At 33.0% G+C, this 72089-nt stretch overlaps 7 protein-coding genes across 10 annotated transcripts; 1 reads left to right on the forward strand and 6 right to left on the reverse strand.

Moving 5' to 3' along the window:
• Positions 1-2350: 2350 nt before the first annotated feature.
• LOC145948917 (uncharacterized) lies at positions 2351-14573 on the forward strand. Its single transcript, XM_083058504.1, has 5 exons — positions 2351-2564; positions 2750-2881; positions 2990-3230; positions 3327-3444; positions 14373-14573. Exons 1-5 carry the CDS (start codon positions 2351-2353, stop codon positions 14571-14573), a joined length of 906 nt encoding a protein of 301 aa, XP_082914630.1.
• Positions 14574-14760: 187 nt separating this feature from the next.
• On the reverse strand, positions 14761-17972 carry LOC145937187 (uncharacterized). The gene is made up of 2 exons (XM_083040109.1): positions 15887-17972; positions 14761-15603 (listed from the first exon to the last, which is right to left on the reverse strand). Exon 1 carries the CDS (start codon positions 16436-16438, stop codon positions 15962-15964), a length of 477 nt encoding a protein of 158 aa, XP_082896235.1. The 5' UTR covers positions 16439-17972; the 3' UTR covers positions 14761-15603; positions 15887-15961.
• Positions 17973-30214: 12242 nt separating this feature from the next.
• LOC145948965 (uncharacterized) lies at positions 30215-31189 on the reverse strand. Its single transcript, XM_083058605.1, has one exon. It carries the CDS (start codon positions 31187-31189, stop codon positions 30215-30217), a length of 975 nt encoding a protein of 324 aa, XP_082914731.1.
• An 866-nt stretch (positions 31190-32055) lies between these two features.
• On the reverse strand, positions 32056-33522 carry LOC145949097 (uncharacterized). The gene has a single exon (XM_083058820.1). It carries the CDS (start codon positions 33520-33522, stop codon positions 32056-32058), a length of 1467 nt encoding a protein of 488 aa, XP_082914946.1.
• Positions 33523-33671: 149 nt separating this feature from the next.
• Positions 33672-38026, reverse strand: LOC145937192 (uncharacterized). 2 transcript variants are annotated; one of them, XM_083040128.1, is made up of 5 exons: positions 37943-38026; positions 37604-37843; positions 37136-37335; positions 34536-37052; positions 33672-34397 (listed from the first exon to the last, which is right to left on the reverse strand). In XM_083040128.1, exons 4-5 carry the CDS (start codon positions 35632-35634, stop codon positions 33685-33687), a joined length of 1812 nt encoding a protein of 603 aa, XP_082896254.1. In that variant the 5' UTR covers positions 35635-37052; positions 37136-37335; positions 37604-37843; positions 37943-38026; the 3' UTR covers positions 33672-33684. The 2 variants fall into 2 exon arrangements, with proteins under 2 accessions (XP_082896254.1, XP_082896248.1); XM_083040122.1 differs by having other exon boundaries at positions 33672-37052.
• A 1796-nt stretch (positions 38027-39822) lies between these two features.
• LOC145937207 (uncharacterized) lies at positions 39823-42575 on the reverse strand. 3 transcript variants are annotated; one of them, XR_014425521.1, is made up of 6 exons: positions 42458-42575; positions 41663-42374; positions 41513-41551; positions 40424-40501; positions 40074-40314; positions 39823-39961 (listed from the first exon to the last, which is right to left on the reverse strand). XR_014425521.1 is itself a non-coding variant. In XM_083040139.1 (4 exons), the coding sequence occupies exons 2-4, from the start codon at positions 41875-41877 to the stop codon at positions 39868-39870; spliced, it is 348 nt and encodes a 115-aa protein (XP_082896265.1). In that variant the 5' UTR covers positions 41878-42374; positions 42458-42575; the 3' UTR covers positions 39823-39867. The 3 variants fall into 3 exon arrangements, 1 of the variants encoding a protein (XP_082896265.1); XM_083040139.1 differs by lacking the exons at positions 40074-40314; positions 40424-40501; XR_014425522.1 differs by lacking the exons at positions 39823-39961; positions 40424-40501 and having other exon boundaries at positions 40283-40314; positions 41513-42374.
• A 28689-nt stretch (positions 42576-71264) lies between these two features.
• On the reverse strand, positions 71265-71675 carry LOC145940107 (uncharacterized). Its single transcript, XM_083044980.1, has one exon. It carries the CDS (start codon positions 71673-71675, stop codon positions 71265-71267), a length of 411 nt encoding a protein of 136 aa, XP_082901106.1.
• Between the last annotated feature and the right edge of the window lie 414 nt (positions 71676-72089).

Raw genomic sequence — 72089 nt, forward strand, 5'->3', positions numbered from 1 at the left:
TAGAAAAACAACGACAATTAGTATCTAATGAATTATTATCGGAATTACAATTACTATTCACCTTAAAGTCAGGAATGGATCGACGTAGATATAATTTTCAAAGAACTAATGAAGTTGCTGCCGTATTTTCTACAACTGCTGATGGAGAAATTCCAGACTCATATGTTATAATACATAATAAGAATACAAAAACTCTGCAAAAAATTAGTACTATGGATCCAAATGTAGAACCATGGATATATCCATTGTTTTATCCATATGGCACACAAGGATGGCATCGTCATTTAAAAAAATTAAATAGTGATAAACGAATAACTAGAGGTCAATACATTAAATATCGAATGGCTATTCGTGATAACTTCAATGTTTTTTTATTAGGACGACGCTTATTCCAACAATGGCTTGTTGATAATTATGTAAAAATTGAAAAAGATAGAATAGATTATTGTAAGACCCATCAGAACGAATTACGCTCTGAAACATATCAAGGTTTAATAGATTATATACAAAATATGGCAAATAACTCAAATGGACGTGTTGGAAAACTGGTTATACTTCCTTCTACTTTCATCGGATCACCGCGTAATATGTTACAAAATTATCAAGATGCAATGGCAATTGTTGCTAAATTTGGTAAACCAGATCTTTTTATTACAATGACCTGTAATCCAAAATGGCGTGAAATCGAAGAAAATCTTTTGCCTGGTCAACAAGCTTCCGATAGACCTGATATTTGCGCTCGAGTTTTCAATATTAAAAAAGACTATTTAATAGATTTGATTACTAAACAAAAATTTTTTGGTGAAGTTGCTGCATATGTGTATGTTATTGAATTTCAGAAACGTGGTTTACCACATATTCATATGTTGATCACTTTAAAACGCAACTTTAAAATAACAACTCCAGAAATTATCGATAAGTATATATCTGCAGAAATTCCTGATCCAAGTGAGAATCGTAATTTGCATGATATAGTCATGAGACATATGATTCACGGGCCTTGTGGCGATTGGTGTTTAATAGATGGACATTGTTCAAAACATTATCCAAAACCTTTTCTCGAAGAAACTAGAATGGATGAAAATGCTTATCCTTACTATCGTCGACGAAATAATGGTAGACATTTTGAACGTCCTGGTGGATATGTAGTTAATAATCGTTATGTTGTTCCATATTGCCCTATTTTATCGATTATATTTAATTCTCACATTAACGTTGAAGTAGTTTCAAGTATCAAATCAGTTAAATACCTATATAAATATATTTATAAAGGACACGATGTTGCTGCTATTACTATTGAACCAATAACAGAAAATGTAGTTATTGATCATGATGAAATACATAATTATATTGAAACTCGTTACGTTGGACCTGTAGAAGCCAGTTGGCGTATTCTTGGTAAAAAGTTACAAGATAAAAGTCATGCTATAATTCGTTTACCCGTTCATCTTCCTAATGAACAAAATATTATAATCGAAAATGAAGATATTGACAACGTAATGACATCTGCTTTAAATCAAGCTACTATGTTAATAGATTATTTCTCATTAAACTTACGAGAGGAAGAAGCAAGACAATATTTATATATAGAAATTCCACAGTATTATACATTTAAAAAAGAAAAAATTAATCGTAGAAATGTATCGCATTGGATTAAACGTAAAAGTCATTATAATTGTGTAGGACGAATGTATTCCGTTAGTCCAGCACAAACAGAATTATATCATTTACGATTATTATTACTCACAGTAAAGGGTGCTACAAGTTTTAATGATTTGAGAACTGTAAATGGAGAATTTTGTCAATCATTTTCAGCGGCTTGTTTGGCGTTAGGTTTAATCGAAGATGATGATGAGTGGAAACGAGCTATGAATGAAGCTGTTGGATGATGCCTCGACAACTTCGTAGATTATTTGTACGAATATTATTACATTGTCAACCATTACATCCTGAAGAGTTGTGGGAAAATTTTAAAGAAGCAATGTCTGAGGATTACATTCGACATTTTGGTATGTTACAAGGACAAAATAAAACTTATGCGCAAATTAATAGTATGCTTCGTGCTGAAGGTAAAAGTTTTACTGATTTCCCACAAATGGAACAATTAATAGAAAATAGTGGAGAAGAGGATTACATGACAATTGAAGAAGCTATGGAAATAGGCACCAAGCAATATCAACAATTAAATGAGAATCAAAAAGAGATAGTCGATCTTTTATTAAATAGATTGGACAATAATAATAATCATAATAATTGTTTTTATATTGATGGTCCGGGTGGATCAGGTAAAACATTTATATACAAAACTATTTATCATTTAGCTAGAATTAGAAATAAACGCGTGTGCATAATGGCTTTTACGGGTATTGCAGCGACATTATTACCTACTGGAAAAACAGTTCATAAAACATTTAGATTACCGGTGCCATTATTTGCTGATTCATCATCTACCATTAAAATACAAACTAAAGAAGCTCAATATTTGAAAGAAACTGATATTTATATTTGGGATGAAGCACCAATGGCACCACGATATGCTTTAGAGATTATGGATAGAACATTGCGTGATATTATGAATAATGATTTTCCTTTTGGCGGAAAAATTGTTTTATTAGGTGGTGATTTTAGACAACTTTTGCCTATTAAAGCACATGCTACTCGAAGTGAAATTGTAAATCTTTCTATAAATTTAGTTCTATTTGGAGACATTTCGTAAAATTTTCTTTAACACAAAATATGCGAGTTCTAGCAGAAGAAATTGAATTTGCAAAGTTTTTATTGGATATGGGAGACGGTATATTAAACGATTTTAATGATAACATACAGATTCCTGAATGTTGTGTGGCGCCTATTAATGCTGATATTGTGGAAGACATATATGGTGAGTTAATACGAAAAAAGGAGTTTGCTAAAGTAGCTAAATGTGCAATACTTTCTGCAAGAAATGTTGATGTAGATGAAATCAATAAGAAAGTTGTTGAATTATTAGATAAAACTAATGAACGAATTTATACAAGTGTAGACAGCGCTGTAAATAATGACAATGGTGATATTGGTGAAGCTTTGTTACCAGAATATTTAAATAGTTTATCTCCATCATCTCTTCCTCCGCATGCATTACGTTTAAGACCGAATTGTATCATTATGTTGATTCGAAATCTTAGTATTAATGAAGGTCTTTGTAATGGTACTAGATTAATGGTTATAGAACTTGCAGATCATTTATTAAAGTGCAAAATTTTAACAGGTGATAAAACAGGAGACATTATTTTTTTAAATCGAATAACATTATATTGTGAAAATGAATATCCTTTTACTTTTTCCAGAAGACAATTTCCAATAAAATTAGCTTTTGCTATGACAATTAACAAATCACAAGGACAAACATTTGATAGAATTGGTTTAGATCTTCGTAAAGATGTTTTTAATCATGGGCAACTTTATGTTGGTTTTTCGCGAGTTCGTTCTTGGCAATCATTAAAAGTTTATCTTGGTAATCAACGAAATAACAGATACGTCAAAAATTATGTATATAAAGAAATATACATTTAACTTTTTGTGTTTTTTGTATCTAATAATAAAAAAATGATTTACATTGAAGTAATCAATAAAAATAATAATTTAAATTGGGCTCTAAATGACTTTTAAATATGCCACTAACAATAAGAGACAATTTTCGCGACATTTAGGCAAGAAAGAAACTCGATTAATATTTTTGACAGTTATAATATGCGATATCTTTTTTTTGAGAGAAAGAAAAAAATTGAGATATTAATAAAGATATTATTAAAGATATTAATTATAAAAGATATAAATTGATTTTTATATTTTTCAATACTATTGAATACTATCGAAACGGTAAAAAATAAAAAATATTTTAAATAAAAATTTAATGTACTTGAGAGAATGTACTGATTTTTAATGTACTTTATAACAATGTAATCAGATTGTTCGAAAATGCCATGTTTTTCGATATTTGCTTCTTCCTCATAATTTTTAAAAATTTGTTATATAACAAAATAAATTTAATGTCAAATTTAAACATATATAACAAAGTTGCATAAAATATTATAATGTCTAAGACTATAAGTTAAGATTATAAGTTTAAAGCAAATAGCGGCGATAAATTACTTTATAATTTTAAAGTCGAGTATATATCGTTATGTCATGTCACGTATTTTTTATTATTGAACGAAGGAACATTTTAACACCACCTATATTTTTAAACACGTTAGTTTATTTTGTAAAAAGCTTAAATCATTAGTGACGATAATTAATCTTTTCATAATTTTAGGATCGCCATTTAGCCATCATAACATTACATTAAGTCACATGATTTTTTAAATATTTTTTATAATCGAACGAAGGACCATTTTTTGTTTTTCTATATTTTTAAATGCCCTTTCTCATTTAATGTTCTAATTATTAACGGAGATAATTGATTTCCCTAATCTTAGGGTCGAGTCCTATATACATATATTTTACGTTATAATATCACGTGTTGCTTCCTCATAGAAAAAGCTTTGTTTTCGTGAAAAAAATGTTTTTCCAGTTTTTGATGTCAATGTGTTTAGAATGTTTTAAAATGTCGAAAAATCATATTTTTACAAAATGTCCATATGCATGTGTGTATGTATGTATCCATCTACGGAAGGGCGTGATTGCTCTAACTTCCGTAAATTTTGAGATATCGGGTTAAATTTTTTTATATGAATAGATTATCATTAAAGGTTGGTTGGTATTGAATTTGGCTTGAATCGGCTAAGGGGTTCTTTTTTTATAAAATTTTGAATTTTTTTAAAAAAGGGCGTGATTGCTCTAACTTCCGTAAATTTTAAGATATCAGGTTAAATTATTTTACATGAATAGATTATCATTAAAGGTTGGTTGGTATTAATAAAAAACAAAAAAATTTAAGATAAATAAAAAACAAAAAACAAGTGTGCAAATTAGAAATTTGCACATTGCTTCCTCAACATTTTATTTCGCTCATAAAGCTTCCTCTATGAAGAAGCCAAACTATTATATATTAATAATTATGATTTAATTTGAAAACAAGCTTCCTCTGACAAAAAGCGAAATAAAATGTTGAGAAAGCAAAGTGCAAATTTCTAATTTGCACACTTTTTTTTTAAATTAAATTAATTATTTTAAGATATATACGTATATACATTGCAGTAAATTAATTATTTGTTATGTTAAGATATATATTGCAGTAAATTAATTATTTGTTACTTTAAGATATATTACAGATAAGATACATGACAATAGTTTTTTTTCAATATTTTTATTACCTCTCGTAGGACTATTTTATTATTTTCGATATTATTTCGATATTCGATAATATTTTGTTATTATTAAACGCGTTTTTTCATTTTTTAATAAGTTTTTATTAGCGGCAATAATTAATTTTCCAAAATTTTAAGGTCGCGATTTAGATACTATAACGTTAAGGTTTTATCATGTCTTTTTTAAATATGTTTTATTATCGAACTGAGCATTATTTTATTAATGTTTTCATATAATTTTAAACGCATTCTTTAACATTATAATAGATTTTAATCAACAATGGTAATAATTAAATTTTTCGAAATTTTAGGATCGTGATTTACATGTCATTAAGTAAGGTCACGACATGTTTTATATAATATATATATATATATTATATATAAGAGAAGCTGCAGGCTTTTATAATTTTAATACAAAGATTGTTTACAGATTATTTTAATACCAAACGAATACAAGTCTGCAAATTTTTTTTATTTATATGTATTATATAAGAGAAGTTGCAGGCTTTTATGATTTTAATACAAAGATTGTTTACAGATTATTTTTATACCAAACGAATACAAGTCTGCAAATTTTTTTATTTAATATACATAATTTAAGAATGCGCAGCGTTGAGTCTGCGGACAGTGTCGACTTTTAATATTTTAAGACAAGCCAAAAATTTATCGCTGATATATTGTAATGGTAAATTGTATGCAGATTATTCTTATACCAAACAGATACGAGCCTGCAAATTTTTTAAATTAATATACGTAATATAATTCTGTGCTGTATAAAGTTCGCGGCAACAAATTATCTACATTAAATATTTTTAAAAAAACCAAAAATTCATTGCTCGTATATTTCGATGATATACAATATTATTTGTAGATTATTTTTATACAAAACACATACAGGCGTACAAATTTTTTAAATTAATATACATAATAAAAGAATGCGACGTGTAGGGTTTGCAGCGACATAAGCCCATATTTCATCCATAAAAAAAGATCCAATATATGGGCCATAGTGTCGACATTTAATATTTTAAGACGAGCCAAATTCCATCGAAATATACGAGCGATGAATTTTTGGATATTTTTTAAATATTAAAAATCGACACTGGGTCGCAGCGGACACTAGCGCAGCGGCGCATCCTTATATTATGTATATTAAATAAAAAAAATTTGTACGCTGGTGTCTCGCCTTGGTACGAAAACATTCTGCAAACAATGTACTGTCGAAATATACAAGAGATGAATTTTTGGCTCGTTTTAAAATATAAAAATCGACACTATGTCGCTACGGACTCTATGCGGCGCATGCTTATATTATGTATATTTAATAAAAGAATTTGTACGCTGATGTCTGGTTGGTACCAAAATATTTTGCAAACAATGTACTATTCAAAAAAACAGCAATGAATTTTTGGCTCGCCTTAAAATATTAAAAATCGATACTTTATTGCCGTGAATCCAATATTGCGCATACATAAATTATGTATATTAAATAAAAGAATTTGAAGATTCGTATCTGTTTGGTATAAAAATAATCTTTTTACAATATACTATTAAAATATACAACCGATGAATTTTTGACTTCTCTAAATATAGTAATATACGTAATATAAAAATGCGTCCCATAGGGTTCGCGGGGACATTATCGATTTTTAATATTTTAAGACAAGCCAAAAATTCATTATTTGTATATTTCGATAGTACATTGTTTGTAGAATATTTTTGTACCATGCAGACACCAGCGTACAAATTTTTTTATTTAATATACATAATATAAGAATACGCCGCATAGTGTCCGCGGCGATCCAGTGTCGATATTTAATATTTAAAAACTAGCCAAAAATTAATCGCTCGTACATATCGATTTTTGGCTCATCTTTAAATATTAAAAGTCGACACTATGTCGCCGCGAATCCTATACGGGCATTTTTATATTATTTAAATTATATAAAGGAATTTGTACGCTTGTTTGTTTTTGATATAAAAATAATCTGCACACGATATATTTTTGAAATATGCAAGTGATGAATTTTTGGCTCGTACTTTAATTTTCAAAAGTCGAACTATGTCGTCGCGGACCCTATGCGGAGTATAGTTATATTATGTATATTAAATAAGAAAGTTTGCACACTCTTTTTAGAATATTAAAAATTGATGCTTTGTAGCCGTGGACTCTATAGGGCGTCGACTTCTATTATGTATATTAAATAAAAGAATTTGCAGGCTCCTATTTGTTTAATATAAAGAACCAACAATTCATCGCTTATTTTTTTTTAATAGTACATTATTTGCATATTATTTTTCTACCATACAGATACAAGCTTGCAAATTCAATCCGTTAGTAAAATTAATTATTAATAATAAATAAGTTAATAAATAAATAAATAAATTTTAATATAATTTTTATAACCTATAATAATTTGAAATAATAACTGAAAAATTAAATGTTTAATATTAAATGTTAATAATTACTTAAAAATTAAACAAATTTATTTTGACATAAATGATTGCTTATTAATTGAATTTTATATTAAAAAATAAGTATATTATTGAGATTTTTAGTAATTTAGTTAATAAGTCGAAGAAGGCGCGCACGTTAACGCGCGCTGCGTGCTAATCCCTTTCTAAAAAAGGCATATTAAGTCGATTCTTAAAAGTCTCGAAGTTTGTTGCCTCTTTCCCGCAATGCTGATTGGCTCTCTGTCGACTCGTGTTATATTTGTAGCATCGAAAGGCTATCATCACGAGGGTTAACAGTTAGCAGTTTGACAGTTAGTCCAAAATAAAATTAAATAAAATAATAATATGTTTTAAATAATATGTTATGATGGGAATTTAATAAAGAGGGACGATCGTGATTTATATGAACATGATGTGAAACTTCGATCTTGTCGGCTTGACTGCTCGCGAAGAAGAAGAAAGCTCGACACGCGGTATTTATTAATATATTGATCCTGCCACGTATTTATCGCGCGCATGCAATGTATATTATAATGCTTTTTGAGCCTGCGTGACATGTATACCGCGTATATTTGATATCTACTTAACAGGTGATGACGAGAAGCAATGAATAGAAATAATAAGTCGCAACATGTTATAATACTTTAAACTTGATTAATATTTTTGACATTTGCGTTGTGTGTTATATTCGTAACATAGACAAGCTGTCAATTAGCAGTTTAACAATTTGTTTAAAATTAAATTAAATAAAGTAATAATATGATTTAAATAATATATTATGACACTTTAAACTCTATTAATATTTTTGACAGCTTGTATATCAGCTGATTTCTGTCAAAAATTATTAATCGCGAATAAAGTATTATAATATATTATATATTATTTACAACATATTATTATAATTAACAAATTTATCTTTAATGCGATTATTAATGAAGTAAATATTAATCCTGTAATTACTTGTGCTAATTAATCATAAAATAAAGGTCGTGATTTAAAACTTTTCACACTCTTCATTATTTTACCTGTAAACGTACAAAAAAGATATTTGAATTCTCATATTACATATACATACATACATACATACATACATACATACATACATACATACATACATACATACATACATACATACATACATACATACATACATACATACATACATACATACATACATACATACATACATACATACACACACATATATATATATATATATATATATAAATATATATATATATATATATTTTATATATTATAAAAATTCAAAAAAATTATAAAATATATAATAACACATACTAAATAATTTCAAAACTTTATCGCAATTTTCATTCTTTCCTGCTATTGCCATTACTGCCAGATTTATTCCCATGACATCTTTCAATTTTCTATTGAAAATGATTAATATTTATATACATCTCATATATTTAAATATACATATAAAATACTGTAAAATGCTTTATAACATCTTCTTGCTTGCATTGGTTTAGTGATAGATAATTGCTATTGCAACAATATAAATAAATCACTCAATATATAAATCATTCTATTTTTTTCTAATATAATTCTTAGATAGTTGCATTGCGGTACTAAACAATCATTTTCAATTTTATTCCATTTTACAAAGTATATAGTTATTGCATGTTTTTTTCCTTTCTAACTGAAAAACTGTAATCGAGACCAATCAATCCCAAAATTAATAAACACGTGTTCTTCAGATTTTAACAATTTACTCGCAAACTAATTGCAATTATATACACAAAATCTTTTGATACACATAACTTTCAATACACAATTAACTGCTCGATGCACACAACTGTCAAAATAATGACAGCCGCTCACAAAATAAGCGCCATGACAGAACCAATCGGCAACGTGGAAGAGAGGCAACAATACGTTTCAAGATTTTCAATAGAACTTCGACACTTTCAAATATCAATAATATGTCTTTTTCAGAAAGGGACTAAAGAAAAACACAAGCGCGCACATCATTCTTCGATCTTATATTAAAAAGAATATTTAAAAAAAAAATAATATAAAGTTTATTTAAACTCGATTAATATCTTTTGACAGAAATCAACTGATTAAAGCGTTAATTTGCTAATTAAATTGTAAAATAAAAATATGTTATAGAAATTAAAATAATAATGTTGTAAATAATATATTATAATACTTTAAACTCGAATAATATTTTTTACAGAAATCAGCTCTGATAACTGTCAAAAATATTAATTTAGTTAAAAGAACTATAATATATTATTTAAAACATATCACTATTTTAATTTTTAAAACATATTGGTTCAAAATTTAATTAGCAAATTCACGTTTTAATCAGCTGATTTCTGTCAAAAATATTAATAAAGCGTTATTTTGCTAATTAAATTTTTAAATAATATGTTATAAAAATTAAAATAATAATAAAAAGAAAAAGAAGGTTCCAATATTTTAAAAAAATTGTAATAATAACATGGCCATAGGAACCCAACGCAATGAAAAGTTAAACTAAGATATTAACATGAGATTTATTAGATGGACATAAGAAATAAAATTAATAATAAAAATAAAACTAAAATTAGAATTATAAAATCAAACTAATATTGCGAACGTTTTGATCCCATTTTTGGATCATCCTCAGCGCTACAAATTAACCAGACAAAATGAACTTAACATTACATACTAAACGCAAGTAACAATAAAAAACGGAAGCGGCGAAAGTCCGTTGGTAAAAATTGCGAGAGTCTCGTAGCATGTCTCTCCCGGGTTGGTAGACCGCGGAGGGATAAGATCGTCGAACTCATGCGTCGCCTTTTAAAAACTCTGGATATGCCGCTATATCGCATATGCTTGTCTAAAAAGTTATTAGATGTGTGGAATGATACAAGCCTCCATAAAATAATAATGTTTTAAAATAGCAATATGTTTAAATAATAGGTTACAATAGTTCAAACTTAATTAATATTTTTGACAGTTATATTCGCTGATTTCTGTCAAAAAATATTAATAAAACGAAAATTTGATAATTAAATTTGAAATAATAATTATGTATAAAAAATTATAATACCTTATCTGCAATTAATATTATTTGACAGAAATCAGCTGATAACTGTCAAAAATATTAATCAAGTTTAAAAAATATTATAACATATTATTATAATATTATTATTTTAATTCTTATAATATATTTTTATTTTAAAATTTAATTAGCAAATTAACGTTTTATTTAGCTGATTTCTGTCAAATAATATTAACAAAGCGAAAATTTGTTAATTAAATTTTTTTAAATAATATGATATAAAATATACACTCGTCAACAAAATTAACGCATATGTATTTTAAATCAAAATTTCGCATAATTTCAAATAAGCATAACTCCGCTAAAAATGATCGTATTTGAAAAATTTTTTTTTCATTGTCAAGCTTGAAGTATACTTATAAACCATTCGTCAGATTTTTTATTTATCCTCCTCCCCCGTACGCCACTGCTTCAAAAGGACGTGTTTTGTCTCTAAAAAATTGCGTACTTTGACGCACTCCACGGGGTGGAATAAATTTTTTTCGCAAATCTTATCATAACTATCGTAAAATGTGGACTTTTTACTACAAATTTAAAAAAAAAGCAAAGTTCGTACGATTTTTTTTTTCGGAGTTATTACATATGAAAGTTACCCATACATTTTTTCCATTTAATGACTCCAAACTCTCTCTGCTGTGTGTGTGTGTATGTGTGCGTGCGTGCGTGCGTATGCGTGCGTGCGTATGGTTAGGAGAGGGAAATGTAGGAATGTTCTCATTCAAAATTGTGTGTTCCCGCCTTGTCTTCAGATTACTTCTTCTATACGTTCACGCATATTAATGCATGCTCTAATTGTTGTTAAGGAATTTGAGCCCAAATTTACACGCACGCACGCGTGGGCGCATACACACACACACACACACACACACACACACATTATGCGCCAAATCCAACCAGCAACCTCGTGGTGCGTGTCGAGTAATACTAATGCTGGCGTTAAATGGAAAAAATGTATGGGTAACTTTCATATGTAATAACTCCGCGAAAAAAAATCGTACGAACTTTGCTTTTTTTTTAAATTTGTAGTAAAAAGTCCACATTTTACGATAGTTTTGATAAGATTTGTGAAAAAAATTTATTCCACCCCGTGGAGTGCGTAGTACGCAATTTTTTAGAGACAAAACACGTCCTTACTTTTAAAGCAGTGGCGTACGGGGGGAGAGGATAAATTAAAAATTTGACGAATGGTTTATAAGTATACTTCAAGCTTGACAATGAAAAAAAAATTTTTCAAATACGATCATTTTTAGCGGAGTTATGCTTATTTGAAATTATGCAAAATTTTGACTTAAAATACATATGCGTTAATTTTGTTGACGAGTGTATTAAAAAATACATGATTCTTTGATTAATAAAATTATTAATAAAATAAATAAATTTTTTTATCAATATAAATAATCAAGCATAAGATGTGTATAAATAATAAATTTATAGTAATATTTTTTTGATCAAATATAGGAAAGAAAAATAACATCTTAAATAACGCGCGTGTATAATTCGAACAAAATATTATCTTCTATTTAAGACATATATTGTAATTTATATTTACACTAATGTTTCACATCACATTAAATGTGTCAAGCATGATATCGTATTATTGCATGATTGTCGAGTTTGGGGAAAAAAAAAAAAAAAACTTTCCAAACGGTGTTTTTAAAAAAGCCACATTAAAATAGTTTGTTACTCGTAATGTATATTTTTTCTTACAACATATACAGTAACGTACAGTACTGTATCGGAGGGTTGAATATAAGCATTTAATAGGACTGTATTTGATTGACAAATATAATTTGAAATTATAATATAATCCTAAAGTTTGACGAAATGAAATATACATATAAATGTATTTACAACAAGTTTTTTAACATATATAACTCAGAAAATGAAATATTAAATAGAGATATTTACATGTACAATAGATCTATACATCAGCGCACAATTCAGAATCACAAACAATAGCATATGGTTTCACATTATATAAAAACATATTATAATATGGCACACATCCTTTTTAAACAAAATAGATAAACTCAAGTGTGAATTAAACAATCCAATTATAAATTAGAGAAACTAAACGCAAATTAAATCATATAATTATACAATAAATAACTTAAAGCGCGAATACAATTTATTCTTGAAAATGCACTTTCAGTATTTGAGAGGGCTTAATGCACCTTTTAAATAAGTAATAAATCGATAATAAGAACATAACATACGTAAAGTAACGCTGACTATTTGAAATACTTTAAGTGAATGTGTGACCATTAAACATAATAAACATAAAATATACAATATACAATTAATAACCAAACAATAAAAAACATTAAAACTTGAATATATGTTACAATAATGAAATGTAGCGCAACCAATAATCAGATGATAAAGGAATATATTAAGATGAAGAACAATTAAGATAAATAAATGAATTATCAAAGTCAAGTAAATTTACATATGAAAATAAGGAACAATTTCGTCCCATTAAATAATAAAGAAACTGAAAATATTGAATGCGGAGCTCTTGAACAAAGAATATTTAGATTACGCTCCATTAACTAATAAAGAAACTGAAAATATTGAATGCGGAGCTCTTGAACAAAGAATATTTAGTTTAGAATTTAAATTATGGGTTGCGAAGCTACAATTAATCATTTCTGAGGTGAAAATAATAAGTGCGGAGACATAAAATAATTAAATATTAAAATAAATGATAAGTACTCGTGATTTTGAATCACGGAGCACCGAGAGTTACCTGGAATTAACAGTATTTCGAGATTTGACTGATTCAAGCCTGTATTATTAAGATGTAATACTCGCACAATGATTCCTTGTTTGATGGATCATCCAATATGATTGTCGCATTAGCATGGTTTTGAACATCTGTCCTGGGAATGATGCAGCAATTACATCCTTGAGAATGGTAAACCACCTTGTACAATGAAGAGCTCTGAGAACGGCACAAGCTTCCTTTGTATTGGAGGGCCCTGAGAACGGCACAAGACCGCCTTTGTATGGGAGGGCCCTGAGATCGGCACAAGACCGCCTTTGTATAGAAGGGCCCTGAGAACGGCACAAGACCGCCTTGATTTGGGAGGGCCCTGAGCACGGCACAAGCCGCCTTGGTTTGGGGGGACCCTGAGAACGGCACAAGACCGCCTTGGTTAGGGAGGGTCCCGAGAACGGTACAAGACCGCCTTGGTTTGGGAGGGCCCTGAGCACGGCACAAGCCGCCTTGGTTTGGGGGGACCCTGAGAACGGTACAAGACCGCCTTGGTTAGGGAGGGTCCCGAGAACGGCACGAGACCGCCTTGATAATCTGTTGCAACAGAACAAACGTTTTGATAACGGTACAAAGCCGTGTTATATATGGAACAAATGAAAAACGTATTGAGAACGGTCAACGACCGCCTTTGTAGAATTCTACCTTTTTTATCTGTTGATGTTCGAACACCACGAATATAACCTGAGCTCTCTCTCTCTCTCTCTCTCTCTCTCTCTCTCTGGTCCTTTCAATGGAAGAGGTCGTTGGATTTTCTAGGAATGGAATATTCCTTTAGAATAGCGTCCGAATCGAAGGACTCGACAAAAAGAAGAGACCTGAAGAAGAGCCGATCGCCAAACACACCATGACGACGACAGACGAACGACGGACTTTCGCGCCTCTACTGTTTTCGTGTTTGGTAGGGGAACTCTCGCTGTCCCTAGTGACCGATGCCACGCGCATGACTCGCTGCCCTGGTATTACGCGCGAGTTTTGAATCCTTGACTCTTGAACAAGTACGTAATCGACTTGGCAGTTTTTTTGTCGTAGCGAAGCAAAAGAGATGATCCTACGTATGGGATCTCTAGATGTAAAATAATCGGATGCTCGCAAAGTATAAATTCCTTGAGAATAATACTTGAAAAAAAAAATTCACGCGCGGTGTGCAATTTTTTGCTTCCTTATATAAAATACGATATCTATCTCGCGAAATTATTCTTTTGTACAGTTGAGCAATCTTTCGTTACCTTCTGTCTTTTTACACGACTATCTTACAAGAATGCAAGATTACATATATAGCACTCGGTTCGTTACTTCGCTACTTGATAAGTATACTATAGAATTTATGTTGTGGCAGTTAGTTAGAAAAATAACTCGCAAAATCGAGTCAAATCAAATGTTTCAGAAATTCCGAAAAAATATTTAGTAATGTATTACTTTAAAAGAATAGCAATTTTTTTCATCGATTATTCAAATGTAGTTTTTATGTATCCCTTTTTACATTACTAATCAATTTTATAGAATTTTCGAAACGTTTGATCTGAAAATTGTTTGTAAATAAATAATTGTAAAGAACAATCAGTAATAAAAAATATCGAATTTTATACAGTGTAAAAAAAAAGTATTTGCACACTTCGTCTTATTTAATTTCGCGAGAAAACCAAAGCGCCTTATTCGATCGTATCAAAACAAAGAAAAAGGATGTATCCTAATAGAAATATTTTATGAACACACAAGAGCATACTCTTTTTATATAAAATTATATCAAAAGAAGATGGTGTATACAAATATTGTTTTGACACTTTATCAAAGTTAATTACACTTCCTCTTTTGCGAATATAACATCTCATATCCGCTTGACAACAATGCGCGTTTCTCTGTTGGATATCTTGATGCATTCGCGTATAAATCTATTGGAATTAAACATTTCGATTTCTTTGTTAGTTAACTTGGGAGCCTATTCTAATACTTGTGTATCTTTCAAACTCGCATCATCATCATCTGAGCTGTCCGAGTCGTTAGAGCTGCTGAAAAATACATAAATTTTACAATATTATCGTCTTTTTCTATTTTGTGTATTTTTTTTATTCTGCAATATATATATTTTTTCCGATAAAAAATATAGAAGATAGCTTTCAAAGTTTTTTTTTTTAATATTCTTTCCTTTTTAAATTAAAAAAAATGAAAAATAATAAAAAACGGAATTTAAAAATAAACTAAAAAATATATAATATATAAAAAAATTAAAAAGAAATGTGAAGATCTCATCGTTATAATAAAAAAATAAAAGAGAAATTAAATATCACTTACTTTTTGGATTCTTTTACGGGCGTCATTAGTCCCTCGCATTGAACGAGGTACACCGGGTACACGTCAATCCAGTCGTCAACCTCGTGAAAATAATGTTCTATAAATAAATATTCTTAAGCTGTCCTTAATACGCGCGAACAGGAGGCCGTACATTTGGCCGAAGCATGTCTTGTCGGTCGAATCTTTCAAGGAGTACAGAGTTTTCATCAGAATATGATGGATCGCCATTTGTTCATCGTTCATATTGTGATTAATGTGACGAACACGTCGTAATAGTTGACGAGGGCGCGTATCAGCAATACGAACATGTCGGGAAACGTCTTGTGGAATATCTAACTGCGCCGCCTCGCCGGTGATGCGCAGTACATTTTCGTAGGCTTCCATCTTGTTGGTCCAACCGAAGTTGCACCAGAATATCGTTGTCAACTCGAGTGCGAAGACCTCGTATTCCTTCTCGGTAGCGTGCAAGATTATATGACGCAGAAAGCTCTCCCGATCGAGCCGAAAGGATTGGACGTACTCGCGCAATTTGGGCTTGCATAACAGATCCATGCACAATCGTCGATGCACGGCGAAGCAGCGTCTCTCGTAATCTTGGATTATATTCAAGATTGGTGCCGTTGAGTATGTCCCACAGGGGTAACAGCCGGGCACGATCAATTATCTCCACGCAGTCGTTGATCGCGTCGATCGCGTCTATCACCTCGCGCTGCTGATTCATCGTTAGTATATTCGATATGTAGAACAATATGCGCGTTATATGGCCTATCAGATCGTGAATCCTGAGCATAACGATGACCAAGAAGATGTTAATAAGGAGATGCAAGTCGAGCTGCTTGAGGAGCAGAGTGCTGCATCGTTATGCTCAGGAGTGGGTAATCCATTTTGGGCGTGCAAACTCTTTCTATCACGATATCGAATATGTGCGTCAGCACGAAGAGAAAATTGAAATAGTGGAAACTGCTGTCAATCAGATAGGGGATGTAGACGATGTTTATCAGATCATCCGGAGTTATCAACTGTAAAAGAGAAATTGTTGAAAAATATAAAAAAATGATAAACAGAGTTCCAAGAAATATTTATCCTCACATCTTATCTATAATTATATATTATACAGAGCGTCCCATTTTAACTTTATATTGAGAATTCTCAAAAACCAAGATTTTCCATCAAAAAATATATATACAAAAAGTGTAGGATTTTAAAGAGGACGTTTTGTCGTAAATATAGTCTTTTTCCAGGTAGAGACATTTTTGAGATTTTAAAGTCATCATTTTTTTTAAATTCCTCGTAGTAGGAATCGATTTATGTAAGAAAATTATGGTGATTCCGTTGGATGTAAAAAATTGTCAGAGTAGAACAATCGAAAAATGAATGGTTTACGAAATATTTTATGCTCTAAATGAATATATTACGGGATATTCTTTGTCAAAATGTGTCGGAATGATGCATAAAATATTTCATAAATCATTCATTTTTTCGGCTAGTTCACTCTAAACATTTTTTACGATAAATATTACAAAGAATCAATGTAAGAAAATTATGGCAATTTCGATTACAAAAGTAACGATGACCTCAAAATCTCAAAAATACTTTCACCTAAAATAAGATAACTATGCTTAGACAAGACGTCCCCTTCGAAATCCTACAGTTTTTGTATTAAATATTTTTCGATGGAAGTTTTGTTTTTCGAGATATCTCGATGTAAAAGTTAAAATAAGACACCCTGTATATTGTCATCCAGGGTTGGGCAGATATGTATCTTAAAGTATCTGAGATACGTATTTAGATATGTATCTTATTTAAATACAGTATTTAAATATCGAATAATCAAGTATCTTGAATTTTGTAATTAATTATTTAATCTAAATGTATCTTGTATTTAAATGTATTTATGTAATTACATTATTATCCCACGTGTGAAAAAGGCGTTTATAAAATTTGATACTAGTCTATGTTCTTCTGCTCCTGTAGACTGTTTTTTTTTTTTGCGGGATTTATACATTCGCCTACTCGTGGCCTTCTATCTGACAAAATGTTTGAAACATTGGTATTTTTAAAAGGCAATAAGAATTACCAAAGTTATAGTTTGTAGTGATGATAAATAGAGTATACTCTAATGTATGCTGTATTGAAAAACCTATACTTAAATTACTATAATATATATGCTATTATATATAATATATAAATTATATAATATATGCCATTATGTCTATTATTTTAATTATTATTATTTTACGAAGTTTAAAGTTAAAATAAATAAACTTATCTCTCTTTCAAAGTGCTGATTTTACTTTTGATTCTATTTTCATACAATTCTACTTTCAATATATAATCAGGAAATTTGAAGAATAATTGTATTTAAAAGTATTTATAAATGTATTTAAATACAATTAGTATTTAAATATATGTCAAAACCAAAGTATTTAAATAGTATTTAAATATATATCAAAAAGTATCTTGTATCTTGTATTTAAATATTTTGTTTTGAAGTATCTGCCCAACCCTGTCATCTATATGTATATGTTGATATATGTACATATACAGGGTGTCCGGTAATAGTCGCATCAACCGTGTGCAGGTAGAGCTAGTTAAACCGAGTAGAAAAGTCCTCTACCATTTTAAGTGTATAAAATTATATTTACGAAGCCTTATTTCAGTCATTAAATGATTTCGATAACGAACCCAAGATCATTAAGATTTATTGAGTAAATTATTAAATGAAGAGACTTATAAATAAGGCCCAAGTAGATATAATTAAAGAGAATATTTTATTATAGAATTAAGTCAAAACGAGAACAAGAAATTCTCGATATTACGTTATGGAATCATAAATTCTATAATTTAGAAATAACTTAATCTTACCCTATTGCATTAAACTCAAGTTTTATTATAAATTATCAATCATTAAGAATTCTAATTAATAACATAAAATAAATTATATAAGAAATGATTCCATAAACGTACAAATGAATATTTGGCGAACTACAAGAAACTTTAACATGTATCTATGCGCAGACCTCTCTAAAATCAGCTCACAAATCAGCAAGTAATTAAGTACCGATTGTAGGTGACAAGCCACTTCCGTCCGTTATCTCCCTCGCGTTATCGGATGCTAGCGTTCAAACCGCAAACGAATAATAAATTAGACACTTCTTGGAATCGTCGCTCCTCATCTCAAGCTCACCGCCGAACTTCGATATCTGGTCCAGATTATCTAAAACTCGTAAATTGATAGTTGACACCTAGAGCGCTCGCTCCTGCGGTCACCGTATCGTGACCTCTTAGTACAATTTATTGTGACATATTCCAAGAAAACGTCTTTCTTAGAAATCCCCACCAAAAGAGAACTGCACACGACACTCAGATTTTTCTCGATTTGATGGGTATATAAACCCTTAATTCTTAACTTCATTACGGCATACCATCATTAGCATCTCACCGTAACACTACGGCATCTCATTATCGAGATCCCACCGTAGCTCTACAGCACATCATTTCTGTAGCCTTACGATACTCTGTATAAAGTCACGCGTTTGCCGTCAACTGCGTTGACATACCCGATTTGTTAGTCGCGCATAGAATAATAAAGTAAAAGTTGAATAAAGAACTCTTGTGCTTTAAACTCGAGTACGTTGATTTTGCCAAAACATCCCGCGACCGAGGTCCTAGAGAAGGGAAAAAGGCGAACGAGCGTATAACGACCCACTGCCTGAAGTTCACAGTCTATCACAAGGTAAGTACTTATAATTACCCAGACTATTAAATACGCCGCTTTACGCGAATTCCAATTCTAAGCTGCGCTAGACTGACAATTCTCTTTCAATCATTATTTTCTCCTAAAACCAAATAAACGAAATCCACTGTTACGCATTGCATGTAGCTAATAGTTTCCCATTGTCAGTCAATATTTATCAAATTAGAATCCAACTACCTTTCCATAATTTATTCAAGGTATCAATATCAGAAACTAGCAATATTAACGTGTAGAAACAGTACTCTTGATATTGGACGTCGTCCAATCCACACTTTACCTCTAGCCGTTGGACGTACCTTTCGTAAGTCCATACGACTCTCTACCATTTCCTCAGCATCCCGTCGTTGTCGAGCACCCAGCGATAGTGCCTGGTGACAAAGCTCCCCTCAACACTCTGCGTTATTTCCATCGTCGACGATAGGCATCCTACGTATGCCCGAAGACATTCTCCTTAACGACCTTCCTTTTGAATTTGTATTTAAGATCAAATGAATAGACGTATCGAATATTGATATCTCACTTCCTCAAGCTCACCCTTCATGTTATCTCACGATAGTTCTTATCTAACTCATTATAAGCCCTTCATTCCGACCATATAACCCCTTGTAGATGAGCAACCCGAGAGACAGAAAAGCACGTCGGAAAAGGAGGAATCATCGAGCCGGCTTGAAAACTCGCGAAGCCCGCGTTATATCGACTTTACGCTGGCTTAAGCGTAAAGCACTTAAAAATAAGCCGCGTGTCGAATCGTGCGAAATAGTATCATTTTCTCCCGATACATTGCGTCGCTTCATCTTCTCAACCTAATACCTCAGGAAGCTTAACTACCGAACACAAAACAACGCCTGTAATAAACCTACCGTCAGGCTTAGATTCATACTCCCCTGAATTAATATTATTCTCTGAATGGTGTCAGAACATACGTTATCTAAAGGAAAATTACATTGCAGATAACCATCAAAAAGAATCTCAAACTAACGATTTAATCTCTCAACTAAAAGCTCAACTCCCTGAAAATTCTTTAGAAATAGATGAGTATGACAATTATCTAAATTATTGATATATGTACACTTAATTACATGTGCATTAAATATATTATTCTCATCATTGCCTCAACAATTAATTCAAATGCTACCTAGATCTACTGAATTAGACGTCCAAGGATTAACAAACGACGACGCAAATTCAATTATAAATATAATTATCGGGTTACTAACTGACGTTTTAGAAGGAACTATTGATATCGATCAGCTCATAGTCTGCTTAGATAATCTTCATATCCCTGGTGCTCAAATAACCGTCGAATTCACAGACGATTAAATAAATATCAAATTCATTTTATTAATATTAGCCCCTGAATTATTATTATCTAGATGAATAAACAACTTCAAGGCTTAATTTGCAATACGATTTACCAATTAATAGTCAATTTGATCTATGAATATTTGAATGGTAAAATACCTTCGATCAAGTTATAACTATTTTAAACGACATCGAAGATATCGCTAAGAGATTCAATACTCCCAACTAGTAACTAATACCCCCGCTCCTGTGACCTACAACAATCCTTAGATCCGTAACTTCGGTCCTAGCTCTCGGCGTCCCAGAGGTATAGCACCTCCGCAAAGTTAGCCCCCCCACTTTGACTTTTGTAATTTTCTTTTTTACCAATCGTTTGGTGGTCGTTTGGTAGTGTTTGGTACCGCATTAAAAACTTTTGGTGGTCTTTCGTTTTTTTAAAAAATCAATTTCAAATTTTTACCCTTCTCTTAGCCCCCCCACTTTGACTATTGTAATTTTTTTTTTACCAATCGTTTGGTGGTCGTTTGGTAGCGTTTGGTACCGCATTAAAAACTTTTGGTGGTCTTTCGTTTTTTTAGAAAATCATTTTCAAAATTTTTACCCTTCTCTTAGCCCCCCAACTTTGACTATTGTAATTTTTTTTTTTACCAATCGTTTGGTGGTCGTTTGGTAGTGTTTGGTACCGCATTAAAAACTTTTGGTGGTCTTTTGTTTTTTTAGAAAATCAATTTCAATTTTTTAAGGTACCATTTTATGCGCAGCGTACTGCCGCAGCAATTCGCTCCTATTGGTTGAAGTTCAATTGAATGAACAGCAAAGGCAGCAAAACAAGAGAATACGCAAGATGCAATTAGTTGATTCTAATTATTATTTCAGTTATTATTGTTGATATCAATAATAAATTTTAGGAATACAATAGATAATTATGAGAATAACAAGTAAAAACCGTAATCTTAACCTTAAAATAATAAAAAAAAAAATGAAATAAGGCTATAGCACACACTTTCCGTAACCGTAAACACAGGCCGGTATTCATAGTCCGTTCTCATTTCAAGACCGTCTTAAGTAATGTCTTAAGATGCAAATACGGCTCTGTGATTGGTTAATCACATCTTAAAATTGTACTTAAGACAGTCTTAAATATAAGAACCGACTATGAATACCGGTCCTAACCGTAACATAAGGATTTGACCAATCGCGTTGCTTGATTCATTTGACATTGGTTGCATGTCAAATGAATCAAGCAACGCGATTGGTCAAATCCTTATGTTACGGTTATGTTTACGGTTATGGAAAGTGTGTGCTATAGCCTTATTATTTCATTATTTTTTTATTATTTTAAGGTTAAGATTACGGTTTTTACTTGTTATTCTCATAATTATCTATTGTATTCCTAAAATTTATTATTGATATCAACAATAATAACTGAAATAATAATTAGAATCAACTAATTGCATCTTGCGTGTTCTCTTGTTTTGCTGCCTTTGCTGTTCATTCAATTGAACTTCAACCAATATAGGAGCGAATTGCTGCGGCAGTACGCTGCGCATAAAATGGTACCTTAAAAAATTGAAATTGATTTTCTAAAAAAACAAAAGATCACCAAAAGTTTTTAATGCGGTACCAAACACTACCAAACGACCACCAAACGATTGGTAAAAAAAAAAAATTACAATAGTCAAAGTGGGGGGGCTAAGAAAAGGGTAAAAATTTTGAAAATGATTTTCTAAAAAAACGAAAGACCACCAAAAGTTTTTAATGCGGTACCAAACGCTACCAAACGACCACCAAACGATTGGTAAAAAAAAAATTACAATAGTCAAAGTGGGGGGGCTAAGAGAAGGGTAAAAATTTGAAATTGATTTTTTAAAAAAACGAAAGACCACCAAAAGTTTTTAATGCGGTACCAAACACTACCAAACGATTGGTAAAAAAAAAAATTACAAAAGTCAAAGTGGGGGGGCTAACTTTGCGGAGGTAGGTATAGCCGGTGTAAGCAGGTTGCCTCACAAAAATAGAGAGCGCCCGTTTTCTCACTAGTCTAGGCATAGAGAGAGAAGGAAGATCACCCAGACGTGACAATGGAGTCGCAACGCGATTGGTTAAATCCTTAAATTTACGGTTACGGAAAAAATTTACGGCCTCTATAATCCAGCCTTTAGCTTTAACTCATCGTTACTAATATTTTAAAAAGTAACTCGTTATACCGCGTTACCATCATTTCAAACGTAACGAGTCGTTACAATTTCCGTTACTTTTTTTTTATAATGCGGATGTATGTTAGGTTGTTTCATATAAAATGTCCAATTTTGCAATGTAAACTTTTTAAAACTTTTTTGTCAATAAAAATTTTTATATATTTGTATATGTTTTAATATATATCATTTTTAAAATTCAAAATTTGCTTTTTTATATCTAATTTTATTCTTTGAGTTAATATTAGTTTCGAATGTATTTTTTTCAACAGTTTTTTTAGTATGAATAAACGTGATTTTCGCGTGCTTTTTTTGTATGAGTAGAAAAATAGCCATAATGTTGCAGTAGCCACTCGAAATATTAACGCTGCATTCGGCGAGAACTCTGTCAACGAACGCACCAGTATAAAAAATTTAAATGTGAAGAAAAGCCTCATCATAAATGACGATCGTGGACCTGAAACTATCGTTGATGGCATTAAAGGTTGAGGCAAGCGGATCAACGTCAAACTGTTAGAAATGCGTAGAACGGGATTCTTACTTTGATTAATATAAAGTTAAGTCTGAAAAATATTGTTTCTTTAAATTTTTTATTAAAAATATTTTTTAATAAAACATTTATTTTTTAATAAAAAGAAACATAATATTTTTCAAACTATTTACTTCCCAACCCTGATAAAATATATTTAAAAATATATATAAAATATATATATACATATAATAATATATTAAATATTTATAATAATATATCTAAATATACATTAATATATAATGTAGCTTTTGAAATATTTTTGCAGATAAATTATCTCGATTACAGTACGGACGCTACTTTGAAGGAATTACGCGAGAAACGCGATTACACATATGAAGATGAAATAGAGTAACACTCCAAAGAGTGTTTACCAAATTATAAAGAAAAGGTATAAGAAAAATATATTATCTCTAATTCTAGATTCGATTGCTATTACGGTAGCAGATTTATCGATTATACCTATTATAATTAATTTAATTATTTATAATGATTATGTTACGTCCAGACTCAAGGAAGGAAGAGTCGAAAGGAAGGACGTGACTAAATTTATCTTTTCGAACGACGGCAGACTATCCGTCTGTTCGACCCGAACGAACGTCTGAGCCCAAATAGGTCAACGACCGCAAGGGTCGCTCTTACTCTATTTAAAGGGCCGTTCGCTCGGTGGTCCCTTTTTGGCAAGAGAATTTAATCTCTTTTACGCAGGATGGGACCTTGTGCGATCCTGGTTTACGGGAATGAGTGGGAACGGGTTATTAATAAATGAAAATCATTTATTTTGAAATTTATAAATTTATTTCTAATATAAAGACGAAAGAATTTATATACATAATAATATAATTGACGGACTTAGTTGCTAATGAAGAGTGAATGTATGTGTATGTGTCGCGGGTGATACATTAGTACGGAGGTCTTCAATCGGGGCAGAAAGGGGTAAGAGTTATTGTTTAAATTTTAGGGTCCCGATTGGTGGTTACAATAATTTAAATGGTAATAGGTATATAAAATTAGTGTCCATGTGTGTGCGTGTAAGAGAGACTTCTAGGTTATATGAGTTCAGTAATTATGGCGGTGGAGGGGGGGTAGGTTCGTAGAAGAAGGTGTGCAGGGACGGCTAAAGGATATCTACGCCCGGGAACATACCAGGGGATGATGTTATTCCTATCAGTGGTCTCTAGAAATTCGCGTAAGGCCTCGTGGTCTACGGGGCCTGGACCAATCGTGAAAGCTCCCTCAGGGACTTCTGGGAGCTGGTTTATCAGCCAAGCTCTGAATTGCTCGTATAAGAGCTTGGCAGGCGATTCTGATTCCTCGGAATCGTCGTCGCTGATATCTACTACCTCAAACCCTTCCGGATGTTCCCTATTTACAGAGGACGTTGGGGATGAGGGAGGAGAATCTTCAAGGGTGATTGTTGAGGGAGCCGGAGACGGAGATCTAGGTGGGTCAGGGCGTTCGGGAGAAGCAGGGGGAAGAAAGGGAGAAGGGCTCCGCGGAGAATCGGCGTCCTCAGAGGAAACAGAGGAGTGAGGGGAAGGGGCCCGCTGAGGTATAGCGGGTTCGGGAGAAAGAGGAGAAGGAGTTCGCGGGGAATCGAAAAATTCTGCAGAAGCAGAGGTAGCGGGAGACGGCGTCAGCGGAGTTTCTATATGTTCGGGTGAGGAAATAGGAGAGACCGTAGGGTGATATGTATTAGTTGTCTCTGTGTGGATCGGTGTGTTAATTTTTCCTAGGGAGCCGAAGGTTTCGCCCGCAGCCAGACTCCGTGCCAACGCTTTCTTTAACCGCCTATTACGCCGGTTTCGCGCCAATTTAGCAGCGGTTCGCGAGGGTCGTCTCCTTGGATTTTCCACTACGAGAGCGAATAATAAAGTAACCGGGCAAGAAGAGTTTTTACTGAAAAATAACTCTGGGAGTTCTTGTAAGAGAAAAAAAAAGTATATATATATATTTATTTTTATATAATTTTGATATTTTAATTATTTAATAATTTAGTTAGTTATTGTATTACTTATTTGTTCATTCAAGAGAGAGAGAGAGAGAGAGAGAGAGAGAGAGTAAATCACGGATTGCTCCGCTATCGCGGGAAATCCGGAGTGATTTCAAAAGATAAAGGGATGATAGAAATCACGGATTGCTCCGCTATTGCGGGAAATCCAGAGTGATTTCGAGAGAAAGAGGAGATGGAAGAAATCACGGATTGCTCCGCTATCGCGGGAAATCCACAGTGATTTCGAGAGAGAGAGAGAAGATGGAAGAAATCACGGATTGCTCCGCTATCGCGGGAAATCCGGAGTGATTTCAAAAGGTAAGGGGATGATAGAAATCACGGATTGCTCCGCTATCGCGGGAAATCCAGAGTGATTTCGAGAGAGAGAGAAGATGGAAGAAATCACGGATTGCTCCGCTATCGCGGGAAATCCGGAGTGATTTCGAGGGGGAGAGAGAGATAAGGATGGGGGAAGAAAGGACAGTTTTTCGAAGTTAGAATTTAACAAGGATAATAAATTAATAAATTAAAAAGGAAAACAATTATAATTTAATTGAAGTCCCAGAATTATTTTAAGTATTATTAGTAAGGGTGGAGATGTAGCGTGCTTGATAACTTACTACTTATGGAGTGCGCAGGTAGGTGTTAATTATTCCAGGTGTGAATCTGGCTACGGACTCCTCCGTGAGGATGGTGTTCCACTCGCAGTTGTTCACTCGCGAAAATCGTCGTACTCGATGAGCACTGGGCACACGATGATTTCACAAATGTCACTGCGAATGCTCACGAGTTCGAGATTCACTCGAAAGATGGTGATACAACTTTTCGCGAATGATCCGCGTGCGTAGGTTTGAGAAAAGATTGATATTCTCTGAGAGATGTCACGGGTATATATACCTTCTTGCTCCTCCTTCCCGTTAGTTTGTTAATATTTCCTGACGCATAGGGAATTTTTCAATAACGCCCTTTCAGTCCCGGGGGCGTCTCTTGATTTTAAAAGTTTACCGGGATTGGTCAGAGCTTTTGTTTAAGGCCCTAGGTTTTGACCAATGGAGAATTTGTTGAGGTTTATATTTTTATTATCCTCTCGAGATTATCTCGGTGATCTGTCAGGCGGCATTTGTTTGGATTCGGTTATCGTTGTTAGTCTGGTAAAATTTTATTCGTTTTCAAGTGGAAGTTTTCTTCTAAATTTTTATTGATTTTCAAGTGGAGATTTCCTTTTAAAAAGTTTTTATTGCTTTTTAAGTAAAATTTTCCTTTAAAAGAAAGATTTTTATTGCTTTTCAAGCGCGAGTTGTCAACTAGTCAAAGCGAGAATTTCAGACACCGCGAGTTACATCTGGTATGTATCTTTCCTTTTTTTTTTATTTTTATTTTTACGATTAACCGTCTCCGGTCAGCTGCTTCGCCTGCCAGATCATAGTCTTATTCCCACGCCTGTGATTTTTCAATCATCGCCTTGCATTCTTTGAAAGAAAAGAATCGTGGAGTCCACAGGACGTAACAATTACATTAACTAATAAAATTCAAACTTTAGACTTTGAAAAAATAGCCACTGTTCAAAATTAATGTAAAAATATATAAATTTTTATATTTCGTCATTTCTCACACAATCATATAAGTTTGCTTAATACCAGATCAAAGGATTTGAAGTATCTTCTCTTTGAGAATCTTGTATTAATGTTACATGAGCTTCCATAAAAATATATCTCTTATATCTTATAGTATATATACATATATATATGTATATATTTTTCGTAATGTATCTGAAATATTAAATATATATATGTTGCTTTGTACAACAAACATGATAATCTGTAAATATAATTAACTATATGTAAAATATCACTTGCAATATATTACGTATAAATAAAGAAAAAATTTGCAGTTTTAATTTTTGCACATTTATTCTTCTTTTCATTGTTAATGTTTACATATATTCACACAAAGATTTATTTATAACATTTATTTTTCTTTCCACACATTGTTAGTGTCTATATATTCACACAAAGATTTATTCATATAAATACTGTTTTAAGTACCAGCTTTCAGTTCTAAAGTAACAAAGATTTTAATTTATATAATTATTCATTCAAATTTAAATATACAGTTGTTTTTTGACACATCCAATCGTTAAGTATAGCACTTTGTAACAAAATATCATGACAGAAACAATTATCTTGTATTTTAACGAGAAATAAAGTATATAATGTCTATTATTTTTAATCAATTTGTTCAATTATAAAATAAATCATTATCAAATCATAAAAAGAAATTTTTGAAAAGTGCCACAGATATTGCAGTAGTACTGTAACATAGAATTAATTTTAATAATATAGAATTTCTTTTAATTCATTAATAATAAGTTTAAATATCACTGTGAAAAGCTTGTCAAACAATGACGACACTAATGAAAAGTATTGTTATAATCGTAAAGTTGCAATTTTTTAAAAGAATTAGCGCATTAGTTTTTACCTTCATGAAAATTTTTCTTCTGTAATTAGTTACAATAGAAAAGAAGAAAATATTAAATATGTGTGTGAAATTACGTAAATGCAAGTCATATTTATTTGATATTATAGAAAAAAAGAGCATTAAGAATTATTATAATTATAATAGAAAATGCATTCTCATTACTTTTCTTATTAATGCCATCAGGTTATGCACATATATCTTACAAATATTTTACAAATTCTTCTTTCTGTCACAAAAAATATTTGTCAATAATTTTGAGGCTTATTGTTAGTACAAATTATTTCAAAATTACAGATGTTTAAGTCATTTTAAAATTATAGATAATCATTAATATACAAGCATTTTTTCTCCATCTAGGAGTAGGTATACATACATACATATACATATATATATATATATATATATATATATATATATATACATATACGATATTTCTACAACATTTATATAATCAAAAGATTCAAAAGAAAACCTTTTACACATGTTAAAAATTTGCACCAAACACTACACTCGATGTGTTGCTTTTCTTCTGAGAACCCTCCTCTACGACTCCGAATTTTTTGTATTCACCCACCTCCTTTTCGAAGAAATTTGTTTTGCTTTCCAGGGAGATAAAGTTCATAAACGAGAATGGATTCTCCGAGTGATAAACCTAACATTTCACATTATAATAATATAAATTAGATAAATACAAACAAAAGTAGAATTAAAATTTTATAATGATTATGAAATAAAATTAAAAAAAAAGAATTAATACAATCTAAAATTTTATAATGATTATGAAATAAAATAAAAAAAAAAGAATTAATACAATCTAAAATTTTATCATAACATCAATTGTGCAATCATTGTGCAAAATATAAAGAAATAAACAAATTAAAATAGTAAAAAGGTTTTTGTATACTACTTATTCAAATCCTAACGCGAAGAACAATCTGTCTGCGACGAATTCGATGTAGTTGCACATGAGTGTACAATTCATTCCTATCAATTGAACTGGTAACGCTTGTGTCAAGAATTCCTTTTCAATTTCTATAGCATCCATGATAATTGATTTTACGCGTTCAAATGATGACTTCTGTACAATGTGTTTAAACATTAAATCTGTCTCACAGATAGAGTTTTCCTCCTGTCACATCCCAGGTTCCATAGAAAGAATTTCGAACTCGTTATAAATATTTTGCTCGATAACGGGTATCCAGTGCAGTATATCTTTGACACAATTAACGAAAGATTGAAATTTCTGTTCGCGAAATTTAAGGAGAAAAATAATTCTTCTCTAAGTAATAATGACACAAGCAAAAAAGAACAGCTTCCAACCACTTTCTTTAACATTCCGTATGTCCCTGGCATTTCCGAGCAATTTAGTCGTGCAATTCGAGACTTGGATACAAAAATATCATATACCGGTATCAATAAGCTCAACAAGTTTATTAAAGTGCATAAAGATAGCTTGCCGAAAGACCTTTACACGAACGTTGTATACAAGATCTCCTGCAATAATTGTGACGCTTCTTATGTCGGTCAAACGCGCCGTTTCCTAAAAACGAGAACAAGCGAACACCGCAACCACATCAATAGAAACACAACGCAGCGCTCGGTCATAACAGACCATAGACTTCTAAATGAGTTTGATTGGAACAGCGTGGAGATCCTGGATGAGGAGCCGATTCTAGGGAAAAGACTCGTGTTCGAAATGATTCACATTAAATTACAAAAAAATAGCATCAATTTACAAAATGACACGGAGCGTTTAGACCATATATTGTGTAATTTCAATTTTTAAATTTTTAGGGTGCTGATTTTTAACTATACATTTCACTCGAAATACTTGGAAATATATTTATTGCTCTGTCTGTACAGGAATTTCGCTTTCTCACGCTGTCAATCACTTCTTCTTCTTCTTCCGAATTCGCTCGCAATTATACCGAAATCCCTACTCGTGAGTTGTCCCCACTCGTCGTTTAATGTGCGCAAATATAATATAAAATTGATTCTCGCGCAGGCTGAGGCCTACCTCGCGTCTCATATACAATACTCAACATCCCGCCCACTAATTAATGTCAATTAATTATTACATTGCATCATTCATTGGATCAGTAATCGGTAATTTACACAATTTTGTGATTGCTCGTTTGCACGTTCCATTGGCGACTTTTAACGTTACGACGCGAACCTTATTGTCCGCACCTGCGTGAATTTCAATTACCTTTCCTAATTTCCATTTTAATGGTGGTAAATTATTTTCTTGAATTAAAACAATGTCGTCGATTTTTAAGTTAGTTGTTTCACGCTTCCATTTAGTTTTCCCTTGCAATGAAGTCAAATATTCCTTGCTCCAACGACGCCAAAAGTCTTGCGTAATTTTTTGTACTAACTGCCAACGGTCAAGCCGATTCATTGGTATATCCGTTATATCTACATCGGCGATTATTATTAATGATTCTCCAATAATGAAATGACCCGGTGTTAACGGCAAGAGGTCTGTGGGAGTTGACGGCATTTGAGAGATTGGCCTTGAATTCAAACAGGCTTCGATTTGTACTAATATTGTCGTTAGTTCTTCAAACGTTAATAGATTTTGACCAATGACTCGTTTTAAATGGTGCTTACAAGATTTTACACCCGCTTCCCACAAACCCCCCATGTGAGGCGACGATGGCGGTATAAATTTCCATTCAATGTTATTTGGAGCAAGGAATTCATCGTGAATATCTCTCGAATTCTTCTCGACAGCTAATCGTATTTCGTAAAGTTCGTTTCGCGCTCCTACAAAGTTAGTCGCATTATCGCAAAAAATCCGCTGTGGACATCCGCGACGTCCTACAAAGCGTCTAAGCGCCGCTAGAAATGCACTTGAAGTCAGATCGCTCACGGCCTCGAGATGTATTGCCTTCGTTACGAAACAGACGAACAATGATATGTAAGACTTAGTTGTTTTTCTACCGCGACCTCGATTTAATAACGTTATGATAGGTCCGGCGAAATCGATTCCTGTTACAAAAAATGGACGTTTAGGGATGACTCGATCTGATGGTAACTGTCCCATTATCTGTGATAATGTCTTCGGGTTGTTGCGAAAACAAGTCCTACATTCATGCACCGTCTTTCTCGCAATATTTCTTCCCTTGAGCGGCCAATATTTCTCGCGAATTGTATATAACAGCATTTGCGGACCCGCATGTAATGTTCGACGATGCTCCCGCTCGAATAACAATCGCGTAAACCTACTCTCGGATGGCAGAAGGACAGGATGCTTGGTGTCGAATGTCGCAATTGAACGTTGAATTCTGCCGCCCACCCTGAAGAGTCCGTCAATATCAATAAATGGACTGAGCGGCAATATTTTACTTGTAGATCTTATTTGTTTAGTCGCCTTAATAACTCGTTTGCAAAATAAATTCTCTGAGTTTCTAGAATCAATAGTTGATTTGCCTTATGAATCTCGTCTATTGAGATATTATCGTATCTACGTTGATTTTGATTTATTCTACAATTAAATATAAATCGTAAAACTCTTGATAGAATGCGTTCGATCTTAATTAACGAAGAGTAGCTATTCAAGATATGTAGAACAACATGTTTTGACTCATTAACATTTAATAGTGCATTCACTTCCGATTTATATTCGGTTTTAACAATATTGATCTCGCGTTGAGATAAATTTATCGATTGTGATTCATTGTGCAAATAATCATCGAATCTCGACAACCAAGCAGGACCCTCCCACCAGAGTTTATAATTTTGTAATTTTTCGAGACTCGTACCTCGCGATATCAAATCGGCCGGATTATCTTCGCTTCTGACATGACGCCAGTGTAATTGCGGGAGCGTCGATTTAATTTCCGCTGTTCTATTCGCTACGAACGTCTTTTGCCGCGATGGATCGCCGCTTATCCACGCTAGCGCTATCGTTTAATCACTCCACGCGAATAATTTATCAATTTTAATCCTTAGAGCTCTCAAAACATTCTTGACGAGTCGTGTCAAAACAACGGCGCCGCAAAGCTCAAGTCTAGGTAAAGTAGTCGTTTTGTTTTTTGTCGGCGCAACTCGTGATTTGGAGCAAAGCAAGGCGCAGCTAACTCTGTTATCGCTTTCAGCCGTTTGTAAGTATACGCACGCTCCATAAGCCCTCATTGACGCGTCACAAAAGGCGTGCAGAAAAAATCGATCAACATTATTTGCTGAGACAACCCTACGCGGAATTTCGATTGAATTTATATCCTTTAAATCGTTTACATAATCGTTCCATGCTTGTTGAAGATCGCTTGTTAACGGATCGTCCCAGTCTAAATTTGCCGACCAAGTCTCTTGCATAATTATTTTTGCTCTAATTAAAATAGGACTAATTAAACCCAATGGATCGAACAATTTGGAAATGTTTGATAGTACTTCCCGATTTGTTTCGCGTAAATTTCTTGTTATTTTTATAGAAAATTTAAAAATATCTTGCTCGGGCTGCCAATTTAAACCGAGCGTTTTTGCATTAATTATATCGTTCGCTTCGCTAGCTACATTCAGTGATTCGCTCGCTCGCTCGTCCGCTTGCAAATTATTTAGAACTATTTTACAATTTGAACGCCATTTGTGAGGTTCAAATCCACCGCTGTTTAATAATTGTTTCAATTGATTAATCAATTCAATCGCTTCAGTCTCACAACCACTTCCGGTAATAATATCATCCACGTATAAATCATTTAATAAAATTTTAGAAGCTTCTTCGAATTCTTTACTTGCTTGACTCGCCAAATGCCTAACGCATCGTATCGCTAAAAATGGAGCACAGGCTAATCCGTACGTAACAGTATTAAGTCTGAACTCCTGTATAGGCTCATCTATTGAAAATCGCCACAATATTCTTTGATAGTCCCGATCGTCGTTATGTATTAAAATTTGTCTGTACATCTTTTTTAAATCGGCGGTAATTGCAATTGCGTGTAATCGGAACCGTAAGATTATATCTATTATATTGTCCTGTAATTTCGCGCCGACCATTAGCGTCTCATTTAACGAGATGCCCGATGCTGTCTTTGCCGAACCGTCAAATACTACGCGCAATTTTGTGGTAATGCTAGATTCGCGCAACACGCCGTGATGCGGCAAATAGATCGGACTTATCGCATTCGAATTTTCTGTTACCTTAGACATGTGATTCAATTGGAGGTATTCTCGCATAAATTCAGAATATCGCTCGTGAAATAATTTATTATTTTGAAATTTGCGCTCCAAATATTTGAACCGTTTCATTGCTATGTCTCTCGAGTTACCGAGTTCCCCCTTGCTTTCTCGAAAAGGTAATCTGACAATAAACCTTCCTGATGTGTTTCGACTCACGGTGTTTATAAATTGATTCTCCGCTTTGCGTTCTTCGGTTGACATCATAATATTTTGATCGATCGGATATTCTTCCAATTCCCAAAATCTTAATAATGTGTCGTTAATAGAGTCTTGTCGAATTGATAAACAAGTATAACCGTTAAATGACAAACCGTTATTAATATGATCGGAAATTAAATATTCCGGTAATGATCCTGCTATTAACTACCCGAATTTACTATTTTGCAGGGTAAATAAATCGTCGCGAAGTTCAATTTTTTCGGATTCTAGTAATTTGAAAAATAACTCGCTGCCTATTAAAACATCGATATTATTTGGATTGTAAAACAAAGGATCTGCTAGCTTCAGATTCTTCGGAATCGGCAACTGAGAGACTTGAATCGAACATGATGGCAATTGCTTTGTTATTCTTGACACTACCAGACAATGTAATTTTGCTGAAAATTCAGATGTTCGTGATTGTACCTGCAACTGACAACCATGCTCGATTACGCAGTTCATTGTGTTTAGACCGTTAACTGATTCGTAAATATTATCTAGTTTTATTCCTAACTTTTTACACGCTGCTGACGTGATAAAATTTGTTTCGCTTGCGCTATCTAATAATACTCGTAATTTATAAATATAATTATTTCGCCCGGTAACGTTTACAATAGCAGTTGACATAAGAACACGCTTACGATTCGTATCGCCTTGCACGTGATGAACCGCTGGGCCGCTCGATGTATCGCTTGATGATCCATAAACAGCTGAGACCTCTTGTTTTGAATTTGCCATCTCCTTGGTGAGATGACATAATGTGTTGTGAGCCTTTCCGCACTTTCGACATGAACTCGATTTGCACCTGGCTACTAGATGATCGTTGCGGAGGCAGTTAATGGATAGCTTCAGTTGTTTTACTGTCTCAATTCTATTTTCTACGGGCAAATTTAAAAATTGATTACAGTGATAAATCAAATATTGGCCTTGACAAATATAACATCGGCGTCCTTGATTTGTAGTAGCTAATGTTGTTTTGCCTTGAATTCTCGAATTAAATGATTGCTTTTTGTTACCGTCGACCTTATCATTGTTATGATTCCTTGACCTAATTTCTCCAACACCTTCGCTTAAGGAAGCTCGTTCTAATACGTGGCACCGTCGTTGTAAAAAGTCCATTATATTATCCGTCGTGGGATTTTCCAGAGTTTGTGCATGTTCTTCCCAGCGTCGTTTCGTGGCTTGATCTAAATTCTTTTCTATTAAATAAATTATTAATTCTCCCCGGCTTTCGGTCGGGGATTTCATCGATTGTAAAACTCGGAGATGTTTTTGTACATGATCCACGAGATCTCGAATGGCTCCGGCAGACTCGCGAGGTACGCGTGGCAGCTCGAATAAACATTGAATGTGTCGTTTGCGAATAACCTTGTCATCCTCGTATCGTTTTTTTAATAACTCCCATGCGACAATATAATTTTGATCAGAAATTTCGATTGATTCTATTACTTTTGCTGCAGCACCGCTTAATGAACCGACTAAATACTGGTGCTTTTGTACATTTGATAGATCGCTATCATGAATTAATGTTTTAAAAGTATCAGCATACCTTTTCCATTCTTCGATTGCTCCGTTGAATGTAGGTAATTTGAGGATCGGCAGTTTCACGTGCGGTTCTCGTGGTGTGCCTGCTGATCGTACGCTTAATTGTTCTAACATTTGTTCTTGATGTTCCAGTATCCGTGTTAGAGCATCATTACTTGTATTATTTGTCTGCTCCGTGAGCTGGGGCATGAGAATCATCTGCTGCTCCAAGATTCGTGCCAACACACTTTCACTCGTTTGACTGCCGCCGCTGGTAGTAGCCTGGGCTGTGGGTTGCAATTCCTCGAGCATTTTTATCAACAATGCTCTCGCTGCCAAATATCGGTCATCGAACTCCGTTTCCTCCGACACATCTCGCTCATTGGATTCGTCTTCCGAAATTACTGTTGAAATTTGCTGTGCGATTGCTTGAAATTTACCATGTATTTTTTCCAAACTATGCAAACGTAGTTCGATTTCCTCCTTCGTGGTTGATTCTGGGTCGTTCTTTATGCGATTCAGAAAATTTTCTGTTGCTGTTAATTTTGCTTTAATTGCTCCTCTCTGTCTTCTTAATTGCTCCGCGGTCATCTTGTTAATTAATCGTCGCGCAAAATTTCACTTAAAACCGTTGAAATCGATGTGTACATTTACTGTCCTTGTAATACTTGAATTCCTCGAAGAATAACTGCAAAGGTCACGTCAACACGCAGCCTAATGGCGAATATATCGGTTCGCTATTGTTCTTGATTAAGTTTGATCTGATCGACGCGTGATTAACAGATTTTTGACTACAAGTATTCGTTTAATTTAAATGCAAAATTGTGATTATTTAACGCAGTTTAATCGATCCACATAGTACGAATAAATTATTGATCGGAAATTGTTTCACCGAGTTACTCGCACACGCGGATCCGGCTCGAAGGACCATAAATATGTGTAATTTCAATTTTTAAATTTTTAAGGTGCTGATTTTTAACTATACATTTCACTCGAAATACTTGGAAATATATTTATTGCTCTGTCTGTACAGGAATTTCGCTTTCTCACGCTGTCAATCACTTCTTCTTCTTCTTCCGAATTCGCTCGCAATTATACCGAAATCCCTACTCGTGGGTTGTCCCCACTCGTCGTTTAATGTGCGCAAATATAATATAAAATTGATTCTCGCGCAGGCTGAGGCCTACCTCGCGTCTCATATACAATACTCAACATATATATTTCCCGATGATAGAAAATATGTATAATATCTAAAGCGAAGCGGGCGCTCATTTATCATCTATTTTCTGTCGACCTCATTCTGTGTTTATATTATTGTCTCGATCTCATCTTTCCATTTAAAGACCAGTCGCGATGTATCGTTTAACAAGGGCGATTATATGTACGTTCCCGTAGGCCTCTGTGTTTTTTTAGCATCGGTAAGTTGCCTCTTTCTTTCGTGTTTCTTTGCTAGCTCGATCAACTTTTCCTTAATCAACACAGGTTTGCAACAATATGCATTTACAAACGTTCTCTTTCCGTTTGGTAACGATGAGAGGTGACGCTGTTGCGATTATACATTGGCTGCGGGGCCCTTCGCCGTATTTTGCCGCACGATCCTTATGCATCTTTTGAATCATTTTTCTTTCTTTTATGTACGTATTGATTTTATCTTTAATTTTAATTATTCTCTATCTCAAGTTGGTCCTCCTTTTCATTAGAATTATACTACATTTCTGTTTACCATCTCCTCACCGTTTTTTGTTAAATAATTTTTTGCCATTTTTTCAATTTTTTATTTTTGTTTTTATTTTATGTTTGTACAGTTTACTGAAGATGGCCCGAATCAGGGACCGAAACGTTTGAATAAATTAATTTTTTAACTCTAAGTTCGTTTCTTCTTTTTTTGTCGCGCTTCTATCCGCGCTCGGCTCTTATTAGCCCGTTTATCTATTAATTTTGAATAGTCAGAGCCTTGATAGTATATGTTTATTATTAAACATTAAACATGCAAAATCGCAATGTAATCCCTAAAAAGTGAACAATAAGTGTGAACATATAAGTTATATAAATACTTAAATACATATAGATATACTTCAACTAATTTACTAACTTCGTCTCGTGAAATTAGTTCATTGCTGAAGGTGAGACCTGGCATGACTCCTCGTTTCTTTAGCCAGAAGATTGCAGCGAAACTGCCACTGAAGAAGATACCTTCGACCGCCGCGAATGCGATGATTGATCCAGTTTAATGCTCAATTAGCCTTCTTTCCCACGCAAGGAAGCGTCTCGATTGCATTAAATAAGAAATCTCTGCAAATAAAATTATGGCATTAATGCATTTAATTGAATTAAAATCGTTAATTTAAATAATAAAATAGTAGATATAAATAAATATAACAAATAATGTATATAACAATATATAATAATTATGTTAGTAATATTAATTATGCAATCTTTTTATATAATTGAAATAAAATCGTCAAAAAACAACATTATATATATCAAGGTAACTGTACTAATACATATTTATGTACATGTGCTGAGATAACTACAAAATATTGCCAACTATAGTACTTGCTTTTCTTTCTGATCAGAAATGTAAGTTTCGATGAGCAAGGAATACATCTCAAAGTGAATATTCTCTGTGGCTATCTGGAAGCCATAGAAACAACGCGCTTCCGCGATTTTCACCTCTTGACTGAATCTCTCAATCAGATTCTCATTAACGATTCCATCGAAAGCAGCAAAAAACGCCAAAACATGAGATAAAATATCTTTCGTCAGAATTAAGCTTCTCCTCCCAGTATTTTTTATCCAACTGTAAAAAGTTAATAAATTATAGAAAATTTAAAGCAAAATTCATTAAACTTTATTTGTATTTCTTTGAGAAAAAATTTATTACAGCGCAATAATTTACCTTGTAAAGAGGTACTTCCTCTATGGTCCAAAAGAATGCCACAGCCTTCTTATACATGTTCCAGATATCAGGAAATTACATGGGAAAAATTATAAAGCAATTTGGGCCTTCCTGAAGTAGTGGTTTCAATTCCGGACTGAACTCTTCCTTCAGTTGTATCTTTCGCACAGCTTTTGTTTTGGAAAGCTATAAAAATTTATATATAATAAATATTTTAATTAATGGAATTTCAATACAAAATAAAATATAATAAAAATAAATTTAAGAAATATTTTTTTTTTTTTCAGCGACTTTTCGGACCTATATTTTTCTCGCCTATTTTCCCGTTGTAAAGTTCGAGGATTATGAATTGATGGAACTTAGTAATCTCAAACCAAGAGATACAGTTCTAAAAATTAGAATTAATTTTCGTGCTTGGCTCTATTGGTCGTTTTAAAAAATCATATTTATTTATTATATAATAAAAATATTGAAATCATATATAGTAATGAAATTATGTTTACTCCATTTTTTAATCCATGGTCCTGAGATATAGTTGGTGATATGATTTCTTTGGTGATATCTGCAAAAAAAAAGATCACAATTAATCTAAACTTAATAAAATAATATAATCTAAATAAATTCTCTTTAACAAAAAAAGATTATTAATAATGGGGTAATAATTTCCATTGTAATACCCATTTCTTTAATCATTTATTATATTATTCACATAATTACTAATAACTCAATGAAATCTTTGCATAATTCAAACACCGTATTTAAATATTTTTTGAAGAAAATAGTATGTTATATATATTTTTTTTTTGTGAAATTAATTGAAACAAATTGTTTCTGAGCAAATGTGACATTTCAGTGATAAAATAATCAATAAAATCATAAAAGATTTCATATTAAGAAATATATTGAATATCGAATTCAGATATGCTTATTATATTCTAGACTAAATAACATTCAGAATTGTAGATTGTGTGGATTGTACTTGTATGGAATAGCAAACCGTAATATATTTATTTGTTATAAATTCAAAGTTAAGTGCCAATCAGAGCTTCGAAATATGTATATGGTACCAAAAAACATTAACCTAAACAAGTACTAATCGATGAGAAAATTCTGTAGTAAATTGATCATAGAAAATTGTCTACCTTTTCATTCTAGGTTATTGATGGTATTAAGTTCAACATCATGAATATATCTAATGCTAAAACATTCTGATGAAAAAGCTGCATATTCTGAGTAATTCTGAGCTTGAAAGTCAAAACACAGGTACATGGGTATCTGTACATGTATATGTGTATGTGTGATGTTTAAAAATATTGCATTTGTACATTAAATAAACTTGTGTTTTTCTTATATAATTGTTATTATTAATTGTTATATTATTATTAAATATATATAGTATTTTTTTTTTGCTTCAAAACATATTTTTTTTCCCCGAATTATTTAATAAACAGTAGATTTATATATACTTTCATATTGACACGTGTTCAATATTGATTGTGTTGTCAAAAAAAAACTTGACAGAAGAAATATAGAATGCGGTAGAAAGAGGAAAACGTGATTCTGTAGGAAAACGAAAAGAGAAGATGCGGATAGGAAAAAGCAGTGTGCAATGTACTCTTGAAATAATATATAACGAATACGCGATTATAACTCACGTGTGACGACACATTCTCGAGGTGCTTGCGAACATTCTCCTTAGTGGATTCGTGCAACGCCATCGTATATTCGTTCGCCATTATTTCGTATATTATTTCGGTAGTCGTAGAGTTTCCAGCAACGACGGACAGCTCCCAGTTTTTTCCCAGTTTCAGCGAAGGCGAGGCAGGGGCAGGAAGGAAGTTCACATTACGTGGTAAAATTATATCGATTGGGGCGTCTCATTGGCCTCTCCCGCCAGTGTTTCGCGCCCAAACGTCATCCGCCAATCAGCTGATCGCGCCTTGCCGCCAAATCCCGGCAATTTTCATATATTTCGTCTTTTTCTTCCTTCTCGTTGCGGTGCGTTCAAAAATCCAATTTCTGTGGAAATACATAATGTTAATCATAGACATATAAACATAAGACTGCTTATAAGGTAGTGGAGCCCTAATTTGGGGCATCCTCTTTATGAAAAAGGATAATATGAATTTACTTGTGTGTCTGTCTTCTTTTAAAGAGATTATTAAAGCCGCGCATACTGGTGCGCAGATTACGTTCACATTACGTGTAAAATTATCTCGATTGGGGCGTCTCATTGGCCTCTCCCGCCAGTGTTTCGCGCCCAAATGTCATCCGCCAATCAGCTGATCGCGCCTTGCCGCCAAATCCCGACAATTTTCATATATTTCGTCTTTTTCTTTCTTCTCGTTGCGGTGCGTTCAAAAATCCAATTTCTGTGGAAATACATAATGTTAATCATAGACATATAAACATAAGACTGCTTATAAGGTGGAGCCCTAAGTTGGGGCATCCTCTTTACGAAAAAGGATAATATGAATTTACTTGTGTGTCTGTCTTCTTCTAAAGAGATTATTAAAGCCGCGCATACTGGTGCGCAGATTACGTCACAAGTCACGTCCACTAGAAACACACAAGTAAATTCATGCTATCTTTTTCCATCAAGAGGATGCCTCTCTCACTCTACAAGCAATGTGGTAGCATCGAGCGTCGGGCACTGCGCAGAAATTCATTGCGCAGAGCATGTTAAGTGAAATAGATTTTAGCTTTTTGCTGTTAATAATAAAAGAAATTTTTCATATTTAGACTTTGCATTATGATATTTCCGCTTACAAAGTACGTAGAGCAAAAATAAAGACACTTTCATTATATAATTCGACCTCAATCTATCGATTAAACCTAGTAAAAACTCGATCGCTTCAGCCGTTATTGAGCATCCGAATCTATGACTATCTCGAACTGTCCGATTCGCGTAAAGATACACGGTGCCTCGCTTCTGAGAGTCGGCTTCGCCCTAACTAGGTGCGAGACACTACCGTGTCTCTTGATGAGTTATACAAATACTAATTGAGATCAAAAAATTATATTCTAATATGCACACATTAGTATTAAAAATTAATATATGATATCAATTATATATTTATTTATATATATTTTTGATATATATTTATGAATTTATTAATGAATATAATAATAAATATATATAATTAATATAATATAAATATATATAATAAATTTAACATATTTTTAATAAATATTCACCTATATTAATTTTTTTATTATATTTATTGTATTTATTAATGACTCACCATATATGTTATTATAGCCGCAAGAAGCTAAAATCTATCTCATATTTGATATCTGTGCAATGATTTTCTACACGCAGACGCTCGATGCTACAAATTTTTTATATATAATTATATACATATAATAATAATATAAAATTATATAGAAATATATAAAATTCTGTATATATATTATTAAGATTTGTATATATATAATTATATATGTAATTTAAAATTATATATAATTATACATACACTTATACAGAATTGTATATATATTTCTATATAATTTTATATTATTATATATATAAAATGTACTTATAATTTTTTTTCTTTTTTTTTAGGTTACCCTTCGGATGAAGAGTTCGATGTGCCTTCAAAACCTCGCCTTTAGATTATATAGAGATACTATTATGTAGACATAAGAGTCTCTATTTCTTTTTTTCTTAAATATAAAATACTTCTTTTCTTAATTTTTCTAATGAAGTTGAAGATGTACTCGAATGTTATCCAGTCTTTGTCCTTAACAGTCTTGATAATATCGATATTCCTTAAGATTTTTCTTGCTCTTAGTTCTGCATCCTTTACTATTCTTTCCTCGCCATACTTATTGCACTGCCATATAACATGATTCAAATTTTCGCTTTCACCATCGTAATCACATCTAGGATCCTCAATATAATTTTTCTTATATATAGCTAGATAGTGACTCATTAAGATTAAAATGGTTTGCTCTTATTCTATTTATGACACACACAATGTCATAAAATATCTATTTTTATTAAACTTATGAAACCAAAGCTTTTTTCTTTTTCTTTCATAAAATTTTTCAAAATAAAATATTCCTTTATAATTTGCATCTTTAATTAATGAATCCTGTGTCATATAACAAGTAAGTACATTCTAAGTACATTCGCGTTCTAACTGAAATAAAACTTAAATATGCTAGTCACATTCTTCCACTTATCTCATTATTCCTCCTGCAGCGTATCCTCCCAGCCTTCCCACATTTCATCGGGAACCCAAAATTCATTTTCCACTTCGAACACGCGTCTCAACTTAAAAATATCATTATACTTAGATCCGAGGAACTTCTTTTTCTCCCCCCAAAGATACCTTATACGCTTCCTATTCATACGTCGTACAACGAACCTTTTCCACAGTACAGGTTCATTCTTAATAAAAGTTTCTATTTCCACACGCAATGGATTCTGTAAAATAATAATATTAATAAAAAACACAATATTTACAGTTTTCACAACACATTAATTATAGTTTTTAATATTATACTCACATTTAAAGGAAAAAAATCAAAAAGTTGTAAAAAAAAAACTAATAATTATATTCAAAATCGAACTCAACAATATTTCTAACTTTACTATTTTTTTCCTTGTTATTTTTCTCCCTCTTGTATCAACTTTTCACTACACGTGCTTAATCACTACTGTGCAGGCGTTTATGGAACAGTACCAGACGACGAAATCAAATCCATACTCCATCTCCATTGCCTGCGCAGGACAACGCAGGATATCACTTTCGCACGCATATAAAATCTCTGCGTTATATCGTAGAAGCACCCCAAGCTCTTTAAAAGCTCCTTGAAATTAAGAAAGGAGATACTTTCGGTAGTTATTTCGAGTTATTTATGTGGATAATTGATATGACTGTGATAATTGCATTGATCACAAAAATCAAGAGAATATTTTTTTATTAAAAAATAAGTAAAATTCAGGCAGCTATAAGTTCGGTAGAAATGAACGAAATTTAAATCTAACAAAAGGATTTTAAAGCTTGAAATTTCTACTTTTGAAAGGAGCATTATTTTTTTTGTGTTTCTATTTTTTTGTCTTCTGAGTTTGGTAATTTTTACATAAAGAATACAAGATTTTTACATAAAGAACCACAAGCTAAACAAAATGAGAAATTTTTGTCCTATTTTGAGACCTGTCACTATCTCAAAAAAAAAATGCCACAATTTTTGACTTTTCAATGTAAAAACTTAAAGTTTTTTCTACAAAATCTTTTTTTAAAAATGTTTCTAAGATTTTTTAAATTATTGAGTTATCGCGGATTAAGTAAAAAATGAGCATTTTGACTTTGATTGTTCATAACTTCATTAAAAATCGTATCGTAATTTAAAAAAACAGATTCTTAAAACTGAATCTTTGCTCTATCGAACGTATAATTGCCACATTTTCTTAATAACATATAGACATGATTCAAATGGATGAAAATAACGAATAAATAAAATAATAAATAAAAAATAAAAATTAGCAATTTTGTCATTTTTTATTTTGATCCAGAAAAGAATTAAAAGAAGTTGCTTAATTTAAATGGAAAATAAAATTTAATCAACATAAATTGATTTCCAGTGCACTGATGACACTATGTACATACATTGATTCTTTGACTAAGTGTCAGCAAGAACAAAAAAAAATTTGTTTTTGGATCATCTTTAATTGACAAAAATTCATGCATCTTGATTTCTATTTCCATCTTACATTTTCGATAAATCTTTAAAACGATTGAAAAAGAGATAAGGAACAAGGAATGAAAAATCCGTACGTCATGATTTATAATAAAATAGTGCTTATATGATTAAAATAAACTATCGCCGAATAGCGATAGCGATAACGTTTTTCAATTAAATTTTTTGCTTTTTTGAGTTCGGCCAAAAAGTACATCAACTTGTTTTGCATAAATTTGTTTTGTAAATTCATCTATTGAAAATGATTCAAAGGAAGATCGAAAAGTTCAAATCACATAAAAAAGATTTTAAGATAAGTTTGTTGCGCGCCTTTTTTTTACACATAATTCTTATTAGTCCATTTCTTATCTGAAGTTTTGTATTGATATATTACAGTCTAGTCGCTTTTTTATTATCTTCTTTTATGAATATTTCCTTAGAAACTATAAGCTTCCAAAATATGCATAGGAAAAAATTATCAATGTAAATCTCTCTGTCATATAATTACAGCTTTTATTAAAAAAAGATCTATTTAAAATTTTTTAATTTTATATTTTATAATACCGGAAGTCTGCTATCCGGAAAACACCGAACATTTGGCAGAAGCGCCGAGCGCCCATTGTTTTGTAATCGTTAAGACCGGAGCACAGATTTTTGCATAACGTATAATGCATAAAGAATTCAACCAATCAGAGTCCTTCATTTCTATTCCCAGGATACAACTGAAAGATTCTGATTAATTGAATCCCTTAAGCGGACAATGTCTACAATAAGAATTTAAGACGAAAGACAAGATATTAACCAATTACAGTTGAATGTAAGAAGAATAATCGAATATAATTGGTTAATTTCTTATATCTTATGTCTAGGATCGTTGTCCGGCGCCGAAGCCGAGTAGTACTCCTGTATAGACGATCCCCCACCGGGCCGCCTAATAATACGAAAAATCCAGTCGGCGCGTGTAAAAAACCCGTATATAATCAGCATGTCAATACCTACCAATTTCAGGTTGCGCAGTCGCGCATCAAGCCAAATCGTAGAGATGGAGATAGGGTGGAGATACAGCCGCGCGCCGTGCGTCCAGTAAACAAGGACAGATATATTTTCTATCTTTCTCTTATCAACGCGCTCACTTTATATGCGTTGAATGAATTTTTACAGCTTTTATATATTATATATTAAATAAAAATTGATGCTCTATATGCCATAAATATAATGTATATGTATACATGTATATATTATATATATATTTTCTTGTGTGTGTGTATATATATATATATATATATATATATATATGCATATATATAATAAATAAAAATAAAAAAATTATATTAATTAAAGCAGTATTTTTTTAATTCAGTAAAATGTCTATAAAAGTATAAGATAAAAAGTAAATATTTTATAAAATGAATTAATTTAATTAATTCAATTTAATTATTTTTTGTATATACTTTACATTTTGAGTCAATATATTTTTTTGCATAAAATATTTAAAATATCTATTTATAATATATATTCTTGATAATTTAAACTTAATGTTTCTATATACGCAGGATCTCGATGAAAAACGTTTAAAGAATAATAATTATAATATTATAATAATTTTAATATATTTTTGAATCGGATGGAAGATGCACAGTGTGGCGAAAAAGAATTGTGAATTGACTTCGATTAATTTGATATTCACTATAAAACTCGGCGGTAGTTCAGTAATGGTATAGGTATAGGGCTATATGAGTGCTGGAGGAGTTACTATTTAATTTTATTGAGGATATAATTAATTATGAAACATAAATTGCCATTTTAAAAATAATCTAGCCGCCAGTGCGGAAAAACTTGGACTCGAAAATTAATGTATTTTCCAACAAGACAACGATTCGAAGCATACAGCTTATAACACTAAAAATTGGCTGTTGTATAATCTACCCCGACAATTGCATTCTTCTCCACAATCACTGGATTTAAATCCCATAGAGCGCATTTGTGCAGTATTCCCGAAAATGCAATGAGGAAAAGGCAAGCATCGAATCGTGCAAATTTTATTAAAATTTTGAGACGAAATTTCACCTATTGTTACGAAAAATCTCATTAATTTGATGCCACGAAGACTATAGACAATGATGATCGACTCTAAAGGATACTCGACAAAATATTAATTTTATTTTTTATTATTAAAAAATCAAGCTGTATGAATACTTTTTGTGCCTTTGAATATCATAATTTTTATTATTTTATTGTTTTGAAGTATAAAATGTTATAATTTATAAGTTTTGTTGGTAAATCTGTATAAATCTGTATAAAGGTTACACATTTATCTAATTGTGTTTGAATCGGTCTCACCGATTTAAACGCTCTTAGATATGTGTAGGGGAAAGTATTCTGAGTAATTCCCCGCAAGAATCAAGTGGAGGTCGGCATTGGTTTAGGATTTAGGAGATAAATGAAAATTTGACACGAAAGTTTGTATACGATGTAATAATGTGTTATTTTTTGACGAAAAAAATCTCTTTATGATCTTTATGTATGGGCGGGGGAGAGGCTAGCCCTTCCCTTCCATCCTCATCCTCCAAAAAAGTCTAACCTAACCTAACCCAATCAATGTCCACGGAATGAATTTTTATTAGTAATACTTCACCCCTTAGTCATAGGTTTGGGTTAGACAAAAAGTGAATCTTGCAAAGTACATGCGTGGACACGTGGGGGTTTCGCCCTCCCTACGGGAGGGCTCCACTTATTATCGGAGAAATAAATAAAAATAATACTGCATGTAAGAACATATATATTTTATCTTCTTTTATAAAGAAGGTGGATAATGTTTTGCCATTATGTAAAAAAATACCTCTATTCGTTCTTTAAATGTAAATTTTCGTTTGAAAATAAATTCTGCGATATATAACCAGCATAATATTGTTTCCGAGTATTATCGTGGAATATTAGCACAAGTATCTCTCCAAGTTCTTTCAATGTTCTGAGTATGAGCTTTAATGCCAGAATCAACGAAACTGTACGAATGATTAACAGAGTCAATAAGTGTTTATATCCTTTATTTTCCAGACATTTATACGCTTTCCAACAGTCAGATATAATCGTTGTACCAGGCTTGATCCATTTTTTAATAACCGTTAACAATGTACTTATGCAGACTGATCTGGTACACAAAGATTTAAATAAAGATTTTTTTTGTTTCCCGCTCAAAACCGCCAATATCTACTGTCCTGTAATTAATCGACCTTTTTCAAATTTTCTTTTTCCTATTTTCGCTCGATCTATTTCAAATGCCTTCTCCACCTAACATTTCAGTATTATGCTCTATCAAGACAAAGCTAAAAAAGAATTTTTTAATACACAAACGAAAAGATAATTAAATATAAAAATATATAAAAATATAATGAAAAATACCTTGCGACAGAAATGTAACCAATCGACAACAGTACGATCGGTATTTAGTTCATTCATGAGGAATACATGTCGAGGAGGACGTATCATTAAAAAATATCCTATAAATCTGTATATATCTTATATATTCAAAAATGTGAATGCGAAAACCATGACTTATGAAATGGACTCACTGCAAAATTGCACCATACTTTCTGTCGTTTTTTTCTTTTTACATTGTTTATATGTTACATTGTAACACAGAAAAAGCATAGGCTCACGATTTAAATTAACGTTTACTTTACATCGTTTACTTACATTTAATTTGTGTATGAATAACTTTTTGTTCTATCAAAAAACTCTATTATTTATTATTATCCTCAATAAAGCTCAGAAATTCGTGTAATTGCATATTGAAAGCTTCTAACGAATTGCGAGGAAACGGTGAGAATCCGATTGTTGTCAAAATATCCATACTCATGTAGCTATCTTTCAAATAATGTAAATAGAAACTTTTTTACTTAGAAGGTCATAAACAGAATACGATGTACATAAACATGACTGTTTCTAATATTAGTTTATAATACTTAAGGGAACGCTTTAAAATTGTCAAACTTTAATTTGTTATACCTTTTAAACTAATGCAGACCGCCAATTAATTCTTGCGGGGAATTACTCTGTACACTCCCCCCTACAACATGTCTAAGTAGCGATTAAATCGATAAGGCGTGACCTTTTGTATAGGATGTGCCGAATATCCGATAAATATCCGGTATCTGGCCTATCCGGCTACTTTTTTACAATCTGGTCGGATAGCCAGATAGTAAATCTATCCGCTAACTATCCGGCTATTCAATCTATTCGGCCATATTCCACAATCCGACTGGTGAAAATTTAAATATTTTAAATATAATGAATAATAACTTATAACATATAAAATCGTATACATATAAAACCGTATAAAACGCACATTGATAAAAGTTTATTTAGTTAGATTGACCAAACATTTGATGAAATATAGATCATCAAAATATTTTATCAAACTTTTGGCCATTTAACTATAATAAATACTTTTATTATTTAATTATTTAATTACAGGGTGGTTCTTGTAACGGTCGTCAGGATTTTTGAGACGTTTCCGACAGAATAAAAACAAGTTTATATACTAAAAATTAATCTGCTTTACGCAAGCTATATAACATGTAATAAAAACAAATTAGAAAAAAAAAATTTTTTACAAAAAATTACTTTGAATTTTTTTAATGGAACCACTATATTTTCTTTATATAAATCGATCTTCACAATATTTTGCATAAAAAGTTATATAAGAATATAGGATAGCCAAAAAGTTTACAAGATATTTTATACTTTGATTTATATAAGATTATTTATATAAGATACTTTATATAAGATTATGTCAAATTAAAGAGTATAAAATATCTCGTAAACTTTTTCTCTCGTTCACTTTTTGACTATCTTACCCTTATAACTTTTTATGCAGAATATTGTGAGGATTCGATTTATATAAAGAAAATATGGTGGTTCCATTAAAAAAATTCAAGGTGACATTGATTTTTTAAAAATTATTTTTAAATTTGTTTTTATTGCATGTTATAGCGTAAAACAGATTAATTTTTACTATATAAAACTTTTTTTTAAACCGTCGGAAACGTGGCGACCATTATGAGAATCACCCTGTATAGTTCAAATGATTCACCAATATTAATAATTAAATAAATATTAATCTTTTATTAAATTTTTAATTAAATTATCGATATAAAATAGTTAATTATGCGCGAAATAGTAACAAATGTACATATAACTTTAAATATAATCTTTTCTTTATTAAAAACACAGTTAAATTCATTTTTTTAGTTTCTTCGCCCGCGGTTATCCGGTTATACCCCTTCCCCTCCCCCCCCCCTCAGTAGCAAAAAGTCAAATGTCAAAGTGTCGAATTATCCGGTGTCCACAGTTATCCGGAAAATTCACTATTTGGAACATTTCTACTTTTGTATAGATTTACCATATATTTTATTTATTTATTATACTAGAACAACACAAGCGCGCGTCATTCCTCAATTTTTATATAAAAAAGATTGATATTAAAAAAAAAATAATATAAAGTTTATTTAAACTTCATTAATCTTTTTTGTCAGAAATCAACTGATTAAATCGTTAATTTGCAAATTAAAATTTAAAATAATATTACGTTTTAAAAATTAAAATAATAATATGTTTTAAATAATATATATTATAGTTATTCAAACACGAATAATATTTTGTGACAGAAATCAACTGATAAATGTCAAAAAATATTAATCGAGTTTAAATAACTATAATATATTATTTAAAACATATTATTATTTTATAAAATTTAATTAGCAAATTAACGCTTTAATCAACTGATTTCTATCAAGAAATATTAATAAAGCGTCAATTTGCTAATTAAATTATGAAATAATAATATATTAAAAATATTAAGATAGTAATATGTTATATAATACCTTTGACGCGAATAATATTCTTTGACAGAAAGCAGCTGATAACTATAACAATATTAAAGCAGTTTAAAGCATTATAACATATTATTAGAGATGCAACGAATAGTATATTTGACCGAATACCGAATACCGAATATTATATAAGATTATGGCCGAATAACCGAATATTCGGCGAATATTAGGCAAAACAATGGAGTGAGCGCGCGGCACTCCCGACCGCGAACCTCCGTGTACAGACGCATGTTATGACAAGTTCATTCGCTTGTTAGTTTAGCTCAGACCGCGCGACGTAAAAGGTATTGGTTCTTATTTCTTATTATAATTAGTTTAGTTGGTTCTTATTAGGTAGTTTTTATTATTTTCATTATTTAATTTTTATTATTTTCATTTAGTTTTGTGAAATATACATGATGGCTTCTATAAATAAGAAGAAATCGCCTATATGGACATATTTTATCGAATGCGAAGATCCAAAAATAGTAGAATGTAAATTATTTATTATTTCTTATTACCTTCCAGTTTTACAGTTAAAACTATTCGGTATTCGGCCGAATAATAGACTAAATATTCGGTGTTCGGCCGAATAGTAAAAATGTAGCCGAATAGACAGAATACCGAATAGTTGCCTAATATTCGTTGCATCTCTACATATTATACATATATTATATATAACATATATTACTTTTACTTTTGTAACATATTATTAAATATATTAATATGAAAATTAAATTAGTAAATAAACGCCTTAAATAGCTGATTTCTGTAAAAAATATTAATGAAGCTTATAAGTTAACCCTCAGGAATACCGCTGAGTCTGTGAGACTTTGTGCATTTTTCGAAGGCGTGGCATTTTTGTACAGGTCAAAGGAGGACGTCGGGATGAGGGGGGGGAGAAGTTGTATAGTCAAGGGGAAAAAAGTTGTATAATATAATAGTATAAATAATTGAAAATGCTGAGGACAGGGTCCTCTCAGACCCAGCTGTGTGTGAACGGAATTAAGCGGTGTTCCTAAGGGTTAAGTAAGCTTAATTATAATAATATGTAACAATATAATTAATAAATAAACAATACGTGTGTGTGTGTGTGTGTGTGTGTGTAGGATAAGTCAAACGTATGTTTTAAAAATTTATGAGCGTGTTCCTGGATAAAGAATGTTCATATAAACATATAGTTACATCATGGTAGAAACACAACTTTCTGGTTAGAAGGCCGGGAAGAATGTATCCAGACAAGCTTTAGGCTAAAAAAAGCAGAACCAGTTAACTATGTCTGTAATCATCGTTAATCTTGTTTGAAAACGTAAGAACGAAACATGTAAATATATATATTATTACGTCCGCAGAGCGGCTTTGCGATATCTCGAAGCGCGCCGCGACACGTAGACACTCACGTGTTACGTCTCTGGGGATCGATTGTGTATCTTGGGTGAGTTGCTCACGAGGTGAATATTACAAAAGTGAACAAATTTACTAGATTTCGACAAATAAAATTGTACTCTAGTGAATTTCCTCACTTTTGTAATTTTCACTTCGTGAGCAACTAATCCAAGATGCACAATCGATCCCCTGCTGGTTTAATTCGTGATCATCCATTGAGTCTGCTTGGGAAATTGAGGAACATCTCGTTGTCAAGGAGTTGTTTGTAAACAGCAGCTGTCATCTGAGTCCGAATTCCGCAACCGTCGTGTGCGGATGTTCAGCCGGCGATTCTGATTACTATTTAAATATTTATGTTTGTTCTCGTTCTTATTTTCCATTAAAGTTCCATTTATGTTCTTTATAATACACGCCTTATTATTTCCCGACGCAAGTGAGTGTGTGAGTGTCTGCGTGTCGCGGCGCGCTTCGAGATATCGAGATATTGATTCGCAGCTGCGAGAACGCGATGACGAGCTTCATAGGATGCAGGTGAGATTCCAACAACAATTTTTACAGCTGAGTCCCCTCAATAATAGATCGCGAAATAATGAAAATCCAAATTTAACTGAATTTGGTTATAAGCTGCGCGAATTTTTGACTCAATTCGATCTGATAGCTCGGACTAACGGTTGGAATAACTAAATAGGTTTAAGCGGCTTGCTTGAGAGGAAAAGCGAGTTCAGTTTTAGATGGAATATTTGAAGTTGAGAATTTGAGATTTGAAGACTTAAAATCAAAATTAGAATTACGATTCGGGGAAGGGCATTTGGCCCAAACTTATTACACATAGTTTACCAACAGAAGACAGAAAAATTCAGAAGATTTAGCTACATTAGGCGCGGATTTGAAAAGATTGTCGCGACTTGCTTACCCCGAGTGTTCCCATGAAGTGAGAGATAATAAAATTGCTTGCGGGAAAGAAAAGAAGAAGAGAGAAAAATAATAAAGACGAGATGGAATTGTTAAATCTAAAGGACGAAGACTGCCTCACTCCGCGATTTTAGATCCGTGGGTTTTCCCGGGGGTCTTTGGGCGAATGCCGAGGAAGTCTGTGAAGTTGGCACCCCAAAATGCGAATTTTTATAAAATTGATATGGCATTTGATTGTCCACAATTTGTCCACATTTGTCCATAGATAATCGTTTTTGTCCACTGTGAAAAAAATTAAAAATTTACTTATTAGAAATAAGATAAAAAATTTTTTTTTTTTTTAAGTGGATAAAAACGATTATTTATGGATAAATGTGAACAAATAATGCACAAACAGAATCTATTTATAATTTTTAAACAAATGCACTTATTGTTAGAGATGCTTATGATAAAATTGATTTCTGATTTTTAAAAATCTTTTTTTGCAAGATGGACAAAAGACGATTATTTATGGACAAATGTGGACAAATTGTGGACAATTGAATGCCATATCAATTTTATAAAAATTCGTATTTCGGGGTGCCAACTTCACAGACCTATGCCGAGGCAGAGGCTTGAGAAGTCCTCTTTGAGAGATTCCTGAAAAGATTATTTTGGATTTGCACTTCCGTTATTTGATTGTCGGGACGACAATCATCTTGCGAAGAGGGGGGCAAGTGTTACGTCGAATTTGTTGTTGCATTTCATGTTTTGTTTCAATATTTGTTTATAACTTTGTAAAAAAGCATTTCTATTCAAAGTTCATATAACATTATTTTCTTATTTCTACTTGTACAATATGCTCCCGTAATTTGTCGATTATATAGTTAACCAGGACACAATAAACTTAAGCGACAACAATAAACTTCGATATTTGCGCGAGTATCGATTTTACATACCTTCTTTAGAGGTAAAGAAAATGTTTGAAAATTCACATAAAAGATGTTTGAAACACGACAATCCATTGATCTCCAGCATGCGTAAATAATACGTCAATAGAGTCGCCGTCAAAGTACACTGTGAATATATACTATAAAATATTATAAATATATATATATATACTCTACTGAGACGCATACGCACACCAGAGATTGGCGGATTGCTTTCATACCAATTTTCAAACATTTCCTTTTCTAAAAAAGGTATGTAAAGTCGATACTCGCATATATCGAAGTTTATTGTTGTCGTTTTTCCGCGATGCTCATTGGCTATCTCGATTCGCATTGTGCGTTATATTCGTATAGCATTGAGCTGTCATCGCGAGGGTTAACAGTTTGACAGTTGTACAAAATAAAATTATATAAAATTATTTCATAAAATCGGACAATGGCGCGCGCTTGTGTTGTCTAGTGCAGTGCTGTCATTTAGTTGTACATTTCGAGCTGATTTCGTTGTCGATTCGCATTGTGCGTTATATTCGTATAGCATTGAGCTGTCATCGCGAAGGTTAACAGTTTGACAGTTGTACAAAATAAAATTATATAAAATTATTACATAAAATCGGACAATGGCGCGCGCTTGTGTTGTCTAGTGCAGTGCTGTCATTTAGTTGCACATTTCGAGTTGATTTCGTTGTCGACACCTACTGTTTCCCTCTTGCCGCGCGTGTCTTAGCAACGAGTTTTGGACTCTTCCCAGTGAGCAATATGTTATCAAAAGAAATTCATAAAGTACTCAAGTTTAAGAGTCGGACTTCCGATAACTTCATTAAAATGATAATATTATGATATCAATAAGTCCTCCAATGCGTCGATTTTAGAGGAAAGAAAGACATCACATAAACGACATCTAAAAAAATTCCACAATCTGACTTCTTTTAAATATCAAAAAAAGGTTACCGTTAAGAATTGCTATTTGTAGTATTATATTTTTACATATTTTTATATTTAAAAAAAATATAAATCTTAGTATACATTTCTTTTATAACATTTTATTAAAATTAAAACAGGTTTCAAAATGCCCATAGACTTTGAATAAAAAAAACTTTATGATTGCAACGTGCTTTTTGCAGACATAACCCAACTTCTTTGGTTGGATATAGAGGCAACATAGAACAAATAACAAAAATATATATGAAAATATATAATCTCTATTTTATGCTCAAATACATATTTAATAATATTTATAATTTAAGAAAGAAAGATTAAACGTTAATATCGAAGAACGTAAATGCTATCTCCTTGAAATTCAACTCAGAGCACGCAGTTCACACACGTATATATGTGGCTTGCCCATGTGCGGCGTTCGTAAAATAGCACGCTTGCTAGAGACTCTACAGACATCTATGAATAGACAACATAAAGAGCTCTTCTGAAAGATATCTTACAAAAAGATAACTTACAGATATCATTTTTAAGAGAAATTAATAAGGTCTTTAAAAGTTCTCTTAAAGAGCTCTTCTGAAAGATATCTTACAAAAAGATAACTTACTAATATCATTTTTGAGAAAAATTAATGAAGTTTTCAAAAAGTTCTCTTAAAGAGCTCTTCCTCTCAATAATGCTCACTGGGTTATAAACAAAATATATAACGCTTCACATCTCAGGAACGTCACACGTTTATGATGGAATTGTAATTCATAATTAATAATATAATAATTAATAACTAAAATGTGATTCTTAAAATCGGCCACAGAGCCAAGCCCGAAAATTAATTCTAATTTTTCGGCACGGTATCTCGAATTGAGATTACAACGTTCCATCAAATTAATAATCCTCGACTTATTACAACGGGAACATAGGCGAGGAAAATATATTGGTCCGAAAAGTCGCTGATTCAATTCCCGCTTCAGCAACTTTTCGGACCAATATTTTTCTCGCCTATGTTCCCGTTGTAATAAGTCGAGGATTATTAACCGTACCGAAAAATTAGAATTAATTTTCGGGCTTGGCTCTGTGGCCGATTTTAAGAATCACATTTTAGTTATTAAATACTGAGAGCCGATAAAAAAAGATTTTTCTTAATAATAATTAATAATATGAGAATTATATATACATATATATATTTACAATTAAAAGGATTCTAAATTATTAATCTAAAATTATTCAAAAGATGAATGCTCTAATTAACTATTTGGTATTACTTAACGCTTAGCCCCCATGGAAAAATATATATGTAAAAATATATGTAGAAATATATGTAATATATTATATATTTTATAATATTATATATTTTGTAATATATTATATATTTTGAAATATATGTATAATATAAATACATATTTGCATAATATAATTTATATATATATATTTAAAAAATATATGTAAGTAAAAATATAGTTTTATTATATTGAATTTGAATATAATCTATAACAAATAAATATTATATGCATATATATATATATATGCTATATATTTTGAATAATAATTTGTATATATTATTATAATTGGATTTTTCCATATATGTGTGATATCACTTAAACTGTATAAAGAAATATATATATATATATATATATATATATATGTATGTGTGTAATATATGTGTATATATTTCTATCATATATATATATCACATATAATCTTTATATAGTTATACATATATTAATATAGGATTCTTGCATATATGTATGGTATATATTAACTTTATAAATAGAATTATATTTACATTATATATATATATATATATATATATATTTTATATATATATAATATATACACAAATATATATATTATATTTATATTATGTATATATTTTTGCATATATTACAAATATATATATTCTTTACTTATATTTGTTATATAACCCTAAACGGCAAAAAATGATTAAATTTTGTATATGCAAACTTATATTTCATATATATTATAAATATATTTTTACATATATATTATAAATATATTTTTACATATATATATAAATATATTTTTGCATATGTATAAATATCTTTTTGCATATATACATAAATATATACTATTTATATTTTTTAATAACAAAAAATTATATAATTTTGTATATGCAGACTTATATTTCATATATACTTTTGCATATATTATAAATATATTATAAGCGGCAAAAAATGATTTAATTTCTTATATGCACTTATATATTTTATATATGTATTAATAAATATTTATATATGTATAAAATATATTTTAGAATATATTTTTGAATATATATTTTTCCATGGGGGAGGGGGATTACAATTCCATCATAGACGTTCCTGGGATGTGAAAAATCCAGTGGGTCGTGCTAAGACACGCGCGGCAAGAGGGAAACAGTGGGCGTCGACAACGAAATCAGCCCGAAATGTGCAACTAAATGACAGCACTGGTCTAGTATAACTAAAAATCGAAGCCTTCACTGCAATTATTCTTGATTTTTGTCTTATTCTATTATGTAAAATCATCTCCTAAAGGGTGATTCTCTACTTATTCTCTTATTAAATTTAATATTATTCCACCTGTTGCTGAATGTCAGTATATATGTGTACATATCTGTGTATGCGCTCACGCACACATACATCCGCGTGCATTTAGTAAGCGAATATCTGCACTCAACGCACACGCACGCACGGACGCGCACGCAAGCACACACAATCTGTTGTCTCGCCTTTTTCACAAGCCTTGATCCCGACCAAGTTATATCCTGCGCTTGCGAAAGTGGAATTAGTTTTGTTACAAAACTAACATTAAAAGGCGACATAGTCGTGATAAAAATCAATTGTAAAAAAAAAGAAAGTTATGTATAATTAATTATATACAATAATTGTAAAACTCCGAAAAAATAATGTACAATAAAGTTATAAGTACGATCATATTTATATTTTTTGTGCATCAAAGAAATTATCGAACTGTTTTTTATATAAGATACTGATTTATTAATAAATAACATTTGTAAGTTATTTGAAACTTTTTGAATTAATTAAAAATGTACTGTTATTGTGTTTATTTCCAATTTTGTAAAGCTTTAAAGGAATTGATTCTCCGCTTAAAAAGCTGGAATGCATGTATCAAATATAAGAAACATTTTTTTTTCACAAAATATATCAATATAAATATACATACGTATAATTTTCAGATGTGCGCTACAGATTTTCTCGAAAGCGACTGACTGATAACTACGAATAACTATCGCTTTATATATTCGTCAATTTAAGAAATAATTTTACTACAATTAGAAGAATTATCTGATTAATGTCACATAATATACTCTATTTTTTGTTTTATATTACAATATTACATTTACTCGGTATTTTCTTAATAACTATTTTCCAAAATCATTTTTTATCAGGTTTCTAAAAACTTAATCATGAATTGTTTTCTGATTTATTACAACATATTTTGATCATTTTTAATAATAATTTATAATATTTAATATTTTGTCAGGATATTATATAAAATGGGCAGTAGTGTTATAGGATCGATTCCCCAAATCCTCCGCAAGGGGCGCGAGAGCGAGAAAGTCGGCACAGAAGAATGACGTACGCAAGGCAATCCGCGCGTGTTCTCATGGAGAAAATCGTGGAGGAGGAAAGATCATGTTCGCTGGTGAGAATTCTACAGGGATGGAGCAGAGATAAGACGTTCGTGTTGAATCGTTGATCTAAGGTATTCACAGACAGAAATAAAGAGGATTCTCTCGTAAGAAAGCATACGTTTGAGCGAGCACGAAAAGCGCAAGCGATAGGATTCGATCGTTCGAGGTATGAGAATCAAGAATACAACATTAAATTTCAAGAAAAGAAACAACATTATATTTAGTCCAAAAATTACAATAAAAATTATTTATAGAAGCTGAATTACAAAAAAAGGAAAGAGAGCTTGTCTCGTTACGATCGCGCGCGAATTTTACAATGAGCGAGTGACTCTGTTCTCAACGCGAATAGGTATAAACGAACTCCGTTATCTTACTTAAAGCGGAGTGATCAGGCGAGAATTAGAGAGCTTCGAAAAAATCAATGCAAAGAGAGAGCGATTTCGATTCGACTCGCCCTTTTCTAAATTTGCGTTGGAGTAACGCTTCCTCGTAAAACAAGCCTGTGCTTCAATATCGCTCTTTCACGAAATTCGATCATTTCTCCGTGAAAATGTGGCCGAGAGAGATAATGCGAGATTAAACGGTTGAGGTGTATATTTTGGACTTAATTCCCGTTTGACTTTATTTGCGAGAGATATTTATCGCTCCGATATTCTCAAGGTTGAGAAAGTTAATTATTTTTTAAAACTAAGTTAAGTTAAAGTTAATGGCTTATAAAATTATTTTAGTTATGTTAAAGTTGCATGTATGAACAAAAAACTAACTCATTGTCAGTTAAAAGTTAAGTTAGATTATGTTAACTTAAGTTAAATCAAAAGTTAAATTTATATTTATATTAAAATATTTATATTTATATATATTTTTTAAAAATATTTATACACTGAAAAAAATATTTTTATTCGTAAGCAGGGAATTTCTTTTATACATTTCCTCTAAACAGAAAATCTTACAGGAAGCATATTCCTTTTTGACACATAGATATTCATATAAATAAAAAAAATGGATGTGTAAGCTATGATCAAAAATAAATTCTTCTATAGGAAATTCCACTATTGTAACATGAATAGCCTTTTGAAATAGAAGAATATGCAAGATACTCGCGGCATGTACATATATATTTGTTAGAAAAAGATTGTTATTTGTTTGCGCTATATTAGATTAACAAAAAGAGGAAATGCTCTGGCATTAAAAGAATTGTAATCTTAAGTTCAGTATCTCTTGGTTATAGGATATTTCTCAAGATTGTAGAATATCTTCTTATATCAGAGGAAAATCCTTTAGAATCGAGAAGAAATCGCTAAAGGACAGAATATTGTTTGTGGGGTGTATTAAATTAAAATGTCGTAATTTTAAAATTTTTTAATTTAATATTTTATTTGTTAATTTTTTAAAATTTATTTAAAATAACAAATAAGGAAATAACAAAAATTTTGTTTTTTGATGTAGGAATGTATTTTTTTGTAATTAGAATTATGAAAAAAAAATAAAAACTAATAGTACCTTTATTTATATCAATTTTAATTCAAATTTAGTTCTAGTAAGAATGACATACATCATAGAATGATTATCTCTTATTAAAATTTAATCGTTATTAAAAATTTAATTGTCCAATGTTTAAGATTTTATAGAAAAAAATAATGGTATTCAGAGATGAAAAAAATTTGTAACTTAGGAAAAAAGTTAGTAAGTTTAAGTTTAAAAATAATTAGTTTAAGTTAAAAATTGACTCATTTTAAATTAACTAAGCTGAGTTAAAAATTATTAACATTTTATTTAATTTTTAACTAATTAACTAGTTACTACTCAACCTTGGATATTATTGTCTCAGGTCTCGTATTTCGCCCGGACTAACAACCTTGCTTATAATGATCAATTGTTTGGTTTCATCGACAATCACAGATAATCATGAATATAATTTCGCACGTTTGAGCTGTAGAATATTTCGTATTTATCAAAACTCGAACATTCCGCCCGTCTCGTTCGGGTCGAAGCGCCGGACCGTCGACCTATAGTATGGACTGTGCAAGTCGAAATTAAATCTCAATGTGGAAAAAGGACAGCAACAACTCGCGGCTAATATCTGTCCTTTTCTAGTCAGAACCGTAACATCTGTTATACATGTAGACAGAGATCGCGGTCACTTCTTTTCTCACTCTCTTTTGGACCCTGTTTCATATAATACAATGACATATATATATATATATATATATATATATATATATATATATATATATAGACGAAGCATTCCTATACTTTTACTGTAGCAGCGAGTAAAGCCGGAAATTGGCAGAATACGCAGATTGAGATAGTTGTTTCGACACTCTTCTTTCTCACTCTATTTTCTTTCTCTTTCTCACTCTATCTTTTGGCTGTCATGACAGTATACTTGACAGCTTTGACAGCTTTGACAGCTAGAGGGCGGCCATATTCTCTTCTGTACGATAAAGTGAGAAAGAAGAGTGTCAAAACAACTATCTCACTCTGTCGTATTCTGCCAATTTCCGGCTTCACTTCACAGATGGAATGCTTCGTCTATATATATATGTCATTGATATAATATACGAAAGGTTGATTTACAAAATACGACACGGACCACGGACCGTCTTATTTTGGCAACAGCACGTATAGGCACCGGCGCGACAAATTTTACATATGTTCTGACTGCTTCGGCAATCCTATCATCCGTCAGTTTTATAACAGTTACAATGAATGAATTATCCAGCGACGATGAATTGGCTCTTACAGCGTTACTTTTAGATGAAGACGAATCCGAAATAAAAAAATAAAGAAAAAAAAATCGAAAATGTTTGCACATCCTATATTAAAAAGATTAAAAGAATTTTTTTATATTAAAAAGATTTTTTATTGAATTTACATTTTCATATTCTTTATATATTTTGTGATGCTATAAAATAAAAAAAGTGGAGATGGCAGTAAGAAAAATTGGCCGAAATGCAACCGCAGGCCTGATCTAATTCATATTGGTAGACCCAACACCGACACATATCGATACGGACCGACACGAATCGTCAAAATATTCTTTACGATAATGTCGATCAATGCCAGTACGTTCCGTTGATGGAACGTGCTAGTCGGTGTTGGTTAGTGTAGACAGTCTCATTAAAACACATGTTTTAAAGTTTTGTCGCGCTGGTGTCGATACATGTCGTTGCCGGAACGTGACGGTCCGTGCCATATAGAGTGAATCAACCTTAAAGTGAGATAGCGCAGCCTATACTATAGGTTATAGGTCGATAGTTGCTGTAGTATAATATCGCGCGGAGCTTTAACTCGTGACGCGGAATATAAACGTAAGAATTTAAAGCCGCACGGCTCTTTCAATTTTTCAATCTTTAATTCTGTATTCTCCGCATGTATTTACATATATGGAAATTACCTCAATACTATTTTCATGTAGAACAAGAAAAAGAAAAAGAAGATAAAAGAAAGAATTACTTAAACTTTTAACAGTGGTTTATAACAAAATTGTAGAACACAGATTAACGCTTTCTTTTCAATTTTAACAAAATAAGAAAAAGGCGATTAAAAAAAAAGTTTTTGTACTTGGTCGCTCAACTCGACTCCCTGACTTTGATAGCTCTCTCGTGCTTATTCGAGACAGAGAGGAAAATGAGCAGATTTACGGGTCTCACGAGCTTGGACACCGCTGTTCGGATAAAGCTTAAAATGTTTAATATTGCTATCTAGGCTCTCTTGTTGCAGAAGACAGAGGCGGCCGACAGAGATCGTCGAGTTGCTCTTCCATCACTTGGGTCGCTGACTGATTGTGAGAATATGGAGATACACAGATAAAAAGAATATGTGTCAAATCAATACTTTTATATACTCGTATATACGCAACAAAAAAAGTATTAAATCAAAACTTATATATTTGTATATACACAAAAATTTGCTTGAATGAAAACATTTTATATTGTTAAACCGAGAAAAATATTAATCTTATTATTTAAGAATAATTTTTCTTGAATGAAAAATGAAAAAGAAAAATGTTGAGTAGAAAATAATTTATCTTCATATAAAAATAACATATTTTATTATATTCTTCAGATGACAATATATAATATTAAAATAAGATTATAAAATTGTTGAAATTTAAGATTTAGCAAATTCTTATAAGAAGATTTTATATATTGTTACGTCCACAAAACGACTTCGAAGTCGCGTCACTCACACACGCACTCGCGCCGCGAAATAACAACAAAATATTTAATAAATAAACTTTAATAACTTAAATAATATCAGGATTAAAGAACACGTTAATAAATATAGTATATCGTGAGACCGCACGACCGTTCAATCCGACAGCTGTCAATCAACTCTGTCAAATGACGCTGTTAAACAACGCGCCGGTTATTAATAAACAACCCTCCTGACGATGATCTCCCGGAAACGCTAGGGGATGCAATTCAAGGACGCAACACTATAGTCGGACTAAAATTTTCGCGATATTTATACCCGATTTTAATAACCGATATTTATTATTAAAAAGACTTAGCTGTGAACGTTTCTTGCAAAAGCTCCTTAATCTCACGTTCTGCCGCCCGCAGCATCATCGCTTCCAGCGTCGTTCTCGTAGACGATCTTCGATGACTCGTTGTATATCCAGATCAAATCCAAGGAATGTCTCGTCGTCTAGCTTCAATCCCGGACGAGCCCCCAAAATGTTGCGTCCGCGGGTCGACTTTGCTAAATATACATATGTATAGGAAACACGCAACGCAACGTCTCACAATCACACTTACGCCGGGAAATAATTAGGTGTATTTAAAAAATGAATTTGATAACTTTAATAATATTAGAATACACAAGAAGACCGCGCGACCGTTCAATTCGACAGTTATCAATCAACTCCGTCAATATGGCGCTGTTAAACAACGACGCGGCAGTTGTTAATAAACAACCCCCTGGATGATGATCTCTTGGAAACGCTCAGCGGATAAAATACAGGAACGCAACAATATTGTTGTATATACGAGTATATAAATGTTGATTTGAAACTTCTTTTTTTTTCTGTGTACTCTTAGACGGTCCCAAAAATGGTCCCAAACCGTTGAGTGCGGTTTCAACTAAAAAATAGCCTGGCATTCTCAGAGCATCCTCGGACAAGATCTGAAGCGGTCTCGAATTGAGACAGACGTCGATTTGAGCGAGGAGCGTGGACATCTTCTCAAAGGTTAAAGTGACATCCTGCAATACTCGGCGGAAGTGTCCTTTGGTCGTCTTGATGGCTGCCTCCCACAATCCGTCGAAGTGCGGGACAGCCTGAGAGTTGAAGCGCCAGCGGATGTGCACGCGGGTAAGGTCACCGATTTGTCGTACTTCTTGGTTAGCGGCGGCGAATTGCATCCTGCTTGTCGATATCTATGTATCGCAGTCGCTATAGATTGTATCACATACTTCTCCGAAAGATGAAGTGTCTTAACGCGCCGAAGAAAGCGTCGGTCGTGTAATCAGACATGGCCTTCAGATGCACGGCTTTGATGCACATGCACATGAAAACGGCTATGAAACTCTTGTAACTTTTATGGCTCCGTACCTTCGTGGTTCTTAGCATGATCGGTCTCGCATAGCCCAGACCAGTGTGCAGAAATCTGGACAGTGTTACGCGGGGTCGCTCATTAATTGCTGCGTCGAGGCCTGCATCGCAGGCAGTGCAAACAGCGATGGATAATCTTCTGTGATTGTTGATCGTCCTTGTAGTATCCAGAATCGTTGTCGCAGTAGGTGAGGATGAGCTGAACGCCTTCATGCAGCATGCGTTTGTGACACACCTCGATCCACAAGGTAGTTAATCGAGAGTCCCGTGGTACATATCATTTTGTAACACCGCGGCACCCAATGGATAATGCGTTTCCTTGTCGGAGGCTAGCTGTCGCAACGTGCAAATGGCCAGAAACGCATGACAATCCGTAGGTGACGGTTTTTAATTTGTAGATTCGAATTTTTTTTGTTGAGCTGCCGCGCCATAAGATTTGCTGCAAATCCTGGTCGTCGGGGTGCACGAGTATTTGGCGATACATTTTCTCGATATCTGTTGCTAGTTGCATACTTGTACCGTCGCTACCTCAATAACACGTGCAATGCGGGTAATAAATTCGGACTGGCGCGGCGTGCAAATTTTCGTAGAGCGTCTCGCCCGGAAGACGCGATGACCCGTTGACAACTATTCTTGGTTTCGTTGAGCTGCTCGTCTCTCTCAATCGCCCGTGGTAGGGGAGATAGCATCCTCTTTTAACGATATAGCGGCCGTCCGCGTCGTGGATGTTACGACAATGCTCCTTGCAACTTGTTCCTTCTCGGTCAATGACGCTTGTATGTTCGGTAAACTCTTTTGCTTCCACAGCTGCTTCACCATCGCCGTTACGGTATCGTCGCATACGCATGTATTCATTCATCATCCGATCCTGAAATGCTACGCGGCCATTTGATTAATTGAATGGGATCTTAAGTCAACCTCAGACCACACTTAAGACGATCTTAAATAGATCAGACTATGAATATCGGCCTATGAATACGCACGAAATCGTTCTCGGTAGGATTCGACGCGCCGACCGCTCCGGACAATATCCATTCACGACATGCCTCGTGGAGTGAGGATGCTGAAGTAGCTGAGGCAGAGATTATTACCCTCGACGTGCGCCTTTCTCTCTGCGGCCGATTTCTGCTGGTATTGCTCGCATAGCATCAAGAAATGATCTTCTTTACAGAGGGTGCAGCTTCCTCGCTTCGCTTCCTGTTTTCGGATGAAGTGAGCGCGGACGGAGCGCGTCGGGATCCGTCGCTTAATTTGCGGAAGCTCGCGTCGGGACGCAGTACTTTCAGCGTCTGCAGCCACCAAACCAGAAATCGCTTTAGCTCTTCGAAAGACGTGATTTTGTAACTCGATCTGCCCGAGTATGAGGCTCTCCATTTCCATGCTCATGTTGTATTGTCTGTGTTAACTCTTACGAATTATCACTCGGTCACTCGCGATTCGCTTTAATTGTACTAACACGAGAAAAAAATTTACATCCGGCTCGAAGGACCAACAAAATGTTTGAGCGAGCACGAGAAGCGCGAGCGATAGGATTCGGTCATTCGAGATATTAACGAGAAATAGGAATACAACATTAAATTTCAAGAAAAAAAAACAACACTGTATTTAGTCCAAAAATTAATAACAATAAAAATTATAGGAGCTGAATTACAAAGGAAGGAAAGAGTTTGTCTCGTGTCTCACGAACACGTGAGAATTTTACAATGTTTTCAATGCGAGTAGGTACGAACGAACTCCGTTATCCTACTTAAAGCGGAGCGATCAGGCGAGAATTAGAGAGCTTCGAGAAAATCAATACTAAGAGAGAGCGATTTCTAACTTAATTCGCCCTTGTCTAGATTTGCGGAATAACGCCTCCTCGCAAGACAAGTTTGTGCTCTTATTAATATCTCCCTTTCACGAAATTTGCTCATTTCTCCATGAAAACGTGGCCAATAAAGATAATACGAGATTAAACGGTTGAGGTGTATATTTTGGATTTTAATTCCCGTTTGATTTTGTTTGCGAGAGATATATATCGCTGCGATATTATTGTCAAGTCTCGTATTTCGTCCGGAATAACAATCTTATTTATAACGATCGATTGTTTAGTTTCGATAATTACGGATATAATCACGAATATAATTTCGTACGCTCGAGCTGTAGAATATTTTGTATTTATCAAAACTCGAACACATACAATATAATTAGGAATAACTGTAGACGACCCAACTGGCTTAATTGATTTTTATTAATTCGATGTCATATAAAAACACAGACTACGTTTCTTTACCATCTCTACGAAACGTTAGTTGACACATCATATGTATTTAGAGAAGTTTAACTTGTTGAAATTTTATTAAATGTTACGTAAGGTATGTTTAAATGATTTACTTTATACCAATCGTTAGTTTCACTTGGTTTACGCTATACATCCATAAAATGATTTTCTTTTTGATATATTTGTATTATTATTTTTTATATCTTTTAATTTTAGACTTGATAAGGACCTGAACCAAAGGTCGAAACGTAGTCTGTATTTTTATATGACATCGAATTAATAAAAATCAATTAAGCCAGTTGGGTCGTCTACAGTTATTCCTAATTTTATTCTTCACTGGCGATACAAAAATACTTGCTACATACAATATAATTAAATTTAATTAATAATATTAAATTAAATTTTTGTTTTATTTGGTTTTCTCTTCTTATCACAAGTAAAGATTAGACCCAACGCTGGAATTTATTTGCAACTTTCGGCCGAATTTCTCGATTCACGCCTACTGCTATCCTCTTACTGCTCGCGTCTTAGCAACGCGTCGCCGGACGCTCGTAACTAATTGTTAGTATAATTAAATTATATTTGATGAAATTTAACAAAACACATACGTTTCGACCCAATTCGGGTCCTTTTCAATGCTACAAAATTGAAAAATTAAAAAATTACCAAGCGCGCATTACAATATGATGAACGAAAATTAGGAAACAACATATCTTCGGAAAATGCTACTTGAAAGACATTATGTGCTTGAAAACGCTATAAATCCGTATACTGCAAAAAACGCTGATTAGGAGACATCATATATTATTCGGATGCTACAAATTTCTAGTTTCAACGCAATCTATCTCACCGAGATGGAAAATTCTTTGTCAAGAATCTCCATGAGCGTCGTGTGACTTCCTATTGGATGAAGGACATAAACCGGTAACTCGATCGAAAAGTCGACCAAGTCACGAATCAATATGCTCATGACATATAGTAATCCAAAAGTCTGCTAACTGAAGTATATGGGCCTTGTGTTTGGGAAATATATAAAGGTAAAAATAAACAAAAGAATTTAGAACCTACCAAAAGTTTTCCTGTTCCCCTTCGAAACCTTCTTCCTTCTCCCAGTCCTTCTCTCTCTTCCTTTTCTATTAATCTCGATCCTGTCTGTTTTGCTTTTCCTATACTCACTCCACTCTCCTCTCTCAAGCCAGAATCGTAAATTTGTCCATATTGGTGATTCCGGATAAAATCCATGGCCTTTTACAATTAGGAAATATTAATTTTGTTTGTCAAATTTGTCATAAGATAAGAGCACGGTTTCCTTCGATTTCATTAAGCACATTGAGAAAAATATTATGAAGCTTCATCTTGAAGTCGCAGGGGAGATAAGGAACTTTAATATCCATCTAATCAATAAATTCTTGTCCTCTCTCAATATCCTTTCGAAAACGGATCTTCGCATAATTAGAATGGAAAACATCACTAATAATTTTATAAAAAATCATCTACATCTCATAGTAACATGTGCAGATAAAGGCAATGTAACTGTAGTTTTAGATAAAGCCGACTACTTTAAATTTTCCGGTAATTTCGTAGAATGGGAGAACTTTTGGAGAATCTTGGAATTATTAGTCGCCTCAAAAGATTCTTTGTCAAATATTCAAAAGTTGCTCTATCTAAAAACGAGCGTCACCGGCAAAACCGCGTTGTTGATAAATCATATTCAAATAGCAGACACTAATTACGAAACTGCGTGGCAATTGCTTATTGAAGAATATGACAATCAACGCGCTATTATATATGCTGTAAGAAATACTTTGTGATAATATTCCTATATCAGGATAGTTTATATATTGAAAGGTTTATTACTAAAGAAAGCAGAGATACATTTTAATGGATTAATATTTAATATGTATTCGACTCAACTGAGTCGATACTGTAAAAGTTTTACAAGAGATAAGAATAGATAAGAAAAGATGTACAAATCCAATATAAAGATAATAGTTTCTAATTGAACAATAGGTTCGAAATATCCGGAACGAATGCGAAGTATCGGCCAAACGAACAAAGTTCTCAAAAACGCGATCTTGCCTAAATTCCCGAAAAATATCTCAATTGCCAATAACTGCCGAAAATCGAGTGTCGAGTCGATGTCGATCCGCGCTCTTCGTATCCTCGCGCCAGGGCGCGAGATCCGTCGATCGGTGGGAGTAGAGCCGGGGACCAGATGGGGGTCTGGAGCAGTAGCGTAGCTTTTGAAGAAGTTGCGGCTCCAGAAAAATCCCTTACAGCTCGACCAGCCTGACGTCCACATTCGTCCTGGATGTATATGGAGATGATTCCAATATTTCCCCTTTTTTTTTTTTTTTTTTTTTGAAAGAGAATTATCTCATTCTTTTTCCTAAAACACAAATATAATTTTTGTTTCAAGGTTGTCTGAACAATTAATAATAAAAGTTAATATATACATATATATGATGTTTAAAATAATTCTTAATTCTAATTTCGGTATTTATTATATAGTGTCTATGAACGCTTCTAACTACTACAAATGAATGCTGCATATTTTATTCATCGGCAGAATTAATGACGGGTTTTATCCACGGTTTTAATTTGTCTGATGATAATATGGTGTTGTACGGCTTTTGAGTAATATTAAAACCGGGGATATCCGTAATCACGTAACGATTCTTGTTTAGAACCTTGGTGACCTGGTAAGGTCCTTTATATTTTGCCTTTGTCTTTTGACTAACTCCTATTTTCGGAGATCTCTGACTAAGGCAAAACACCTTGACTATAGCTTGTCGGTTTGCGATGATGTTTATCATAATACATTTTATTATATTGTCTCAAATTTTCGTTTGCCTGAAGGGCAATATCTCGAGACTTATTTCTTTGTTCGACAATATCGTTTTGTATATCTAACCAAGCATCGAGAATTTTTTTAAGTTCTTTGTCTTCGTGACCGTGCTGGTCGTATCCAAATAACAGCTTCGACGGAGTTGTTTTTACCGATGAGTTGACAGTATTATTTATCACGTATTGAATTTTATCGACCTTGTCTTTCCAATCCGTAGGAGTTTCAATAATCTTTGTTAGGCTACTTTTAAGAAATCGATTTATTCTTCTATTATTCCATTGGCCCAAGGTGATGCGACGGCCACCTTGTGGAATATTATGTTTAAATTGTCTAAAAAAACAGTAAATTCGTTTGAGGTAAACGCGGATCCTCGATCCGAGACTAATTTTATCGGCTTCCCGAAAATATTAAATAATAATTTTAATTTCTCGCAAGCTTCTTTCGCGTTCGTCGTTTTCGTCGCGAATAAAAACGTGTACCGCGAAAAAGCGTCTATTACCGCGAAAATATATTTATATTCGTCTAGCGTCTCTTGTAGCGGGCCGAAATGATCGATATGAATAATTTCAAACGGTTTCTTTGGTGCTTTATCTATCTGAGACTCGCCTTCGAATCTATTCACCGAGGAATTAGCCAAAAGACAAACGAGACAATTATCAATATAGTCTCTCACTCGTTTCCTCAGCGATGGAAACCAATAAGTCGGGAGACTGCCTTGTACAGTTTTTTCTAAGCCGCAATGGGCCATTTCGTCGTGATACGTCCTAATAATATTCGTGACCATCGATTCCGGTACTGCAAACCGAGAACGATCGGGCGCTTTTCTATATACAAGCCCGTCAATGAGCTCGAATTTGTTGCTGTCCGCGTATTCTAATTCTCGGGCTATCTGTTTCAAACGCGAATCTTCTAATTGTCGAAATTCAAGTTGCCTTTCGAGGGGCAACATTTCTACCAAAAATACTTGACGGCTCAATGCATCCACATGAGTCATGCGTTTTCCGGGACGGTGTTCTACTTTAAATCGATAATTTTGTAGCACCAAAGTCCATCGGGCAATTCGCGGATTCAGGTTTGCTTTATTTATCGCGTATACAAGCGCGTTGCAATCGGTTATTACAGTGAAATCTAATCCGTAAAGATATATATGAAAACGTTCTATTGCCCTAACAATCGCAAGCATTTCGAGTTCGAAGCTATGGTAATTAGCTTCCGCTTTATTAGTCGCTTGACTAAAATACGCAATAGGGAACCATTTACCGTCGCATTGTCGCTGTAATAAAATCGCTCCTAATCCTATCGAACTCGCGTCCGTGTGTAGTTCGGTCGGCGCCGCCGGATTATATAAACGCAATGTAGGATACTTTGTTAATTCGTCTTTTAATAATTCGAACGCTTGCATGCAGCTTTGATCAAAAGTAAAGTTAACAGATTTTTTAAGCAGGTTAAATAACGGCTTCGCTTTGTGTGAATAATTTTTAATAAATTTGCGAAAATAATTTGTCAAACCTAAAAAACTTTGCAGTTTCTGAATATTATTTGGCACTGGAAATGCTTTTATTGCCGCGGTATGACGATCGCTCATAGAAATTGAATTATGTGAAATTATATATCCGAGATATTCAATTTTCTTCTTTAAGAACTGACATTTTTTGTAATTTAGTTCAAAGCCGTATTTTTTCAAAGTTAACAAAACTTGTTTTAATATTTTTAGGTTTTCTTCCACCGTAGCTGATGCAATCAAAATATCGTCGATATAAACTAGGATTTTATCCTCGCGAATTAACTCCTGTAGTATCTGAACAATGCGTTTCTGAAATTCGGCCGGGGCTTCCGAGTATCCGAATGGTAATCGCACGTATTCGAACTGCCCGTCGGGCGTCGCGAAAGAAAAGAATTTAGTAGAATCCGGATGGACTTTGATTTGATGGAACCGTCCCTCAAATCTAACAATGTGTAAATCGATTTATTTCCTAATCGAGTCAAGCAATCCTCTATTAGCGGAAACGGATATTTTTGTTTTATTACTCGCGCGTTTAGCGGACGCAAATCGACGCATAAGCGCAAATCTCCGTTTTTCTTTTTCACGGGGACGATACGCGCGCAGTAAGGCGAAACGCTCTGTTTAATTATTCCGCGAGACAAAAGATCGTCCGTAATTTCTCGGATTTGCAACCTTTCCTGATACGCGAATTTTCTAGGCGCGTAAGCATAAGTTGAGGAATCTTTTAAATTTACCGACACCCGTAATCATCCTCGACTACCGGTACTTGTAAAGATTCACTTTCGAGAATTATTTTTTTTAATCCAGATTTCGCGTCACAAATTTCAGATTTCAAATCACAATCTATTTCGCTATCATCTATAATAGTTTCTGTTGTGATATCGATATAACAAACGTCGGAATTTAATAATAACTGAGCAAAAGTCGGGCTAGGTTTATTCGCGCGATATATCAATGTTAGTTGATATTCCTCAAATAAATCACGGCCAATTACAATGTCAATCTCCGCGAAATCCGGACCGACAACGTACAACATTATTTCAAATGATTTTCCTCCGAAATTTTCAAAGCAAATGCTCGACTTTATTTTACCGAGAATTTCGATCGGCGTTTGAGGAAGTGCGTGAAATTTACAGTCAACTGGCTCTAAATCTTCTTTAGTTACTTCGGAAAATTTTCTCAAATTGCCAAGCGAAATAAACGAAGCCGGACTCCCGGTATCAATTAACGCGTTAAGCGAACATGTAATATTATTTAAACTACTTATTTTAATTATAGGACCGTCTAAATGCAACTTATCTTTACATTTCTCCTCATCCTTGGGTTCCTCCGAGACCGTAGTCGTCTGCGCTGATTGCGGTGCCTTCGCCGTCGGGGACGTGATAGGCGCCGTTGCTGCTCGGTCCTTACGCTTCAGCCGGGGACAGTCTGCCTTCCAGTGACCGGTGCCCTTGCAGTAATTGCAGGTTTTCTCGCCGCTCCTGCACTCCTGCTGCGAGTGTCCCTTCTTTCCGCAGGTTTTGCACGTGCTTCCAGGATTTTTGCCGCCGTTTTTCTGCTGACTCTGAATTTTCTTCTCGGATTCCACGCCAGCTGTGATTCTCCGCATGGCTTCCAGGAACTTGTCCAGCGAGCATGAGGGCAATGTGAGTGCCGCAGCCCTCAATGATTCCTGTTGGATTCCGCCGATTAGCTAGCTAATAACATCGTTTACAGGCAAATTTAATCGATGTATTAGCGCTATTTTATCCATCGAATATTGATCGAAGGATTCTTTGTGCGCGGCTCAGCGCCTCGCTTCGATCTTCTGCATGGCCACCACGAACGAGATCTTTCGATCGAACATCCTGGATATCTCCTGTTTGAGTCGTATCCACGATTCCAAAACGTCGCCTGCTTGCAGATCGTACCACGTCTTTGCCGTCTTTACCAATTTGCTCGAGGCCGCAAGTAGGGTGACGTCGTCCGTCGCTTGGTGAACCTGGGCAACTTTGTCTACCCTTGAGATCCACATTTGGACGTTCTCTTCTTCTGTCCCTCCGAATTCCGAGATTTGGGGGGCCAGTAAATTAACCGCTTGAGCGGGTGATGCAGAGCTGATGACCGAAGATCGTGCAGGTTCCGGGTCGTCTCGTTCCTGCGAGGAGTTCGGAGTATTCGAAGCGCCTCGCTGTGAGAGAGCCCTTATCTCCTCCATCATAAAACGCTGTTGTTCCAGGCATGTATTGTATATATCGACAATTGCTCCGATGAGGCAGTGGGAGCGTCACTCGCACCTGGGTTAATCACCGTACTACTTTGGTCGGATTTCGATGTAGACGCCTTCGTTGGCTGACCCTTCGTTTGCGCTAGTTCCTCTAAGGCATTTCTGCGCTCAAAATAGGTCAACAGCGTGTCGATCAGTTGTTCCCTGTTCGCTGGGGCTGATAATTTTAAACGAATCGCCTCTTCCTTCAATTCTTCTAACGTCAGTTGTTCCAACCTCTCTCGCTCCATTTGCTCAGCTTAGCTCTTCTGTGCTCTCGTGCCCACCATAAACCACTGACCGATAATCTTTCAAATTTTTTAAACTAATTGGTTACTTTTCCTAATCACCTAAATTGTCTGCCAG

Source organism: Prenolepis imparis, unplaced genomic scaffold (assembly GCF_030444845.1).
Source record: "Prenolepis imparis isolate NDT839.2.m4 unplaced genomic scaffold, iyPreImpa1.0 SCAF_1, whole genome shotgun sequence".
Taxonomy (NCBI): Eukaryota; Metazoa; Arthropoda; class Insecta; order Hymenoptera; family Formicidae; genus Prenolepis; species Prenolepis imparis.

Bases quoted from the DNA above. Each gene is read 5' to 3' on its own strand.
- LOC145948917 (XM_083058504.1), top strand. From the start codon at position 2,351: ATGGCTTTTACGGGTATTGCAGCGACATTATTACCTACTGGAAAAACA. The intron at 2,565-2,749 runs GTGATATTATGA...TGCGAGTTCTAG, and splicing joins GATTATGGATAGAACATTGC to CAGAAGAAATTGAATTTGCA. The intron at 2,882-2,989 runs GTGAGTTAATAC...TTGAATTATTAG, and splicing joins TATTGTGGAAGACATATATG to ATAAAACTAATGAACGAATT.
- LOC145937187 (XM_083040109.1), bottom strand. From the start codon at position 16,438: ATGGATCTGTTATGCAAGCCCAAATTGCGCGAGTACGTCCAATCCTTT.
- LOC145948965 (XM_083058605.1), bottom strand. From the start codon at position 31,189: ATGGGACAGTTACCATCAGATCGAGTCATCCCTAAACGTCCATTTTTT.
- LOC145949097 (XM_083058820.1), bottom strand. From the start codon at position 33,522: ATGTCAACCGAAGAACGCAAAGCGGAGAATCAATTTATAAACACCGTG.
- LOC145937192 (XM_083040122.1), bottom strand. From the start codon at position 35,634: ATGACCGCGGAGCAATTAAGAAGACAGAGAGGAGCAATTAAAGCAAAA.
- LOC145937207 (XM_083040139.1), bottom strand. From the start codon at position 41,877: ATGAGTCACTATCTAGCTATATATAAGAAAAATTATATTGAGGATCCT. The intron at 41,552-41,662 runs GTACATCTTCAA...TATAATCTAAAG, and splicing joins AAAGACTGGATAACATTCGA to GCGAGGTTTTGAAGGCACAT. The intron at 39,962-41,512 runs GTAACCTAAAAA...GTATTTCCACAG, and splicing joins TCGAACTCTTCATCCGAAGG to AAATTGGATTTTTGAACGCA.
- LOC145940107 (XM_083044980.1), bottom strand. From the start codon at position 71,675: ATGGAGGAGATAAGGGCTCTCTCACAGCGAGGCGCTTCGAATACTCCG.